The sequence below is a fragment of the Leptinotarsa decemlineata genome, unplaced genomic scaffold (genome assembly GCF_025532065.1).
Source record: "Leptinotarsa decemlineata unplaced genomic scaffold, Ldec_3_MD MMD2_P_RNA_scaffold_9, whole genome shotgun sequence".
NCBI lineage: Eukaryota > Metazoa > Arthropoda > Insecta > Coleoptera > Chrysomelidae > Leptinotarsa > Leptinotarsa decemlineata.
The window spans coordinates 7,100,053-7,163,421 of record NW_027412536.1 but is presented as its reverse complement, the minus strand read 5'-3'; the positions used below and the strand labels follow the sequence as shown (position 1 = coordinate 7,163,421).

Below are 63,369 nucleotides of genomic sequence, written 5' to 3'. Positions count from 1 at the left end.
GTTGTTGGTTTGAATTTTGTTAATTTCCTTATGGTGTACGAAATGTTTTGGCCTCTTCGTTGGCGTGCACTGGTAACAATTTTGAATTGGCAAACAAAAACATATTTCCTTTCATTTCTAAAATATCCTATGTACGTGAATTGTTTTAACCAACCTAGTTTATGTTTATGCATTACTATAAACCCTGGTATATAATTTTTCGTTAATGCATATTTTTGACAACTTTTTCTGTATAAGATGAGTTTTCAAATTCTTCGTTATTTCCTTGTTCTCAATTATATTCTATACTATTTGTATTTATATATACTATACCTTTTTTTTAGTCACTATCTTGTATTGTCACTCCAGAAATTTTCGACTAACTGTAGTAGCTCTGTATAATTTTTATATGTTTCCGTACTTCACTACTAGTGAGAATGTGACAAAAAAATGTTAACAGTACCTGACACGATGTAACGAACGACCGCTGCGAACGAGCAAAACAAAAACGGTTTTTTGTTCCCGTTAACGTACACTTTTTTACTTAAACGTCGTATTTTGATACGAGCTGTATAAGTTCCTCACGAACAAACCAAAGGATGAACGAACAAACAGACGGGTTAACTAACCGACGAACGAACAGACGAACGAGCAAACCAACAAACGAACAAGCAAACAAACAAACAAATTAGTCACTCTGTATATATAGAAATGAACAATAACTCGAAAATCACTATTGTTTCAAATTGTCCATATTTTTTCGTACTTCACTACTTGCAAAAATGTGACAAAAAAAAAGAAATGTTACAGTATCTGACACAATGTGGCGAGCAAACAGACAAACACTCCGCGAACGAACGAGCTCCTCACATTTAAGGAAATTTCGATTATGGGGTCCTGTTTCACAAGAGAATGCTATCACAATGAACTTCTCACTCTATGTTATAAAGACTTTTTCTCTAAATTAAACTTCAAATATCTAATGAAATTTCATTTTTCTCTAAGTCTAAGGAAATTTCGATTCTAGTTTCTATCATAAACGGTTTACTGCCTTTCTGTCATGCGTTATTTGTTTTTAGGACCTTGTGAAACTGTCATGTTTTTCCCAAATAATGTAATTTATCACACTTTGCACACATTGACGCCATGTTTTTTTTTCTTGATGCATTTTGACGCACCCTATCCACACTGAAAAATCGCATGTTAAAACGCTAGCATACCGACACGAAAACGAAAAACGATCGATACGCCTCTAAAACAACATATTTTCGAATGTTAACTCCACAACACTTTTGAATATGAATACTTTTCTCATTGGGATCACACGCTGAAACGTTAGGCCCCGTGGCTTATTGCCTTTCTGACCGCAATCTTTGTTTTTTCTCTGTCGATGAATTCTGCATTTCTTTTTCTCCCATTTGACGTGCTGTACGTGACGATGCTACTGTTATTAACAAAGATATGACTTAGTGCCCTTCTGGCCGCAATCTTTGTTTTTTCTTTGTCTATGAATTCTGCATTTCTTTTCATTCCATTTGACGTGCTGTACGTGTCATCAATTCCGTGTAAACAATCAATGAGGACACCCTGATTGTCAACTGGGAATTTAGAAGTGAAAGTTTTGATTGTCTTTCAACAATCAATGTGGTTGTTGCTGCAAACGTCACAGCATTGGCACGCCTGAAACTATACAACTATTTAGAGAGGCTTGATGACAGAGTCCTGTATTACGATACAGATTCTGTGATCTACGTGTCTAAATCGAAGGAATATGACATCCCCACGGGACAATTTATTGGTGATATGACCGATGAATTAGCAGGTTACAGCCCTCCCTCACATATTACCGAATTTGTATCTGCAGGCCCCAAAAATTACAGTTTCAGACTCTGGAGCACACATTGACGCCATGTTTTTTTTCTTGATGTATTTTGACGCACCCTATACACACTGAAGAATCGCATGTTGAAACGCTAGCATCCCGACACGAAAACGAAACACGATCGAAACGCCTGTAAAACAACATATTTTCGAACGTTAACTCCACAACACTTTTGAATATAAAAATGTTTCTCATTGAAATCACACTTTGAAACGCGATACTCCCGTTAAATGGTCATGTTTTCCTTGAAACGACGTATTTTGAAACATCCTGTACACATTGAGGGATCGCATGTTGAAACGTTGGGGCCCCGACACGAGAACGAAAAACGATCTAAACGCCTGTAAAACAACATATTTTCGAACGTTAACTCCACAACACTTTTGAATATGAGTACTTTTCTCATTGGGATCATACGGGATCCATTTGACGTGCTGTACATGCACGTGCTACTATTATTAACGAAGATGTGACTTAGTGCCCTTCTGGCCGCAATCTTTGTTTTTTCTCTGTCGATGAATTCTGCATTTCTTCTCTTTCCATTTGACGTGCTGTACGTGAAGATGTGACTATTGTTAACGAAAATGTGGCATAATGCCCTTCTGGCCTCAATCTTTATTTTTTTCTCAGTCGATGAACCCTGCATTTCTTCTCCTTCGATTTGGTGTGCTGTACGTGATGATGCTACTATTATTAACGAAGATGTGGCTTAGTGCCCTTCTGACCGCAATCTTTGTTTTTTCTCTGTCGATGAATTCTGCATTTCTTCTCCTTCCATTTGACGTGCTGTGAAAAACGTGAAATTCCTCGCTAGGTTGAAAAAGTTGTTATTGTTTGTTTCTCAGTTTACTTCACCTATCATTTTTCAGCCGTTGTCTGCCTTATTCTCTATACCTTTCCAAGAATATTTTTGCATAGATTGTTATTCATCACTTCCAGAAGGATTACTACGTATTAGAGCCATATCGCCTGAAAAACAATATTAGTTAGCTCTGGGTTTCTGAATACTATTTGATATTTTCGGTAAATATTCTGCATAATATGAATGTTCAAATATTCGTACTGAATGGGAAAGATGTGGCGACTTACCTTATATGTTTCTATTCCATGGCATGAATAAGGATCGGTAAATAGTTGAAAATAGGTTGGAGTCAATATTTTTGTAAACATTCAATAACAAGGTTAAGAGACAGTTGTTGGTTGACATCTGCCGAACTTTCGTAGTGTCGTTCCGACGACCTACACCGAACTAGTTCTACAGTTGTTCACGGATGAGGGATTGATCGGTTACTTAAATTGTCAAGGGTTGTTTTAGGGTTGCATTGCTTTGAGAAGGAGTTTTGATGGGTCATGGAGTTGTTGATGATGTCTCGAGTGGCTGTGGAGGAATTGATAGATTTATGATGTTGTGCACAGCGCCCTCTTGGTGCTTGTAGTGTAGATTGGACACACTATGGCAATAACTGGTTAGCTGTCAGATGTGGCAGTCTCGGGGATTTCGGGGTTGACCTTCGATAAGCTTGGTTGAGAGTTCAAGTGTACCATCAGAATGATTTGTAGGATATATATGGTTGTATTTGTGCCATCCTTCACGGGGATTATTTCTACAAGTCAGGATTGTATAGTGGAAGACTGATTGGTCATTTTGGTGTGGATATTTGCAGTCTGAAACTTAAACTCTTTTAAGAATTTGTGGTGGTTACCGAACTCATTGTGCCAGGTGGAAGGATTTCCGAAATCAGATTCATAAGAAACAGAAGGCCCTTAGTCACTCATCAAGTCTCAGTATGACACCCCAGAAAAAATAATAAAACCCCTTGGCCAGGGGTTTTATTATTTTTTTCTGGGGTGTAGAATACCTTGTTGACAAACTCTCCGGACTTGGAGGTGTTCAGCTACCTTTGGGGTCCTATTCGGTGATCCATTACTGGTCCATCTTGTTGTGCCCTACAGGGTGATCTATCTTGGTGGTGCTACAGGGTGATCCATCTCCGCCGTACTACAGGGTGATCCACCTCCGTCGAACTACGGGGTAGCCTAACACCATATACCGGGTGACCCAAAAGGAGCACGCAAGTTATAATTGGTTTATTTGAATATTTGTGATTTGAATATTTGTGTATTTAAATAATCGTTTGCTCTTTTGTTTATTGTTATCTGTTTGATATAGTGAATTCTGGCTGAATTCACCGCTATTTGGCAACGTATTTGGTTTCATTTGTCAAACGCAAATTGAGGTGTTTTCTTCCTTTTACGATTGTTTGTTGACACCGATGCGCCTACGCCTGAGCTCACGCGACGCAAACGAGTTTGTCTTACCTTCCAATACTAGTATTTACGATTTCACTTACTCAATTTTCGTGGTAGTTTCACTTGACGTATTGTAGTTTTTTTAAGCGTCGTTACTACCATAATTTATGGCTGATTGAATTTGTGGTTATATACTCCGCGCTCTTGTATTGACATTTGAACATCGCGTAGTAGTGTGAATATCGCATTGTTGTCTTGGAAGCGTTGTCGGTTGATCCATGTAAGTTAGGATTACTGAATAAATCATACTGGGGATCTTATCTTTTATTTCCAATATTAATTGGTAAGTTATTGATATTGTAAGTTACATAGGGTATCTGGAGGATTAAATTTACCTGGCGCCCATTAAGATCTATTTGAAATTTGCTAATTTGGTTAACCCAATCCCGTCTCCACTGTTAAGCTTAGCCGCGGATACCTATCTGTCTTATTTGTTACCGACAGATGATTCAGTCTCCTCTTGTGGTTTGTGAGGTGACAAGTGTCCTGATATGTGGCGCCATCTTTGTTTTTTGTATGTCAATGAATTTTGCATTTCTTCTCCTTCCATTTGACGTGCTGTACGTGACGATGCTGCTATTATTAACGAAGATGTGGATTAGTGCCCTTCTGGCCGCAATCCTCTTTTTTTTCTTTATTAATGAATTCTGCATTTCTTCTCCTTTCATTTGGCGTGCTGTGCGTGATGATCCGACTATTATTAACGAAGATGTGGCCACGTGCCCTTCTGGCAGCAATCTTTGTTTTCTCTCTGTCAATGGATTTTATATTTCTTCTCCTTTCATTTGATGTGCTGTACGTGACGATGCGACTATTATTAACGAAGATGTCGCTTAGTGCCCTTTCCGTATGTCACCATGGGATTTTTCTCTACTCCACGCTGACGTCATCACCTTCTTCCTCATATACACATACATATTTCACAGTATAACTCTTACACACGTCACATCTACCTCGAGTTGGGTATTCCACAAGGTTTCGCTACTAAGTCTGAAAATGACTAAACTTCAGCTCCATAAGAAAGAGCATGATATTTTGAGCCAGAAACGACGTTTTTAATTAAATGGCGTATTTTGAGATACCCTGTACACATTGAAGAATCGCACGTCAAAACAATAGAGCCTCCTTAAATCGTTCGTATTTTTTCTTAAATGAGACACACTGTACACATTGAAGAATCGCACGTTAAAACGATAGAGCCCTGTTAAACTGCTATGTTTTTTTAATGGCGTATTTTGAGACATTCTGTACATATTGATGTCATGTTTTTCTCTAAAATGATGAGACACCCTATATATTTCGATGGCAATCATGTTTTTTTCTTCAACGCTGGTAGCCATGTTTTTTCTCTAATCCGATTTTTCATTCATTATTATTACAATTGTACTGTTATTTTTGTAATTCAACCACGCCGACGTATTTTGAGACACCCTGTACACATTGACGTCATGTTTTTCCCTTAAATGATGTACTTCTGAGACAACCTGTAAACCCCGATGGCATAATTTTTTTTTCTTTTACGCTACACCAAATTTCGACATTTTTTTTCTTTAATCCCATTTTTCATTCATTATTATTATTAAATCAATGTTTTTATAATTCACCCGCTGTACGCGCGGTAGCTTTTGATTAGTCGACTGGGTAATGACGAAAAGTGGAGGAGTGGGGGGCGCAGTAGAGGCGCGACTCCTACTAGTAAATTGTCAGATCATGAGATGTAATTGTTTCGACACCATACCCGGAGAAAGCGTACTGGACAGTGATTTTCAAACAACGTGCGATTATATCAGGTTACAGCAGAACTGATTTCCAACAGACTGCAACGGACTGACACACCGCTCTACTATTTAGATAGATCAGTGGATAGGCCTATCATCATATCCCACAATCAAGAATGCCCCAAGATGAATAGCTGTGGATCCGGAATCGCCCTTGAAATTTGCCCCAATACAACCCTTAAGCATTCAAAGATTGTATACTCAAGAGAACATTTTCAAAGTACAACTGACTTTTGGAAATGAGCGCAAGACAGTGGAGAAATCCTTACTCGAAAGATGTTTGGACTGTAAACCGAAGTTCAAGTCCTCACAACGCTCAATATGTTCAACGCCAACGAAATGAAGCAGCTGGTGGAGTTGAAACAACTGTGGGGTTGGTTTTCCGACGTCTAAATGTTCGTGAGTGGACTATTTGGCTTTCATTATATATAACAAGTTGTGAAGTACACTATAGGTGTTACCCTGAATGGTGTTCACCTGTATCAAACCATAGGCTGTGAAATATCATTGCTAGAAAGTTTATGGAAAACCTTCATCTAGTGGGTAATTCAATAGGGGCATCCCAGACAAGCCCAACCAGACGAACCGACACCATTACCAATCATCGCAGAACCCCAACAGACTGCCACTCACCCAACTGGCAGTTACCCTGTCTTGCCCCAGACACATTGGACTGAGAACAAAGACATTAACCAAGCGCTTGAACCAAAATACTTTAACACCGATCAATCAGTGCGGCACAAAATTGTAAGAAGGACTTAGGCTCTGCGTGGACTGAATTCAAGTGAAAGGACTTTCGATTCGAACCAAATCTAGAATAGTGTTCCGTTGACCAATAAAAAGTAGCATATCATATGGAGATGGGTGAAAAGGGAATTCACCAAGGCGTTGATAAATCAAATACCGTCGTAAAGAACTACAGTGAACCGTGAGTCCTTTGAATTCCACTAGTTTGGACTTCCATTGTCTAATATATACAATGTGTTAGGAATCACACCTTAAAAGGTAAGACCTCGTTAGTCCTTAGCTCGCACAAGTTTCTCTAACTTCTGAGAGATGTCGTTCGTATGGGGGCGACAGCTGATTAATGGAAAAACGGATTTTAAACAGATTTTTAAATAGATTTGAAATCCTTGAAACAACTAGAAAAGGAGAATTAAAAATGAATAGCTGAAAATAACAATTATATTAAACAAAAATAACTTGAAATGAAAGAATAGTGAAATAAAATACAAGTGAAAATAGAACGATTGAACAAAAAATATAAATAAAAAGTTAAGAGATTCCAAGCCACTTCAGTTCACGACGTTTCGATTGTTAGTATCTACAATCGTCTTCGAGTGATGACTGGATTGATTTCTCTGAAAGATGACTATTTATGGGTCGTTCGAGTACTTTCACTCATCCCCGCTTTCCATTTTTTTCGCTTCACTGGTTCAGTTGAAGATTACTGTTTGGCGGGAGTTGGCCATTTTTCTCTTGATGATGGGTTTCCATATGTTGCGTATCTCTACGCTAGCTTGGCTGAATACGTTATTGGACAACATGTATGCGGCTTCTTCGAATTTTCTCCTAAACCAATGTTCCTCTCTGTGTATGATCTTAGCTTGGGACCACGCGATGTTGTGTTGATGGGTCCAAACATGGTCTGCTATTCCTGATTTGCTGGTTTCCCCTCGCTATGTGTGTTTCTTGTGCTCGACGATGCGAACATTCAATGGCCTCTTAGTTTCACCATTATAGGGGTTTCGGCTCACAGGGTATCCGGTAACTGCACTTCTTGGAACCGCAGTCCGCGTTTGGTGGCCTGGTTTTCGTGAGGCTGCTACGGATAGTGTTACCGGATCTGAAGCAGGTTCTGATGTTGTACTTGGAACCAATTCTTCTTATCCTCTCCGATAATCCTCTGATGTAGGGAAGTGAAAGCACTGGTTGTGACGGATTATCTTCCTTGTGAGGCTCCTCCTGTCTTTTAGCCAAATGTCTTTTCTACCATTGCTTTGAAGTAGCCATTCCGTTGGAGATAATTTTTGATGATGTCTAGTTACTTCTCGAGACCTTCCTTCGTATTAGAGAGCCCGGAAGCACGGTCTAATAGACTCTCACTATGTACCGTAGAATTTTTCGAGAGTTTTTTTTTTCATTTTTAGGTACCTATTCAAATTTTTTCCATTGCTCTGAGCGTTTTCTACAATAAACTTCGAATAAGAAAACCTTTTATCATTATCTGAAACATATCTACAACAAAAATATATTATATGTGTTTTGATGAGCAGAAAAAAAATGGTAGCAATAATAACATCCGAAACGAACACTATAAGTAAAATTGAAATGAAGTAAGTAATTTTATATACACAAAAAAAGTAATTGTGCAATAAATGTTCGAATTGGAGTCCTTCCATTTCGAGACAAATAATGGGATAATAAGATGGTCTGCAAGATCACCAGATCTTACTATGTTGGACTATTTTCTATGGGTGAAATTGAAAAATAGGATTTACGGTGGCAGAGAGATAGAAAATGTGGAAGACTCGAGATTGAGGATTTTGAATAATTTCGCAACAATGCAGCAAATAAGTGTATTGAGGGCAATAAATAATATGAAAGGACTCCAATTCGAACATTTATTGTGCCAATAATTTTTTTGGGCACCTATATAAATTTCTTCATTTCAATTTTCATTACAATTATAGTGTTTCGGATATTATTTTTGCTATCATTTCTTTTTCTGCTCATTAAAACACATATAATATATGTTTGATGTAGATATGTTTCAAATAATCAAAATAGGTTTTCTTATTCGAAGTTCATTGTAGAAAACGCTCAGAGCAATGGAAAAATATGAATAGGTACCTAAAAATGAAAAAAAACTCTCGAAAACTCTACGATACATAGGGAGACGTGAAAGTTGCTATTATGTTTTTATTCAACTCAGTCAACCAATTTCCAGGGCCGTAATTTAAAAGGGTATAATTCACACAATTATAATCGAATGTTACCGAAACATCCCGAAATATAAAATTGAATTTAATTTCGCAGTATGGAGTGAACGTCTACGATCCAAAAACTGCAACAAAAAATACAGGTCCGTATTTAAAAATTCATAGATGGGGGTGGCCCAAGTCAGATGACACCCTGTATAAAAGATTCATGGATATATTCTGAGAGACCACATCAAGTGCCAATAGCAAAATGTGGACAGATTTTCAATATGTCTGCGAATAAAGAAGATATAGACAAAAAAATAATTTGGGATTTTTTGGTTTTTCCTGTATATCTCCAGAACCAAAAGAGCTATATTCGATTTCTTTACATCATTGAATAGGTCTCTAAAATACACAACTTTGCCACAATTTAACCGACACTCTATCTCTTATCGTTTACGAGATCCCCATGTACAGAAATGAATTTGAATAGCTCTGTATATGTTATACTAGTTGGTGCCCGCGGCTTCGTCCGTGTAGAATTTGGTAGTTGTAGTACTAGTTAGTACTATGTTGCTGTATCGCTGCTGTTCCATTGTTTTGACAGAATCAGAACGCAACGTTATAGAACAGTGCTTTCAAAAAATTGTTCAACAGCGCTATCTAGTGGCGAGTTACAGAAAAATTGATAGTCTAAAAACCTTCTCTGAAAAATTACTTATACATGTCAAGTTTCATCACGATCGGTTGAGCGATGTAGAAGTTTATCACTTACCAACCAACCAACAACATCTATTTTTATATATTAGATATGACTGGTGAAAGTGGCGATCCCATTGACAGTCCCTCATGTTGTGTAAAGAATTCGTCCTTCAGTTGGAAATAACAGTTTTGTACACAGCATCCTAGTAACTGTATTTTATTTCACTATTCTTTCATTCCAGGTTATTTTTGTTTAATATAATTGTTATTTCCAGCTATTCATTTTCAATTCTACTTTTTTAGTTGTTTCAGGGATTTCAAATCATTTTATATATTATATTATATATTTATATTTTTATTCTTTTCATCGGTTGTATTGAATAAAGTTGAATTTTGTAGAATTAGGCTGGATAATATACCTATTATTTCAGAAACAGTATTCAAATCTTGCTTTATTCAGGTTCTATAGTCTATTTCAAAAGAGTGTAGAGTAATAAAATCTCATTAAGTATTCAAAAGCGCTACAGGGTGATCCGTCAATAAATTCTGTCACTTCCCTAGTCCGCATTGTAAAATTATGTCGTTTCATAAAGAGCAGGTAGGTATCACCCTGTTTTAAGGGATTTGTCCATTGTTATCGACGGATAAATACTGAGCCAGAGGCGCGCTAGTGGGATAATTGCCAAAAGAATATGCATTCATAAAAATTATATTAAAGGAAATAAAAATTTAATACAGCAGAACAGTGTTATTAAAAAAATATAAAATGTAACAATAAAATATATACGAACCGAAATCGGGAAATACTCACAAACACACACGAACGAACTTCACGTATTGAAACACTTGTGGGGACTTTAAATCAATTTATTCACAAAAACGACAAGAACTTTACTGGATACGTTATTACAATTTGACACTTGAACAATACTAAAACTGTGAACTTCCCTTAACGTTTAACAACACTCTATTTATACCCTAATTGAATGTTCTAGAGATTACTAGGTACAATTTTCGAGAACCTTCCGAGAAAATAATTATTCAGACTACCCTTAATTCTAAACCCTAACCTAAGCAAAAGTGTCACTGTCACTGATACACTGGTCTCTGTCCAGATTGCTTATCCCGCTACAGTATATTTACAATTCAATTAAATTATTCTACATCAGTATAGTCTTCATCCGAAGAACTGTCATCATCCCCTGGTGTTATAATTATAGGGTCAACCACCTGATCGACCAAGTTGTCCAGTTCCCACATTTTATCTTCCTCTTTTAAAACATGCTGGATTGCTTTTTGCCAGTTTTCTGATGTGATTTCCATAATGGCTTGATCAAACAATACCTTGACATCTTTCATTTTAAATGTGGTATTGTGCCTTGCAACATATCCTTTAACTTGTGCCCATATAAGTTCTATAGGATTTAATTCGCAATGATATGGCGGTAGGCGCAGCACAGTTACTTTATACTTTTCTGCTACATCTTCTACGGCATATTTCATGAAGCGAGATTTATGTTGTTTTACTATGGCTAGTAGTTCCTTCTTTACTGAATTCGTCTCAAACTGAATACCTTTATTTGACAGCCAGTTAATAATTTCTTGCTTTCTCCAAGCTGAAGTTGGTACCTTCTCTAAGCGCCTTGAATGGTAGCTTGCATTATCCATAACCACGACCGAATCAGCTGAAAGAAATTTTAACATTTCCCCGAAGTAGTCTTCGAAGACATCCGAATTCATGTCCTCATGATAATCTCCCGTCCGGCACGACTCAAAGCTTAACAAACCTTCTTTTAAAAATCCGTCTTCGCTTCCAATGTGAGCAATTATAAGCCTCTTCCCTTTTCCCGAAGGCACTTTAATACCCGTCGAAAGGCCTTCTATGAAAGCTTGGCGAGAACTTGTTATATTTTTATCTTGCCACATTTTTTTGACTATATAACCTTCGTTTATCCACGTCTCATCAAGATAAAAAAATTTCTTTTGCTCTCTGCGGTACTGCTTTATAGTTGTCAAATATTTTCGTCTCCAGCAAACAATTTCATCACTTTCCAGTAATAGTGCCTTTCGATTGTGCTTTTCCCAGGCAAAATTCATACTTTTTAAAGTTTTCCATAAAAGTTTTCTGGATATCAAAGGAATATCGTTATCTTGGCTTATCTCGATAAATATTTTTTCAAGAGTGGGTATTTCCTTTTTAAAATAAAACGAATGAACTTTTCTTCGAATGTCACATTTGGTGTCTTCATCTAAGATTTTTATTGGTCTTCCTGATTTTCTCTTGCATGGACTTACCTGGCCTGATATCTTTCTTTCTCGCAATAATTTAAAAATCGTGGACTGTCCAATTCCAGTCATTCGGGCACATCGCTCAACACTTTCTTGCACAGACAAACTAGGGTGATCGTGTTTTATGCAATCATATACATTTAAAATTATAACTTTTTCGCAAACAGATAGCGGAGAATTTTTTACACTTCTTTTCTTTGGAGTAAATGTCCCCATTTTATAACTTTTTCACTATTTCTATATCACAATATCACTGTACGTTTAATTGATGTAGTAACAATTACTATTATAACTCGAATGTTTAAGACACCATTACAATATATTTAAACCCTTTTTCTTAATTACCTGGGTTTAATAGGTATTGCATGATTGGTGGGCAGGGTCAAAAAGGGATTATTATAATGACATGGCACCTCGGAACTAAGTGTTAACCCTTTTTTGAGAAATCATGCTCAAGTATATGAACCCAAATTGCATATTAAATAAGTTTACAAGAACCACTAAAATTAATCTTAATCTTTTTTTAAGAAATTTTACTTACCTAAATACATGTAGGTACTTAGTTTTAGACCAAATTACTTCCCAAAAATGGCCTTTTATTATTATCTATGTCTGTAATTTTTAATTTACTTTAATTATTAAGTTTAATAATCCTAAGATTTGCCTACGCCCATGGACGACAACGAAATTCAGGCAAATTTTATGACACTTCATGATTTATTACTCTACACTCTTTTGAAATAGACTATAATAATCTTGCCATTTTTTAAATATGTTTTCTCTTATAAAGTTTTCCACGGTTATATTAACATTTAATTATACAGAAATGAGGAAAAGGTATCGATATTGATCTGTTCAGGTCTAGACTTCAGTCGTTTTTTTGTTATTTTTTATTTATCAACTGCTTGTCTGACTATTTCGCCTATTTTATTCATCAATAAAGTGAGTTTGTGAAAACTCTGGTCAAATTATTTAATTCCCTCAAACCGTTAAAAGACAATGAATTTAGGTCGTAGCGGAATCCACCCTCTAATGACATACCTAATTGGTAATATACGTCGATAAAAATTGTGAAAAGTGACACAGTGACTGAATACATAAATACCTCTCCATCCAGAAAAATTCCAATATTTCAAACATGGTCATAACACGTGAAATGAGAGATGAAATAGAATTGGTAGTGAGTAAAGTGGTAAGCGAATCCATAAAAAGAGAGCTAAACATGAAAGAAATATCCAAAGTCACACAGGCCATCACAAAAACAATAAACGATAGTTTTTTGAATTTGGAGAAAACAGTGGCGGAGCTGAAACATAAAACCGAAGCTGAAAATGAGCAATTAAAAGACAAAGTTGAAAAATTTGACCAAGAAATTAAAGAAGTGGTTAAGAAAACAAATATTCATGAAGAGAAATTAGATTTCATGGATCAAAATACCAGGCTATCAAATTTGAGAGTTTTCAACTTGAATGAAAGGCAAGAAGACACCAGAAATGAAATTAAAATTTTGTTTCAATCTAAAATGGCCATCACCCTCAGAGATGAAGACATCAATTTATGCTATCGAATTGGAAAAAAAATCGATGAAAAACCAAGAGGCATATTCATAAAACTACGTACTCTTGATTTGAAACCAAATATTTACTCGAAGAAAAGACTCCTGAAAGGAACCGGTGTCGTAATAAGAGAGGACCTGAAAGAAGCTAGAGTCCAATTGCTAAACGATTCCATTGAAAAAATTGGCTTGAAGAACGTATGGACTGAAAATGGGAAAATCTACATAAATCTTAATAACAAAGTGTCCAGAATTAGAAACAAAATAGAACTTACCAAAATTTCTATACAAGATAAATGTTAACAAAATCTTTTTCTTGTTACATATCGTAATACCTGCCCTTTCAAATAGTAACGGCTAAAATACATTTCTTTTTTTCGATTATATCAATATTCAATTATTTTTTTTAGGATGCACAAAAATCAGTCTCTGATACATTTCAGATTATGATTGAATACCTAGAAGACTTAGATAACTGTGCTGAAGTTGACACCAAAATTCTGATTGATTTTCACGACTATAACCAGGTAAGTGCAGGGAAATGCAAAAATGGCATGGGGGTGGCACATTTCAATATTAGAGGTCTTCGTAAACATTATGATGAATTATTAGCCTATATAGAAACGACTAAAACATTTGTAGACGTGATTGTTCTATCTGAAACGAGAAAAATTGAAAACCTAGATGAATTCACAATTCCCAACTAGAACATTTATTATAACGAGTCTTTCTACAATATATGCGATGGAACAATTATATATGTGAAAAATAATATCACAGTAAACCACAAAGTGATACAAATAAAGGATAATAATTTTCTTAGAATAGAGTTTTTTTCGAAATTTCTACCTAAAAATAAGAAAGTGGGTTTAACAGTAATATACCGCTCACCAGCAACAAATGAAAATGAATACATAGAAAATTTAGAAGTCTACCTAAATAATATTAAATAAATAAATAATATAATATTTCAAAGAAATATACATAGGAGATAGGTATAAACATTGACATAGAAAAAAAAGATTTTTACGACACAAATAGTTACTTAAATCAATTGAATGCAAACGGCTTCATATCCTATATAAATGAACCCACAAGGGTCACAAAAGACTCCTCGTCCATAATAGATCATATATTTATAAGAAAGACCCCTGAAATACACAAAATTATTGAAATTGAGTCAATTATTTTCCAAATAGACATGACTGAACATTATACCCCTTTTATTTACATTTCAGCACCCCTTTGCACTGACACTATAAACACAGAGGAACATCAACGAATCCATCACCTGAATCTATAAAAAATTAGATAACTCATTGAGCAATGAAAATTGGGAGAATATTCTAAACAAAAACAATACACAACAAGCTTATAACTGTTTCATCGTCAAACTAAAAACTAACATAGATAATGCAACTGAAATTAAAAAAATACATAAACTAAAGAAAATCAAACCTTGGATTACCTGTGAAATATTTACATCAATCAAACAACGAGATCATCTTAAACATCAACTAATTAAAAAATACTCGCAGGATTTAGAGATCAAATATAAAAACCACAGAAATAGACTTAATCAATTGATTAGAAAAACGAAAAATGAATACTATCAGACAAAAATTGAAGAGGCAAATGGGGACTACAAAAAACTCTGGAATATAATAAATGATGCATCTGGAAAAAACAAAAAAAAATAAACACATTGAAAATACAATAATTGTTGATGACCAAAATATGCACATAAAAGAAAATAAGACCAAAGCAAACAAATTTAATACATTTTTCACAGAACACGGATACAAAATGTCAAATAAAATAGCTAACACAATTTTATCACCAAATTTTTCTAAATCCGAAAAAAATTACTCATCAATATACTTACAACCAATAACAATAAATGAAATAATTTTCATAATATCAAAATTGAAAAATAACAGCTCTCCTGGAAATGATAAAATCACAGCCAAAATTATTAAACATATACACAACCATATTACAACACCCCTACAGTATATAATCAACCTCTGTTTTGAAACATCTATAATACCACTACAATGGAAAGAATCTGTCGTAACCCCTATTTTCAAAACAGGAGACACCACTCTCACTGTCATCAACAATTTCGCCAAAATATTTGAACACGCTTTGAAAAACAGGCTGCTTCATTTTTTTCAATATGCACAAAATTATAACTGACAGGCGGTGCGGTTTCATTAAACAATCTAGTACTGAAAATGCCATAGCTGATTTCCTCGAAAAAACAGTGCGAGCGTTAGACGAATCATCAAAATGTCAGGCTATTTTCCTTGACCTTGCTAAGGCCTTTGATACGGTCTCACATAATATCCTTTTGAAAAAATTAGAATACTATTAAATTCGAGGTATCGCATTAGACCTGAGGCTAAACTATTCGGAATACATAACACAAAAAGTAAAGATTGGAAGAGAATTGAGCTCAGAATTGACTGTCAAACTGGGTGTACCACAAGGGACGATTCTGGGGCCACTTCTTTTTTTTTGTTTATATGAATAATATAGTTTAAATACGAGACTTGTCGTCCAACATAATATGATATGCCGATGACACAGTTCTGATATTCACAGGCACAAGCTGGGAATAAATAAAATCAACCGCGGAAGCAGATCTAAGAAAATTGCAAATTTGGCTGGACCATAACCTACTCACCCTCAACGTCTCTAAATCTAAATTCATACATTTTACACCTACGGTTAATACACAACCCACTACAGATTATTCTATAAACCTTCATAAAACAACTTGCTCGGACACAAATACATGTACCTGCCCAGAAATAGATCGAGTGTCATCAATAAAATACCTAGAAGTGACTCTGGATCAGCACATTCGCTGGACCGAGCACATCTCGAATTTAAATAAACGACTGAGAGCATTACTGAACAGATTTTACACTTTAAGAGATATCCTTTCATGCAAAAACCTACTAATGCTTTATACTTCCCTAGTAGAATCCATTCTAAGATACAGTATTATAATATGGGGAGGAGTTTTCGTTAACAACTTACGTCCTCTACATACCATACAAAATTCCATCATAAAAATCATTTTCAGAAAAAAGAAACAGTATTCCACAAAATTACTATATGAAGAAACAAAAATCCTACCAATCAGTCTTTTGTATGTTCATCAATGTATAATTCGAGTTCACACAACTAAATACTCACTTCGAAGCAGATCTGTCCAACCAACCAGACAAACTAGTAATGAAGAATTAGCAATACATACATTTAGAAAAGCTATAACCCAGAGAACGTTTCTATTTTTCGGTCCAAAATTTCACAATGAAATACCATTACATTTAAAAAAAATTGACAAACTAAGAAACTTTAAAACTGAAATAAAGAACTATATCCTGAAAATCAAGGAAACTTTCTATAAAACGCGATAGGGAATACACCCACCATTTGCTGCTATCCCTGTCCTCTACAAATCGTCGAATATCTTTCAGATTTTTGGTAAAAATACGTGCACACATAAAATATACAGGTGTTTTGAAGTTATGCTTTACATAAGAGTTAATTACCTTCCTTATTTATATTTTTTTATCTTGTGAATCTTTGCCCGCCAAAATTTTTAAAATTTTCAAGATAATTTTGTGTACAATACTAATAGTTTTTTTTTTAGAAGTCCTGGATAAAACACACACACAGGCAATTATGCCTAGGTATGTTTTACTCAGAGAGCAAATCTAACCCCATTGTGTAAAAAAAAATGTAATATTTTTTTTTACATGCAATATTGAATATATACTTGACTCGTGAAAAAATAATCAAGCCGACTGCTCTGTGAAGGTGAAAGAATAGCAATTTCATCTGTTGATCAAGCCAACTACTAATTTTAAATCCGTGTGATCAGAACGGATTTCAACGTTTTTCTGATCTGGTGACAACGATTATCGCGCTCCACATCCTCTCACACATGAGAGGTTTACAAAAGAAAAAGTGACAAAACAGGAAATAGTAGTCAGTAGCGATTTATCGGGGGGTATTGTATGTAGATGATATTATAAGGAAGAAAATGTTTAGTTTAAGAATGAACGAATTCTCGACTTTTAGAAACGACTAAAACCAAGATAAATATATCTCAGTTCCATACTACCAATACACGAAAAACTTTGGAAAGATTTTCAAGGAACTAGGTGTGGAGGTGGTATTTAAAACAAGTCATACACTACAGAACTTTTTAGAGAATCTAAAGGACAAAGTCGGGAATTCGGAAAAGTCTGAAATTTACGAAATTAAATGTAAGGACTGCGATGCAAAGTATTATGGACAGACTAAGACATCTATTAAAATAAGATATAAGGAACACTTAGCATGCCAAACTATGGAAGAGCAGAAAAATCAACAGTCGCCCATCATGTTTTTCAACAAAACCATTCCATAAACTTCACTCCAGTAAGATTAGTTAGACAAGTTAACAACAGACATCTAGATGCCTATGAGAGCTTAGAAATAAGTCAACATAATAATATTATGAATAACGATGGTGACCCAATACCTTGTTGAAATAATATTTTTAGTTATCAGATTTATCTGACTAGAAGGCAGCATTGTGAAATTGATTTTAAGACAATTAAAACGCAGGTACCTAACAGAGTTATCTATGGTATAAATGAGGGGAACATTGTATGTAGACAGTTTAATCTTCTTCTTGAAGATTATCACTTGGTGATTGAAATGCGTGTCGAGGTGCTGAAAATAACGGTTTGGTGTTGGGATAGAACTCGAGTAATAATAAATGATAATGTCTTGTCTGCTGAATATTGTTTAGGGGAAGAGACAGTTGGTTTATTCTAATGTTCCGAATAAGAATTCATTTGTCTTATGACTGAGGAATATGTTGAACATGAAGACAAAAAAATTATGTCACTTTTAAAATGGCAGTGTTTAATAAATACATCCAGTAAAAATGTTAACCTAAAAACTATTTACTAAAAGAGGTCCTAAAGTGTTATCAATATAGTGATATAGATCTAAACATTTTTGTTTTGAATTAACATCGTTGCTGCTGCCCCAGATTACCAAACCATCAATATCTGATTTCGATAACACGCCAAATGCATTTGATAGATCCGTCTAAAAAAATTTGAATCAGTTGAATATCAATTTTTTTATTTATTTATATATATATATATATATATATATATATATATATATATATATATATATATATATATATATATATATATATATATATATATATATAAAATGTAACAAATAGTGGACATAACACTCCAAAAAGGGGGGGAAACCGCGGACACGTGTTTCTGGCTATTGGCCTCATCAGCGCGGTGCAGCCAAGTGTAAAGATGGGCAACACTTGTTTGCCGAAAGCAGGAAACAACAAGGTTTGTCCCCCTTTTTGGAGTGTTATGTCCACTATTTGTTACATTTTTTATTTGTATCATACACACTCGATAAAATCACTCTCTGTATATATATATATATATATATATATATATATATATATATACAGAGAGTATATATATATATATATATATATATATATATATATATATATATATATATATATATATATACATATATATATATATATGATGTGTTGTTTTTCCGGGTGTTCATCCGTTGTGTACTATTCGATAGTCGACGTTTCGCCATCAGCTGAGATGGCATTATCAAAACGAGTTACTGCTTCGCTTCGAGAGGTGTAACTCCTCTCGAATATATTATATATATATATATATATATATATATATATATATATATATATATATACTTTATTACTTACTTTATACTTATACTTACTTTATACTTACTTTAGTGACAAATTTATTCGTGTCTTGATATTTATACCAGAAGTATGGAATGATTTTCGATGTTCTATTGAATTGCTTCTTTATTCTACGAGATTCTTCTATTCGTCCTTGTATCATTTGAACTTTTTCATTTTCAGTTAATCTCAGATTTGGCAAATAAATAGATGGATAGAAATTATCATCATTTAGAAACAACCATTGAATTCTGAAAAAAAAGAAACAGTTGATAAATTCAAAGATATGTAAATAAAGTCGAACTTTTTTCAATATTGTAATCAATAAGACCTTGGAAGGGTTTTGTGAATGCTAATGTAATTGTGATATATAGATAACGTGTAAAGCTCTGTTCCTTCTATTGTGAAGAAGAGTTACAAATGTTAAACGATATTATGAGTTGCCCAAAGTTGGAGTTGAAGGGAGGCGGGTAAAGTAGGAAGTAGGCCTATATGTCCAATGCGAGGTATAAAATGTATTATCCCAATAATTTTTATCAGATAAGACGAATTAGAAACTAACTTGCTGACCATGAATGTATCGCCCAAATAGGACATTCATATGCCACCGCAGTTGTCGGTTGATTGGTCAAACCACCAACACTGACATAAAAACTTGGCAAGTTGACTTGAGTGTCACACCAATAGGTGGTTCCACTTATGTTTCGCTTGCGTTTACACAGCTATTTTTATCAAGTACTTTCTTAGTTTTTCTCATTTTGTCTTCAATCGAGGACCGCCTGCCCGGTACTGACGATGCCCAATAGGCTGAAACAGCTATCTATCGGTGGCTCTTAAATTGAAATCAATATGGGAGTGATCAGAAAGTACTTATCTATTTATCAGCAGCACCCAGCATTCCCGGTTATTGTTGTACATCTTTGCAATTGGCTGCACCGCGCTGATGAGGCCAATAGCCAGAAACACGTGTCCGCGGTTTGCCTCCATATTTCTTGAGTGTTCTGTCCACGAATTTCCCCCTTTTGATGTATGTATATATATATATATATATATATATATATATATATATATATATATATATATATATATATATATATATTTAATTATATGCGAGCGCTTTCGGCAGCTGGTCGTGCTGTCATCATCTAGGTTCCACCCAAACTGAACGTGTCTACCTTTTGTTTGTCCTTTTATGGGGTCCGAACGCCTCAGTGCAGATACCACAGGCACTTTAGGTAAATTTGCCTGTATTTGGGTTACACCAGGTAATATTCTTTGTGTTGGATCTTCTCTAGATTTACTGTTTGTAGGAGTGTGTATTGTTTTGTTTAATATATTGAATGTTAAGTCTTGTATTTTCATTTGTATTTGTTCCTCGATAAATGATTTATGACTGTTGAATTTATGAATGTTTAAGTTTTCTCAGATGTCCATACGGTTTCCCTTATTGACTTGTTTTATGAGTTTTATGTTCTCTGGTGGGGGGAAATTATTTTTGTTTTCTATGGTGTGTGTTGCGAGGTTTGATTTATATACTATTGGGTTTATGTATACCTTTTTGTGCTCGTCGTACCTTTGGATCAGTTTTTCTTGGTTTGGCCAATATAGAATTTGTTGCAGTCCGAACATTGTATGCTTTACATCCCATTTATTATTCTTCTCGTCTATTAACAATAATAAAAATACATGATGAAAAAGGAAAATGGTTCAGATACGTTGACGATAGACTGTACATATCACAAAACAATGGGATAAGAATAGATCAAATAACAAAGGAAATTAACGAAATAAATCAAAAACTGATTGTCAGCATTGAGGAAGAAAACAACTCAAAACTTAACTACCTGGACATAACCATCGGATATAACCACAATAAAACACAATTTCAAATAGCAATATACAGAAAGCCCACACAAACAAGCTCCACCATACCCGCAAGTTCAAACCATCCACCATCACACAAAATGGCTACCTATAACGCATCCATATATAGAATGTTAAGGATACCACTTAGCAATGAAGCCCGGAACAAAGAAAGGAAAATTATATGCCAAATAGCAAACGAGAACGGATACACCCAAAAGACAATAGATAAATTAGAAAACAGAATCAAACAAAAAATACAGAACAAGGATCAAACCACTCCAACAAACAAAACAACACAACGATGGACAGCATTTACAGCTATGAAAAAGAAGAAGACAAAAACCTAAACGGGGTGTAGAGCATACAATGCTCGGACTGCAACAAATTCTATATCGGCCAAACCAAGAAAAAACTGATCCAAAGGTACAACGAGCACAAAAAGGCATACATAAACCCAATAATATATAAATCAAACCTCGCAACACACGCCATACAAAACAAACATAATTTCCCCCCACCAGAAAACATAAAACTCATAAAAAAGTCAATTAGGGAAACCGTATGGGCATTTGGGAAAACTTAAACATCCATAAATTTCACAGTCATAAATCACTTATCGAGGAACAAATACAAATCAAAACACAACAAGACCTAACATTCAATATATCAAACAAAACAATACACACTCCTAGAAACAGTAAAGCTAGAAAAGATCCAACACAAAGAATTACCTGGTGTAACCCAAATACAGGCAAATTCACCTATAAAAGGACAAACAACAGGTTGACACGTTCAGTTTGAGTAGAGCCTAGATGATGACAGCACGACCAGCTGTCGAAAGCGCTCGCATATAATTAAATAGGAGTTATAAAGCTCCAAATCCTTTTTGTGGCATATATATATATATATATATATATATATATATATATATATATTTGTTCATTATTAATGTTTCATATTGATTTTGGTTAACTTTTTTGTTGGGTTTAAATTCATAAATCTCAATATAAAGCAATTTATCTCAATACCTCAGGTAGATTCTTGCTCAAATAAAATATAACTACTATTAAAATAATTATAATTGTCACAATTCAAATTTCGAAGTTTCATATTTCTAATACTAGTTAACTCATTATTCCATTACAAAGTTCCAAATTTAGCTACATTTCTCTTTTATACAACATTGTATAACATAAGATAATAAGTATAATAAAAAACTTATTTACTATAGCGAAAAGATGAAAAATACTAGATCTATCGAAAATTCAAATGTAACAAATTCCATTTAAAAAACATACTAAACGAAAAATTTTCTATTTCGGACCTAAATTGCAACCTAAGTTACTAGATTGCAGTTTGAAAGAAAACCTCTCATTTAACAAAAATGAAACTGGTACAAAACAATTCATTAACCTCAACTATATAACACTAGTGAAGTTACTAGGAGAAATATATATGAATTTCATTAATTTGGACTTCTATTGTCTGATATCATATAAAAGATTTGAAATCCCTGAAAGAACTAATAAAAAGAAAATAAAAATGAATAGCTGAAAATAATAAATATATTAAGCGAAAAAACCTGAAATGAAATAATTGCCAAATAAAATACAAGTGAAAATAGAACAATTGAACAATAAAATAAAAATAAAAAAATTAGAGATACTAAACCAAGTTACTTCACGACATTTCGATTGTTAGTATCTACAATCGTCTTTGGATGATTCTTCATGTTCGAAACGTGTGTCCATGTTTTTAAAAATAAGAACACTTTTATTCGCAATTCGGATATTCATAGTTATGGAACAAGAAAAATGTAACATTTTTATTCAAATTTTGCAAAAAGAAAAATAAATTCATGTGCTCCTGATCATTTTGGCCTCAAAATATTCTCCCAGAAGAAGAGAAGGATATAAATAAATTGTCTTCATTTAAACATGAGTTGAAGAACTTTTCAATGAAAATATGTTTTTATAGTTTATGTGATTTTATAAAAATTCATAATATGTGACTAACTATGTGTGATGTATATTTCAGTGTAAGTGTATTTTAACCTTTTTATTTTTCTTTTTTTATGTAAATTTTTATTTTATTTTATTGTACCAATTTTACCTGCCAATTGATCATTCCAATACATGTAAGCCATGTTACCGTATTAAGAATCACACTTTGAAAGGTAAGACCTCCTTAATCCTTAGCTCGCACAAGTTTTGACTTCTGAGGGTTGTAGTTCGTAGGGGTGCGACAGCTGGTTAAGGGAAATACAGATTTTAAACAGATTTTAAAACAGACGTCGTAAAATGGAAATAAATATTGATTGATTAATTGACTGGACTAATTTCTCTGAGAGATGACTATTCAGGGATCATTCGGGTACTTTCACTTATCACTTATTATGGAAACCCATAATTAAGCGAAAAATGGCCAACTCCCGCCAAACGGTCACCTCCCACTAAACCGGTGACACGGCAAAGCAAAGCGAAAATAAGTGAAAGTACTCGAATGACATATAACATAGGAATTAGTCCAGTCATCACCCGACACGATTGTGGATACTAACAATCGAAACGTCATGAAGTAACTTGGCTTGAAATCTTTCAACTTTTTATTTTCATATCATCATACAATTGCTCTATTTTCACTTGTATTTTATTTTACTGTTATTTCACTTCAGGTTTTTTGCTTGATACTAAGAAATAATAACTAAGAAATTCATCATGAAACATTGTCAATCACCGTCAAACAGAAATATATGGTTGATTAAAAGTCAGTTGTGTATCTGGATGAAGGAAGACATATATGTTTGTACGTGTGTATGTTTATAAGTTCATATGAATGAACCTCATCATTGTAATATAAATATGAATAACGACATGGATCTTTGCCACATCAATCGCTCCGAAGACTGAAATGTAATATGAGAAAATGAAACAAATAATAAATCAAAAATTAAGTGAGGTGACACAACGAAAAAATAAATTAGAAATGTCAATGTCAAATGTCAACGAAAAAATAATAGTTGATTTATTGAATTTTATAAATTTACACAAGAATTCCACTCATAGAGAGAATGCATATTTTCTTTGAGACCAGTACATTAATACTCGTATGTACAGCTGCCGGAGTCACGGCCAGTGAGAAGCCCCTCCCACAAGATGTTCAGTAGATGTGTAAAAATATGTCTGTTACATTATTCTGTTAGATCATTCGAACCGTAAACATAAAATTGCAAAAAAAGTTTCTATTACTTTTTTTCTAATACTTTCTTTGTCATACACCGACCCAAACTTCACGCAGATACGATTTCTCCCACCTGCCATAATCCGGTAGCTGTATACTATGATTACCATTCATTTTAATTGCCCAATGAAAATCCTGATTTATTTCAATGGGATGCAAAAAACAAGCGCCTCGACTGCTTATGAGAACCTTTGAGATATTGAAGGATAACTGTTTTAATAATGTATGTATATCTAAGTATCTTGTTGTATCGAAAGGAAAATAAAATTGAATTGAATATATTAACAAATTTTTCATAACCTCACTTATGTCTGAATATCTCAATTTCATCTAAGCATCATTTAATGTTAGTAACTAAGGAAGCTTTTTACTGTCTTCTTTTCGAACATTTCATCATTTCTAAATAATTCTAATGATTTTACTATGTCTCTTCTAATTTTCCACAACAGATACAATATTATTTATGTTCGATAGTGTTGTACAAATTCGGTCTGCTGTATGTATTCCGAAATAATTAATTTCATACAAAATTTTTTGAATTCTTTACATTTCCCTCACTTTGTCACGTGACTTACGGTTATAGAAATGCACTTTTGCTCATGCACAGGGTGATCGAAATTTACCCCTTTCAAGCGTTTTCCTGAGATGTTGAAAATTTCCTTTTGGGTTCTCACATAGTCTACTTCATAACAAATTATGAAATGTTTTTCTATTATTTCATTATTATTGGTTATATAAATAAATGTCATTAATTTTGAATATTTTCCTTGTCTATATATTTTGATCTATAACTATTTATATTGTTTTCGTTCTCTTTTTCATATGTTCCCTCAAATATCTGAAGTAACTTCCCATATTTATTATTTTTTAGATATGTAACACGATTTGCCCTTATTAGTACTAATTGTCCCTTTTCAAATATGTTTATGTCTTTGCTTTTTATTCAGTCTTTTTGATTATCTTCTACCACTTTTTATTTGTTAATTTTTGACTTCTCCACAAAGTTTGTGAAGATCAAATCGAGAGGTGTAGTTTTTGAAATTGTATTTCTATTATTGTAATCATTTTCACAATTTTTATTATTTTCTTTTTTCCTATATTCATTTCTGTTGTGATTGTTTGGCCTTTTTTTGTAAATTGTTATAATTTAGGTATTCTCCATCTTAACACCAAATCGTTATTTTTACACTAAGTGATACTAAGTTTTTACTAAGTGATAAATATGAAAACATAATACTAGGCGGGGATTATAACATAAATTTTGGAGTTGAAAGCAGAGAACTCAATCTCTTCAGTGATCAGCTGGCATGTTTCAACATGATATATACTATCAAACCAACCAGAGTAACGGCTAAATCAAGTACTTGTCTAGATAATTTCATCATCAGATATGATTCTGATTACCAAGTAAAAGTTGAAGACTTCAGGCTATCTGATCATTATGCTCAAATCATTGAAATTCAAGTAGAAGATATAAAAAAGCGAATAATAATGTTCAAAACGTCCGGCGATTTTTTTCAGAAGAAAACATTCGAAACTTCAAGGGTGTCCTACAGAAGGAGTCGTGGGATGACGTCTATAAAGAAATATGCCCAAACAAAGCTTATGAAAGTTTCAACAATATTCTTCAATATTAAATTGAATTGATTTTCCTGGTGAAACGCTTCCGAAAGAAGGCAAAAAAGCATAATTTTGACATTTCTACTCCGGAACTTCACGAACTGAAACACCAAGTAAACCTCTATTCAGAATGTGCTAAAGTTTATAATAATTATACGGAGATATATAAGAGAGTGACCCAAACGTATAGGGAAAAACTAAAAGCCAGTTATAAGCAGTGCGTAAATGACAAAATGTCTATTTCCAGCAACAAAGTCAAATCAATGTGGCATATGTTACATACTATTAAAAAAAAAGAATACGTGTGAATGAAATAAAAATTCAACAAGATGGTATTGAAGTATCAAACATAGACATGGCCAACAACTTCAATAATGAGTTCTCAAATTTCATACAGCCGCGAAATGTAGACTTCGATTACATGAATAGCAATATCTCAATATGCGAAAAATCAATGTTTTTGCGTCCCCTAACGGAACCCGAAATTATAGAATTGATAAAGAGCTTAAAGCATTCAAACGCAAGTGGTTACGATGAGATATCAAACAATTTATTGAAAAAATGTTCTTATGAACTTTGCAGCCCAATGACGTATATCATAAACTTGTCTACTGAAAATGGAACTTTTCCGGATAGTCTAAAACTAGCAAAAGTAACACCAATTTAAAAAAAAGGGGATAGAAACCTCTATGAAAACTACAGGGGAATTAGCTTACTCTCAAGTATTTCCAAGATTTTTGAACTAAATTTAAAAAATCAATTAATGTCTTTCTTCACAACAAATAACCTTTTTTCAGAAAACCAACACAGTTTCACGAACAAAAGTACAGAAACAGCACTTTATGAGTTCAATGAGCATGTGGTTAATGCTCTTGATGGTAAATTTCATTATTGTGGATTGTTCATAGACTTCTTCAGAGCATTCGATTACGTTAATCATGACATGCTATTAGGGAAATTGGAAAGATACGGTGTAAGAGGAGTTACCCTAGATTTAATGAAATCCTACTTGGAAAATAGAGGGCAACGTGTCAGTGTTGGAAACACTCTCAGTCAGTTGGCAACCATTAGGCAGGGTGTCCCACAGGGATCAATCCTTGGACCTATACAATTTTTGATATATGCAAATGACCTGATGAAATATTTTCAAGGATTGTCAACTATTCACACAGTAGCGTATGCAGATGACACAAATTTCATAGTGAAGAAAATTGTTGTAACAACCCTACAGGAAAGAACCCAGGATGTGCATAAACAAGTAAACATATGGACAGAAAAAAATCACTTAACACTCAATACATCTAAAACTGTGATGATGAAGTTCACAATTAGTAACTGGCCCGAACATTTTGTTATCCATGAAAATGGGGAACTGCCAATTGAATCTTGTACTTCTACAAAAATGTTAGGCGTCACCTTGGACTACAAACTCACATGGACTCCTCATATTGAGACCCTCTGTATTAAATTGAGAAAAAACTGCTATGCTCTGAGTTTCATGGCTAATGTTTGTAGTAAAGAGAATTTTACTGAGCTTATACTATGCGACCATAAACTGCCACTTGAGATATGGAATTTTGAATTGGGGTACCGGATCTGCTGCTGAAAGAATATTCATTTTGCAAAAAAATGCAATAAGTATCATTGCCGGTATTGGTTGGAGAGAATCATGTAGAAATGCTTTTAAAAATCTCAAGATAATAACTGTTGCTGGTCTCTATATTTATGAATTGTGTATATACGTTTATAGAAACAAGCATAATACACCTTTCCAGCAACATAATTATCCAACTCGTTCTAGAGACAAACTGATGCCCAATATTCATAGAACAACTCTTTATCAGAAAAGTTTTCTTTATCTTGGACCAAAAATGTTTGATAAATTAGAAGAATCAATTAAAATATCACCAAATCTTAACATTTTCAAATCAAGACTGAAAAAGGCACTTATTGAAAAAAATTGCTACACACTTGACTAATTTTAAACTGTGTTTTATATTTCAATGACAAAATATCACAACTATGTGATAAAATTGACTTTCATTTATTTATAGTTATTTTTTAACATAATCGAAGCCAAAAAAATAATTATATGTGTATACCTATATGTATCATATTTTTAGATTATTGATTACTACAAACATTATACTCTGTAACGTGTCCTACCCTCAGACGTTTTCCTTGTCACTGTGCGTATAACAATGTACTTTTTAACACGGAAATAATAAAAAATCATTATTATTATTATTGTCTTTTTATATCTCCATTGAATATTAATTAATTTTCATTGCCTAAAGTTATTATTGGTCCAATATTATCTTTCCTATGATTTATTTTCCTTTCATTTTGTTTTATCCTTTTATTCATGTCTATTACTTTTTCATTTAATTCATTTTCATGTTTGCCTAGTTATTTTATTTTTCCTATCTATCTTTTTGTAAACATTTTCATCTTCTTCTTTTCGAGTAGTTATTTCTTGGACCATACCTTCTTCTGAAATATTTATTCTTGCATGAACTTGGTCTATTTGTCCCTCTTTTTTTCCAATTACTCTCCACCTCCTGTGAAATGTGTTCTACTTGAATTCATTCAATTCTTGTTTGAGGTTATTATGGTTTGTTTTCATTTATTTCTTTAAATTTTCTCATTTTTGGTCTGATCATCTATTTTATAATTTTTCCACCTTTTATTTTCTGCTTTCTGCCTCTTCTTTCCAATCTTTCAAACAATTCATTCACGTTCACAGGTACTTGCCTTGATGGTCCTCTGCTCTTGTGTATCCTATTTGAGTTGTTTCTTCTACATTTTCTTCGGTGGAATATTCTGGCTGTTGGGTCTTCTTGTTCCTTCTCATATCCATATTTTTATTATTTAAAAATTTATATAATTTTTTCAGGATGTAAATTTATTTATTATTATTATTCATTTTTGAAACTGAGTTAAGCAATTGAGCTGAGTGATTCAGCTCCGCGTTGGGCGCCAAAGTGTTGATGAATGTAAAATTTGTTATGAGTTATATAAATGAGAAGTAAATTGTGATTTCATTTATGTTATTATTGAATTTGTTTATTATTAATGTTTTATATAGATTTTGGTTGACTCTTTTGTTGAGTTCCAATTTGTATATCTTGATATATAGTAATTTTTCTCAACATCTCAGGTGGATTCTTGCTCAAAATGAAATATTACTTACCAGGAACCAACACGATCTGCAGATGTGCCTGTGGATAAATTTTGGAAAAGACATAATCGAAATATGAATACCGAACAATTTAATGAACGTGTAAAAGATTTAAAAAATCATAAAAACTCGCAAAACATCATTCTAGACTTAAAATTACGTTACATGCTAACCAACCGTAAATGAAATACGGAACGCACTTTAATATGAAAATGTCAAATATCAGTTCCTACACGAATCACCTTTTTCCAGCTGCAAAGATAGGATAATCTTCATGAATATATTCGGGCAGATCTTTTATATGCATGTATTTTATTCCGGGAAAGTTAGAACTTTTAAAATTATTGGTATAAATACCTGGTTTCTTTCCTTCAAGTGTAAAGTGATGTACCAATGAAGTTGTTTGATGGAAACCTCTGGGAACTGGACTTGGAAAACGGAAATCCTACAAGAAAATATTCTTGATCACCTCACTTTTTGGATTTCCTTTTGAAGGTAGGTAGTATGGGTCTCAGTTCAGTTATACCTTGAAACTTGTATTAATACTTGTTTCACATACTTCAAAATTCAGCTACATTTCTCCTTCATATATTTAAAAAAAATTTATAACCTCACTTATGTCTAAATATATTTACATATATTTACAAATTTTTTATAACCTCACTTATGTCTAAATATCTTAATTTTATCTAAGCATCATTAAATGTTCTCAACTAAGCTTTTTACACCCCTTTTTTGAAACATTCCATCATTTTTAATTAATTCTACTTTCATTATGTCTCTTTTAATTTTCCACAACAGAACCTTGTGGAATATCCAACTCAAGGTAGGTGTGACTTAGTCGTCTCCACTCGTCCACTTTTCGTCATTACCCAGTCGACCAATCAGAAGCTACCTCGCATACAGCGGTAAATTCAAGCGTGGACTCCCCTTACCCCTCGCCCCCCTTAGTACTCCACATCAACAATCGGCCCCCCTTGGGACTTTGCCTCACCCCTTGGCCCCCTTGTCACGTGATCCTAATTGAAAAAAGTTGATAGGTATGAGAATCGAACCCGAGTCGTCCGCGTGGTAGACATTGTTTTTAGCCCTCACACCAATGTAAGATCTGTTCAAAATCTGTTTAAAATCTGTTTTTTCGTTAATCAGCTGTTGCCCCCATACGAACGACAACTCTCAGAAGTTGAGAAACTTGTGCGAGCTAAGGACTAACGAGTCATTACCTTTAAACGTGTGATTCCTAACACGGTTGCAGAATCATTCCATCTTCAACCAGATAAATTATCTCGAGAAAAATATCGGGAACCAAAACCACGTTCTTCCGATCGTGAGTCGGGCGCACTATCACCGCGGCCAATTCCACAACGAATATATTGAAAGTAACTGCGATTGATGGGTATTTATAGCGTTAGTTTTGTCGGGACCGAAATTGATTCTTTTATTTACTTGTACGCATTTTTTTATTTCCGTAGAATGTTAGGGAAGTTGTTATCGTAATTTCCTTGTAGAAGATAGGAAAATATACTTAGATTTGGGAAAGAATTAATATTTCATATAAAGATGTATATATGTGTAAGAGTGAGAGACACGTGTGACGTAATCGAGGCAAAGAGAGATGGAGATGGTATCGAGGTTTTACGTTTCTAGCGCAAGCAGGTATTGCCGGTCGTAAAATAAATCGTTGTTTATTGGGCAATGTAGTGTTGCCGGTTTCAAAATTGAGTGTGAACGACGTGTGTACGGGGTGTCTCAAAATACATCATTAAAGAAAAAAACATGGTGTCTTAGTGTACAGGGTGCGTCAAAATGCATACATTATTCAAGAAAAAAAACATACCAGTTCCACAAGGCTGTAAGTTTTCATCGTGCGATCCCTCAATGTGTACAAGGTATCTCAAAATACATCATTGAAAATAAACATGGCATTGAAGTGTACATGGTACGTCGACATATATCATTCAAGAAAAAAACATGTTAGTTTAAAATATGATATTAATTTGTATACAGGGTATGTCATCATTCAAGAAAAAACAGCTTGGTTTAACAGAAGTGTAGCTTTCCAACATGTCAGAAGGACACTAAGTCTCGTATCTTTGTTAACCAAGTTAGCATCATCAGGAGAAGGAGGACATGGCATCAAAGTTGTCGAGGAGTTATGTATTGTGAAGTTAACATTCGAAAATTGGGAGAGCGAAGTATTCGACCGTTTTATAAGCCTTTCGACCGTTATGCGTGCCGTTTCGCGTGCGTTTCGACCATTTTTCGTACGTTTATTCGTTATCCTTTCATCGTTATTGTCATAACTGTTTTTCGTGTTTCAATAAGACAGTCATTTATCATTCAACGCGTTCCGCTTACCAAGTAAGCATCATCAGGAAATGACTAAATATGTCATATCAAGAATCATTTTGCGAATTTTCAGACTCCTGAACGGAACCTTGTGAAACACTCAGCCTAACTCCTGACATAGAGTGGTGTCGGTCAGCCAATCAGAATGGAGGAATCAAATATCGGTCGATCTAACACAATCAGATGAAACTGGAGAATGTAGGTCGAATAATAATGATAATAGTGATGAAACAATAACACTTTGAAAGTGACGTAGTCAGCGTGGAAGGTGGTGGCGTGGTAGAAAATGTGTGATGGTTTGTGGAAATGAACGAGTTATTAGAAAAGAATGGCACAACTGTCAGTAGGAAACTAAGTTTTATATTCGCTAATATTGATCAGATCGTGACGTATAGCACATCAACTGAAAGAAAAACTAATGCAGAATGTATCGACAAAAAAAAGATGGCGCAACATGTCAGGAAGGCACTAAGTCATATATTCGTTGATGATAGCTGAATCTCAACGTACAGCATATCAAATAAAAGGGAAACGAATGCAGAATTCATCGACAAAGAAAAAACAAAAAATGGCCGCAACATGTTAGAGGGACACTAAGTTGTATATTCACTAATATAGATCAGATCGTCACGCACAACACGTCAAATGAAAAGTAAATTTATGCAGAATTCGTCGACAGAGAAAAAACAAAGATGGCGTAACATGTCAGAAGGGCGTTAGGCCACATCTTCGTTAATGACGGTTGAATTCAACATGTAGCATATCAAATGAAGAGGGAAGGGGTATAGAATTCATCGACGAAAAGGGTATCGTTGTTGAAATTAATAAAAGAACGACATGGCAACATGTCAAATAGGCATAAATAAAATAATTTCGAAATACGTATGAGAAGCATATGTAAAGTCGTAGAGATGTTGGGAAGAAATGAAAATTTGATCATCCACCTTTGACATATCTTTACGTTTCATGCAAAAATAAACACATTCGGTAATGAAAAAATCATCGTATACTAAAACATCTGATATATTTGAATTCCTAATGATCAAAGAACATAATTAATCATTTTCCGAAGCCAAAGGACATCATTTCCTATTTCCGTTTTATTAGCTGAAACAGGTCGATGTTGGTACTCATTTCAAATGTTTTCATTTGTAGCTTATGGAAAATATAATATCAAGCGCCTAATGTGAAACAGCATGGGAAGAATTGCAAAGAAATTCATTGAACAAATTTGAAATTCAATGTTATTAGGTTACGAACAACTATAAGTGAAATGAAAAGGCAGCAGTTCCAATCATAATCAAATCAAAAGGGGCCTTGAAGTTTTGGAAGCGAGGGATTCTGAAATTCACGAGACACGTTTTCACCATCACACTGTCATTACTAAACTGGATAGGTTGGCGTGAAGTTGTGTGTAGTTGATGGTATGGTGAAGGCCAAAAGTAAATAATAAACTATTTCGAGCCTAAAGTGAATGAACAAAATGTCCGATAAAATACACAACTGCGATCGATCTGTCATTGATTATCTGACACGTTCAAAAATACCCGGAGCATTCCTTATGACATTACAATTGTCATTTATCTGATTCCTAAAATCATTCACATCTAGTGCAGGAGTTTTACATACAAGAGATGACCCCATGAATAAAAATCTAGAATATTCATATCAGGACTGCTAGCTCGCTAATTTTGAACTCCTACACGTCCAGTCAAAATAATAAACAAGAAGGTGTCATATTATATGATGAAGCGGTCCTTTCTATCATGAAAAGTCACATTCGCAAAAATATAACATGGTAAAACGTCTATTTGGTTACTTTAACCGCAGCGAAAAACACGCATTTTTCAAGCATCTTTTCTTCCAAAAACCCATATAATTTGCAATTTAACGTGTCACGAAAATTTGTATAAAAATAAGCACATCTCCATCTCATTACGTGTCAGTTTGAGAAAATAACCGTCCACAGATTTTGGAAATTTTCATTTAGTCAAACAATTGAAATTGAATCAATCAAAAAACCTTCTCTGTAAAGAGAAGGATATTAGTAAAAATATAAAATCAGTTTACTTTGGTTGAATCATAAAGATTCATAACGGCGCCGCCATGTGAAGGAGCAATATTTCACCTTTCGAATAGATAAAAATTGCTCGTAGACTGTAATTAGCATCATGTTAGTTATGAGTGAATGTTACTTGAACCGGGAAGGGGGATGGATTTGGAAGTTTCTAACGTAGGAAAAATTATTCACAAATTCAAAAAATATACTACAAATCATTTATTGATACATCATTATTCCATTAATATATTCACAATTACATTCTACAAGTATCGATACATTTTGCTGCCATTAAAGTTTTTTAAATCTCTATACCTCAAATTTACTGATAATATGAAGTAGTTAGTTGAACATTTATTAATAATATATGAATCTTCTGTCAGCTGAACTGCAGACAAATACATATATACTAGTAATCATGGGCTAATCGTCTATATCCATAGCATTTGATGTTTGAGGGATAGAATAGTGACCCCAAGGAAGCGTAAACCCCCAGGCATGAGATCATTTGATTAATTTCATCCTCATCATAGCAATCATTTACCAACTACTGGCGCTTCTTTTTGATACCATCCTCCGTTACCAATACCCTAGTTGTATACAATTTAGATCTAAGGCCTACGTAATCAGTCATCGGAATTGCGTTATTATCATCTTTTCAGTATCCCGAGAACCTTTTCATTTACCAAAGGAACGTTAAACTGATTATTGGACGGGTAATCCGAAGTATCGAAGAATACAAATTGTGGAAGACTACGGGGACTACATGACTACCTTTGTATTTTATATTACACCCTTCGTGCGCGGGGCCACGATAGTTATCACATGGTATGAGATGGTTATGGTCGCGTACTTTTATATCTTCGGGAGTGAAGGGCTCTTCGAAGATGTAGCAGTGTGTAGCTCTTCGAAACTCAACTTCTTGCATATGGATGTCGTATGAACACCAAAACACTGTAGTCATATCTTCAGCTAGTTGACACATCTCGTCAACGAACCATTGCATACAATCCTCTCCACGGTATGCCCTATAGGAGGAAAGAGTGTCATCGTATGAGCACTTCAAGTAGTATCCCACAGCTGCCGGAGGTTTCTTAGGATCATCAGTAGGCTTCAAATCGGATTTTGAGTCGGCGTATACGACTCTTTATTTTTATGTTTTTTGAACTTGAGAATGTTTTTACTTTCCTCAGGCTGTTTCATTGATTCTCTGGCAATCCTCAGTGTGTTTCCCTAGTTTTTCTTGGGATCGAAAGTAATGTAGCCAGCGATCACAAAAATACTTTTGACCATGTATCTTATTCAACTGTTTAGATAAGAGCCTTGATAGATTCTTCATCCATACGTAGTGATAACGAACTGGAATTTCATATTCATAATAATTGTCTTGAATCAGCAGTAAGTTCACATGTTTAGCTTTTTTTCCTTTGTGAGGTATGTCGGTAGGGTAATGAACATTTCACATTTCTTTCGAAGGATATAAACATTGACAGTCATTGGGAAATGAATTCCTCCAAGTTTCAATGCTTCAGAATAATGGAGATATGATGAAGTACGGTCAGCACTTTTCTGCACAGGATGAAGTGCCCATGCAAAGCAGGCCTCATCATCGTTTTTCACATTTATGCAAACATTTTTCAGCAAATTTAGGAGAAGATCTTGAATGAGGACCCCAGCTGCGGTGCGAACTTATTTATATTCAAACCATAGTTCAAGATCTTCTTCAGCGCTCAGCTGCTGTCCCTTTCTTGAAACTCTTCGAGCTCTCTGAGTATTGGTGTTGCAATTTTTTCATCGAACTAATCGTTGAGGGGGTGTTTCTATATATGAGAGAGTTCGTAGTAGTGTAGTACTTGTACTTCTTCAGTACTCTATCTCCCTTCACTATCTCAAATTCTCTGCAGAATGTGGTATTTACCTTGGTAGATTCATCCTTCTTCAGAGCATTCTGAATTCTCCGCTTGAAAACAGCCTTGCAGTCATCCATTTTTATAGATGACTACAAGGCTGAGGTGTCCTTATGTTTGAGGTTGGAAATAATACTCTAATTCTAGAGTTGAAAGCTGACTCGGAATCATCCCAATGAACCCGCTTCCTAGCACCCTCAGGTCGTGATGCCTGTCTCGCCGCCTTCTTTCGTATCACTTTGAACTGACTCCTTAGACTTTTGATATAACGATAACAGGCTTCGAAATGCTGCTTCTCACCCAGAGCAGTTTTTTCATCAAACTTAGTGGTTATCAACCCCAAAAGAGAGGATATATACTGCACCAAGTCAGCGAAGAGTAGCATTTTTTCTGATAAGATGTTTGAACTTCAAATTTTTGTAAAAGAATGACAAAATTCAGCTGCGCGAGCGCTTTTATCAACTAACGTTAAGTATGTGTCGGTAGTGTGTAACGAAGTTTACTTACGCCCTCTGGGGGATGTAGGAAAAATCATTTGATGATAGTCTTTCCCAAAAAAAACGATAAAAATAAAAACCAAAATAAAAATTAATTGGCGCTCCGGGGCGACTTGATTCCAGTGGCGCATTTGCTTTTTCAGCTCGAGGAAAACCCGGAAAAACCTCCAGCATCACATCGTCTGAGAATCTTGATTTACCATTGTCCTCTCTCTTATAAAACAAAATGTAGGGTGTCTCCAGAGGCTCCAATAGATTCAATGCATAGCCAGAACACTTCGCGACACGACTATCGTCAAACTTAAACCAGTCAGTTTCGTCTTTGACCAAGGCGTAATAATGACCAAATTCAACGTCAGAACCACAGTGAACAATGACTGCATGAATATTATAACAGTGGTGTGCTAGATTGAAATGTTCATCTATTTCGAACTTTCCAAAGAGTTTCTTGCTTCCGTCAGAGGTTGAGTCTTGTTTGAAGATCATCAGTGTTATTATTAGATTGACTGGTGCCTCAGCTATACTTGTTTCCTTATAACAGTCAGTTAGTTTGGCGCATGTTTGGCAATACAGTCGATCATCACCTGTAAAAATTCCATTTTCAGATGATTTAACAATAAGCTTTGCACGGACTGGTTATTAGTCATATTAGGAAAAGCTAGATGAAGTTCCAGAAATCCACATAAGTTTTCGCTACCTCTTGAATATTCACTTTAAAGTAAATAAGTGAGGATTTTTTCAGCAAAATATTTACAAACACAAGACGAGATGGACTGTACGGAATCATTCAATCCAGAGCGGTCAGGAGTATTGATTTTGCTATTATTTTGCTCACGAAGAGTATTCAACAAGAACCCCAAGAATTCGAAACAATCCTCTTATTGTCCTAACGAGTATCTAGTGGACTTCAAAAACTCCAGGAAATCGGTTGGAGGAAAAGATTATACATTCTTACGAAACTGCAGCTGCATGAACAGGTGTTTGAGTTTGATGAATAAGTAGGAAACATTCCCGTTCTCGTTCATCATTAAAACCTCGTTCTTGAAATTCTTCGTAATGAAGAACACTTGTAAAATGCTATTCGTGTAGCAAGTATTTCCTAAATTATCCAATCCAATTTTCTTCTCTAGATTTTCAGGACAGCTCTCTTACTGATTCGTAAGGAAGAACTCGTTTCACAGAATCTCCATAAGAACCAATTCTCAAGCTGCAATCGATCCGTCCAAGTGAAGAAGGGTTTCGTAAAGGGATCGATTATGCTCTTGCTTCATGAAGCTCTTTCACTGAAAGGGAACCAGAACTACGAGGACTGCAACTCATATTTGGGGGGCAAGAATGACCTGAGTCCACTGACCGCACTGAAAAAGAAGAAGGTGGATCAATCACTTGTGAATTAACCTTGATAGGAGACTGAACATCAACATATCTCGGCTTGTTTCGAAGAGATTTCAGTTCCGTTCTGAAAGATAGGAAGCCGCGACCGTGTCAACGCAAGTGAAGTCCCATACCACAGGTTTACCGTATTTCCATGGTATGAGAGACATACCATCTGGTCGTTTACCATTATCTCGACTGGTACCTAAGGGTTCCAGAATTGCAGGAACATCCGCTGACAACATAGCTCGTTTCAATATGTCGTTCACTTGGTGATGTCGAGATGTACGCTCAGCACCTGTCCTGCAACTCGAACCATGTGTACCTTCTATGCTGTTTCACATTAGGCGCTTGATATTATATTTTCCATAATCTACAAATAACATCGTTTGAAATGAGTACCAACATCGACCTATTGCAGCTAATATAACGGAAATAGGAAATGAGGTCTTTTTGGCTTTGGAAAATGATTAATCATTTTTTTTGACATCTAAACGAATCCATTGATGTTAAAATCGAACGACCGGAAGTTAAAACCGAAAGTGATCTTTTCTGACAGATTCCAAACCTTCCCACCATAAGAAATCCAAATATATCCAATATTTCAGTATACGATGACTTTTCCATTACCGGATGTGTTTATTTTTGCATGAAACGTATGTCAAAGGTAGATAATCAAATTTTCATTTTTGCTCAACATCTCTACGACTTTACACATGCTTCTCATACGTATTTCGAAATTGTTTCATTACACCTCATGCCTTTGTTTGAAGGTGGTTGACAAAGTTTCGTGATGTGTTTCGTCAGTTCGGACTTCCATTGTCTCGTATAATATAAATTGATTTGAAATCCCTGAAAAAAATAAAAGATTAACCGAAAATAACAATTTCATTAAAGCAAAAAACTGAAATTACAAGGAAATAACATACAAGCTACAACAAGAAAATAAAATTGAAATATTAATAAAAGCTGAAAATTAAAAAATATTAATAACAAAAATGAAAAATAAAAATAAAAATTTAAAGATTCCAAACCAAGTTACGTCACGACGTTTCGATTGTTAGTATCCACAATCGTCTTCGGGTGATAACTGGACTTATTTCTCTGAGATCTGACTATTTATAGGTCATTCAGGTGCTTCTGGATAGGTGAAAGGTGAAAGCACCCGGGTGCTTCGGGATAGGTGAAAGATGAAAGCACCCGAATGACCTATAAATAGTCAGATCTCAGAGGAATAAGTTCAGTTATCACCCGAAAACGATTGTGGATGCTAATAATCGAAACGTCGTGACGTAACTCGGTTTGGAATCTTTTAATTTTAATTTTCATTCTTCATTTTTGTTAATGATATTTTTTAATTTTCAGCTTTCAATTTTATTTTCTGGTTGGAGCTTGTATGTTATTTCCTTGTAATTTAAGTTTTTCGCTTTTTCGGTTAATCTTTTATTTTTTTTCAGGGATTCCAAATCAATTTATAATATATTAGACAATGGAAGTCCGAACTGATGAAATACACTGTATGCCTATTTGACATGTCGCCATGTCGTTCCTCTATTACTTTCAACATCGATACCCCTTTCATGTGCATGTGCATCATAATCTGTCTGCGAAGACTAGTGCCCTCTTGGCATCGGCTTCGTTTTTTTCTCTGTCGATGAGTTCTATACCCCTTCTCTTTTCATTTGATGTGGTGCATGTTGAGATTCAACCGTCATTAACGAAGATGTGGCTTAGTACCCTTCTGACATGTTACGTCATTTTTGTTTTTTCTCTGTTGACGAATTCTGCATAAATTTACTTTTCATTTGACTTGTGCGTGAAGATCTGATCATTATTAGTGATGCACAACTCAGTGACCCTCTGACATATTGCAGCCATGTTTTGTTTTTTCTTTGTCGATGAATTCTGCATTCGTTTTCCTTTCATTTGATATGCTGTACGTTGAGATTCAGCTATCATCAACGAATATATGACTTAGTGCCTTCCTGACATGTTGCGCCATCTTTTTTTTGTCGATACATTCTGCATTAGTTTCTCTTTCAGTTGATGTGCTATACGTCACGATCTGATTAATATTAGCGAATATAAAACTTAGTTTCCTTCTGACAGTTGTGCCATTTTTTTCTGATAACTCATCCATTTCCACAAACCATCACAAATTTCCTACCACGCTACCACCTCCCACGCTGACTACATCACTTTCAAAGTTTCAATGTTTTATCACTATTATTATTATTATTCGACTCACATTCTCCAGTTGAGTTTCACCTAACACAATCAATCCATCGATATTTGATTCCTCCATTCTGATTGGCTGACCGTCACCACTCTGTATCAGGAGTTAGGCTGAATGTTCCACAAGGTTTCCTTCAGGAGTCTGACAATTCGCAAAATTAATATGACAAAGCATGGACTTTTGTCATTCCCTGATGATGTTTACTTGGTTAGCGGAACGTGTTAAATGATAAATGACTGTCTTATTCCAACACGAAAAACGGTTATGACAATAACGATGAAACGATAATGGATAAACGCACGCAAATGATCGAAAACGCACGGAAAACAGTCGAAAACGCACGAAAAACGGTCGAAACGAACGCGAAACGAATATGCGAGACTTAGTGTCCTTCTGACATGTTCGAACGCTAGACTTCTGTTGAACCGACATGTTTTTTCTCTTAAATGATCTATTTTGAAACGCACTGTATACACATTGATATCATATTTTGAACCGACATGTTCTTTTTCTTGAATGATATATTTTGACGCACCCTGTACACTTCGACGTCATGTTTGTTTTCAATGATGTATTTTGAGATACCTTGTACAACACCTGCCTGCGCTAGGAACTTAAAACCTCGATACCATCTCCATCTCTCTTCGCTTCGATTACGTCTGACGTGTCTCTCACTCTTACACATATACACATCTTTATATGAAATAATAATTCTCAAATCTAAGTATATTTTTCTATCTTCTACAAGGAAATGTCGATTACAACTTCCCTAACATTCTACGGAAATCAAAAAATGCGTACAAGTAAATAAAAGAGTAAATTTCGGTCCCGACAAAACTAACGCTTCAAATACCCTTCAATCGCAGTTACTTTCAAAATCTTACATTGGTGTAGGGGCTAAGGGCAATTTCTACCACGCGGATGACTCGGATTCGATTCTCATAACTATAAACTTTTTTTAATTAGGATCACGTGACAAGGGGGCCAAGGGGTGAGGCGAAGTCCCAAGGGGGGCCGATGGGTGATGTGGAGTACTAAGGGGATCGAGGGGTAAGGGGGGTCCACGCTTGAATCACACGTTTCCCCCACTCCTGTTTGTACCAAAAATTGCAAAAAATTCAGCTCCATAAGAAAATACATGGGATTTTGGGCTCGGACCAAGCTTGCTCATCTACTGGTTTGAATATCCCGCTGTATACGCGGTAGCTTCTGATTAGTCAACTGGGTAATGACGTAAAGTGGACGAGTGGGGACGACTACGTCACACCTACCTTGAGTTGGGTGTTCCACAAGGTTCCGATGGGAGGTCCAAAAAGGTCCAGAAAATCAATTATCAATTCATTGTAGAGTGCCTGATGAAGAGCCAATAAAGACTCGAAAGCTAGAACAGAAAAAAAGAGTTCACTTATTTTATCATCCCTTTATCGACTGCATACCCGAAAATTATAAAGAGTCTTCTTTAACTTAGACAGTCGTCGAACCTTCGCACAACATATATTTATATATAGATATATATATATATATATATATATATATATATATATATATATATATATAGATATATATATATATATATATATATATATATATATATATATATAGATATATATATATATATATATAATAAATAAGAAATATTCTGACCATTCCCATATTGATTTCAATATAAGAGCCACCAGTAGACAGCCGTTTCAACCTATTGGGCATCGTCAGTACCGGGCAGGCGGTCCTCGGTTGAAGACAAAATATGAGTAACCAGGAAAAGTACTTAATGAATGTAACTACGTAAATGCAAGCAAGACATAAGTGGAACCACCTATTGCTGTGATTTATTCAACAGTGTTGAAGAAGCTGATGTCTCAGCGAAACATATCGTGATATATTTCTCAAATAAAGGTTATGGAGATCAAATCGTAAGGTGTAGTTTATGAAATTTCTATGGATCTTCATCAAGTAACGGCCGAATCAATCAGAAAAGTAATTCAATTAATGCATAAGAAAACCAAAACTATATTATTCTACAATAATCTATAAATACAGTGCATTCTATTTAAAACGAGCCACCCTGAATAACTTTTGGTACAATGATTTGCAGGAAAAATAAAAAAACACGTCAACCATAATATACAGGAGGGCACACTTTGACATATTCACATTTCATGTTACTTCCCCTATCGTACCCCCAGAGCATGTCACCAATTATTTTCAAATGGATCACCCTATTCTGTTTCGCATTATCAGATGCTCCATATGAAGCGTATGGTTCGGGAGCTACAAATTATTTGATTTGAAAAACAGCAACCCTGAATAAATTTTGGAAAAATGATTTTCAGGAAAAATAAAAAAACATTTCAGCAATAGTAAACAGGGAGACACATTTTGACATATTCATTTGATCTAACTTTCCCTATCGAATCCCTAGAGCATGTCACCATTTTTTTAAATGGATCAATTGTTTTACATTATCAGATGTTCCATAATGAACAGATTTCAACAAAGTAGAATACATTATGGTCTGAAGCTCATAGTTTGGAAGCTGAAAATTATTCGAGTTGAAAACGAGCCACCCTGAATAAACTTATGTACAATCTGTTACATAGGTGTCTTTTTGAAGTATATTTCAAAAAAGTCTTATTTTGCCTAGTTAAGTTCGAATTCGACATTCTCCTCATTTTGTATTTGTCTCATTCTACAATAACGATTACCTACCAGGTAAAGTTAAAATTGGTGTTTCTGTTTTTGTGAATTCTTGAGAAGCAATGGTTTATACGCTTCGAGAACGGATTGAAATAATGAGTTTGTACTACCAGAGTAGAAATGGTGCTAGAGCTGCTGCCCATATGTTCAATGATGATCATCCAGGAAGAAATGTACGACATAAATACGTTTCGGAATTATTGAACAAGTTAATGGAAACTGGACCTGTTGAAAATAAAAAGCATAACCGTTCAGAAGTTGTCAACGATGAAGCTGTTTTTACTGCAGTTTTAGGGCACGTTGGACTGATGGAAAATGCGCAATATCCTACTAAGTTACCTCGAAAATCAGGAATCAGTCGTACAAATGTTTTCAGAATCCCTCATAAGTACAAATTTCATCCATATTAGATTAGACTAGTTCATGAATTGAACGAAAATGATTTCGGTAGACGTATCAAGTTTCGTGAAAGGTTCACTGAACGGATTAATTCGCATCAGAATTTCTTGTATAAAATTTGATTTTCGGTTGAATGTACGTTTAGTTTGATGAACAGAGTTCCGAAAAATATTAAGCGGTATGTCTTCCTCTTCACTGTTGCTCGCATCTATTAGTGAATTCATTGTTTCTTTCAGAGATACTGGTTTATTTATTTGGGTCTCTTCGGAAAGTACTTTGCCATATAATTTGTCGCAGATAATTGAAGTGTAATACTGGCCGGACTTTAGATCATAGGGTGGACATAAATGCTTCAGAAGTCTCATAAATCTAACAATTTCCACGAAACTGAATGGCAAATCCTCCAACGCAATCATTCCACTCATTGAAATATATACTGTCAATGACTTCAAAGATTCATTATCCCACTCTTTCGTTTTATCGACATATTCTTGATGCGATATCTGTTTCATGCCTGATTTTGTACCAGATGTACCAGAAAGATGATGCCAGTCCAAGTGTATTAGATGTTTTGTGTTTTAGTTTTTCACATTTTTTCAACTCGGAAAACTCGGTTTTATGCATTGACTTCAAATGATTTCTCATAGCAGTTGTAGTTCGTCCTTTTCTAGAATATTCATTATTGCACAGCTTGCACTCAACTCGTTCAGCATTGCAAAGTGTAAGATGAATCCAAATTTCACTAGAAAATGATTCACTCATGTTAATGAAATGTCATTATTCACAAACTAACCTCAAAATTTACTTATGGCACTTCAACCTCACACTTCACCTAAGGAACTTCAATCGGATGCGTTCTTATAAACTCGGTAATTCTCGGAACAAAATACAAACGGAACGCACTTCATTCAAACGAGATTGCCAAAGATAATTGGCGCCAGAACACAAACTTAATATTCGTATTCACAAATGGCGTATTTTCCTGGTGAAAATTCTTTTAAATTGGGGCGATACCTTCCGTCACTTTGTGCAGCAAGAATGACGATTTCTGAGCCAAATTCAACAACACCACCTCACCAAATTTTCTTCTCATGATTCTGGCTGTCAATATCTTCTCCAGCGTCTCTTTAGGTAAATCTGCTATTTTGTTAATTGGTTCCCTCTCTACGAACGTGAATTCAATTTTTGTAAATCCACCTGCGAAAAGCAATATATATTGACAAAAATTTTGAAAATCTGTTTCAAAATCTGTTTTTCCGTTAACCAGCTGTCGCACCCCTACGAACGACAACCCTCAGAAGTCGAAACTTGTGCGAGCTAAGAATTAACGAGGTCTTACCTTTTAACGTGTGATTCCTAACACGGGTTGGACGGTAGCAAGTGAAGATCGATCGCTCAGACTAGGGCTTGAACCACCGACCAACACGGCAGTCAATTCGAGTGAGTGAACAAAGCACCCACGCCGAACCGCTTGGCTACCGACTGACCATCAAATCAAATGATAATTCAACAACCTTCACTAACAGTTGATTAAATTACATTTGAGTTAATTCATGATGAAAGTCAAACTTGAAAACACTTTCAAATAGAATCGGTGCACTTGTCACTGGTATCACGTTCAACTGATTAACTAACTCATTTCACCACGCAGGACGTATTTATAGTAGAATACGTGTTTACTTATTCTAAATGAAACAAAGAAAACGGAAAGTCTTTTTGTTACGTCGTTTTGAGAACTGCGTATCTCCAGATGTCGACTCAGCAAATCAGCATTGACATTGATCCATGTCACCTTAGGTATGGATGGAAAAATAGGTGATGACATATTCTAAAATGAAACAGAGAAATGAAAGAGTAAATTGATAGATGTAGCCGTTACTACGTGGTAGGAGATCATAATGAAAAGAGAAATGAAGATTTCTATGTTTTTTACCACTTTTAATTGTAACTAACGTTACTGCAGTTTCGTCCTATATGGACATTCTCAAACTAATACAATAAAATTTTGTTTAGTTTATTGTATTAGTTTGAAAATGTCCATATAAACTTTTTTCAGTTTATTGTATTAGTTTGAGAATGTCCATATAGAACAAAACTTCAGTAAGAAGTGGTAAATAGAAATTTTCATTTCTCTTTTCAAAATGAAAGAGTTTTCGTTTCGTCGTTTTGAGGCGTATTGTCGGATGTAGATTCAGCAATGACATTCATGACATGACGATCCGACTTTTATCAACGAAGATGTGGCTTAGTGCCCTTCTGACATGTCGCATCATCTTCGCTTTTTTCATTTGACGTGCTGTTCATGGCGATCCGAAAATTATTAACGGAGGTACGGCTTAGTGCTCTCTGACATAGTTCGCCATCTTTGTTTTTTCTTTTTCGATATGTTCTGCCTTCGTTTCCCTTTCATTTGACGTAATGTACGTTACAATCCGATTATTAATGATGAAGATACGGTTCACTGCCTTATTAACCGCCTCTTAATTTTCCTTTGTTAGTAAATTCAATATCGCTCCTTTTATTTGATGTGATGCACGTGACGATGCGACTATTATTAACGGAGATGTAACTTGGTGTCCTTCTGACATATTACATGTCATCTTTGTTTTTTCTTCGTCGATGAATTCTGCATTCGTGTTCATTTCATTTGATGTGCTGCACGTTGAGAACAAACTATTATTGACGAAAATACGGCTTAGCACTCCTTTGGTATGTCACCATCTTTTATTTTCCTTTATCGATATATTCTGCATTCAATCTCCTTTCATTGGATGTGCTAAACGTGACGATGCGACTATTATTAGCGAGAATACAATACAGTGCCCTCTTGGCATAATCTTCGTTATTTTTCTCTGTCGATGAATTCTGCATTCGTTTTCATTTCATTTGATGTGCTGCACATTGAAATCAAACTATCAACGTAGATACGGTTTAGTGCCCTTCTGGTATGCCGCCATCTTTGATTCATTATTTTCTACTCCGCACTGACGTCATCACCTTCTGTCTCATACACACATACATATTGCATCGTCTCACTCTTATACACATCACACTTTCTTCGAGTTGGGTGTTTCATAAGGTTTCGATCGAATGTCTGAAAACGACCAAAATGAAGCGCCATGAGAAAAAGCATAGGATTTTGAGTTTAAATCTGTATTGCTCATATAATGAATAAACGCATGCAAACAGTCGAAATGCACGCAAAAACGTATATATATATATATATATATATATATATATATATATATATATATATATATATATATATATATATATATATATATATATATATATATATATATCAATATTAAATTCTACAAAAAGCTTCAAATCCTTTTTGTAGAATTTAATATTGAAATACTCAAAATGAAGGAAAATTTGTTGCATCAATTAAAAAATAATCAAATAAAAAAAATATAGATATATACATATATATATATATATATATATATATATATATATATATATATATATATATATATATATATAGATATAAAGCTTCAAATCCTTTTTGTAGAATTTAATATTGAAATACTCAAAATAAAAATATATTATATATTATATATATATATATATATATATATATATATATATATATATATATATATATATATATATATATGTATATATATATATATATATATATATATATACAAGGATTTGATGCTTTATATCTTCTATTAATTATCTGCGAGCGCTTTCGACAGTTGGTAGTATTGTCATCTTCTAGGCACCCCTCAAGTTTGAGGAGTGCCTAGAAGTGAGGAGTGCGTTTGCTATTTGGTATATTATTTTCCTTTCCTTGTTCCTGGCTTCATTGCAAAGTGGTATCCTCAGTGAAGAAAAAAGAATTGAAAATTTCTATGTTTTGCACCACTTTTTTTGTAACTAACATTAATGCAGTTTCATCCTATAAGGATATTCTAAAACTCATATATTTAACTGAAAATTATTGATATTAGCCCTTATACAGGGTGTTTCAAATCCGATCCTCGCCATTGGGATCTCGGAAACTATGAGAGATATAAAGATGGTTAAATTGACTAACAATATGCCTTTGAGAAAGTTCTGAAATTCCGAGTATATCCTGAGATATCCGAAAAAAAACAGAAATTTCGGAAAATGGTTTTTATTTTTTTCTGGATTTATTTTTCGAAGGATTCCAAAATGAATTGCATTTATTTTCACATTGCCACTTTTCCCTTGAGACATAATGGTGTTTTTAAATTTGTTCTCCGACATTTCGTTTTCCGGCCACCATCATCAACTTTATTTTTTCTTATGGGCGCTACATTGCATTCTTTCTGTTTTGAATAGAACCAGATTTTACCTTTTCAATGATAGTTTTTTTTTTCCAAAAATTGGAGATATTAAAAAAAATTATTCTTATCATAATAGGCTTTGACTTTGATGTTTCAAAATTTGACTTTCAATTTGTTACACTCAATGGCATTTTGTTATTGTTCAAGTCATTGAATTTTAGCTTTCACGAATGAAGAAAAAAGAGATATGATACGAATTTATTACAAACACAATAGAAACAGTGTTAGGACATCAAAAATGTATTTAAACTTGTATTCCAAAAGACGACAACCACATCAAACTATCTTCAGTTATTGGATCAAAATCTCACCGAGTTTAGTTCGTTTGAAAAGCCAATGAAAAAATGCGGAGACAGAATCAACTATCAAAATTTGATGAATGAGGTTAATTAGACATTGTGTCCTTTTCAATACAAATAGAACTTCGAACAAATAACAATAATCAACTAAAATGTAAAGACAAAAGTTCATGATAACACAACTGTGCCCTTTTTCGAATATTATTCACTGCACGATTAATTTCCCTCCTCAATCTTCCGAACCTTCTAACAATGCTACGTTGAAAATCCTCAATATTTTGATATTCCCTCTGACCATAAACTATATTTTTCAGTGTACCCATAAGAATGTATCCATAACATTCAAGTCTGGATACCTTGCTGGCCACCTCACCGGCCCATTATTCCCTATCCATTTATCACCAAACCTTTCAGTCAGGTAATTATATACTCATTTGGTAGTGTGCGTTGGAGCACCATCATGTTGAAGCAGATATTGCTATAGTTAGCTGAAGGTAGATCATCCAAATAGTCTTCGAAAATCAACTGATCAACTAATGATAGTTTCTCCATTCAGAATTCCTTCAAATAAATGAGGACCCAAAATTCTATCTTTGTAAATTCCTGACCACACGTTAATGCTAAATCGAACTTGAGGTCGGATTTCTCGGAACTGCCTGGGGTTGTTCATGCTCCAAATGTGTTCGTTATTTCGATTGAATATCCCATAATTCGTAAAAGTGTTTTCATCTGTCCAAATTACATTTTCCGCCTTTTGGGATCACCTAGATGCAATTTTTGAGATATGTGTATTTTGTAACATTTTAAACCGCTTTTTTTTGAAGCACTTGTATAACAAATATTCATTTCGGAGGAAATTTGACGTGCAGATTTCCCCGGGTTCATGTTTATCTGCAAATTATTAATTTTTATTGAAAAGAACACAGTGTCTAACTAACCTCATATATACATCATTTATCAAATTTTCTTTAGTTTCCTGGTCCATTCTGTCTCCGTATTTTTTTCCTCGGCTTTTCAAATGAACCAAACTCGGTGAGATTTTGATCCAATAACTTGAACATATATAGTTCAATGTGGTTGTCGTCTTTCGGAATACAAGTTTAAATACATTTCCGATGTCCTAACACTTTCTATCGTATTTGTAATAAAGTCAAAGCGTATTATGACAAGAATTAATTTTTTTCAATAGTTCTGATTTTTCGAAAAAGAATGATAACTTATGATATATCATTGAAAAAGTAAAATCTGGTTCTATTCAAAACAGAAAGAATGCAATGTGGCGCCTATAAGAAAAAATGAAGTTGATGATGGTGACCGGAACACGAAACGTCGGATAGCAAATCTGAAAACACCAATATATAGAAGGTAAAAAGTGGCAATGTGAAAGTGCAATTTATTTTCGAATCCTTCAAAAATAAAACGAGAAAAAATTAAAACCATTTTCCGAAATTTCTGATGTCTCCGGATATAGGTACTCGGAATTTCAGTACGGCATATTGTTAGTCAGGTAAATGCGCAAATTTGTCCCAATTTAACCATCTTCGTATCTTTCATAGTTTCCGAGATCCCATTGGTGAGGATCGAATTTGAAACACCCTTTGTAACACCACTGTAGGTGATAATAGAGGTAAGTACTCAGCTCAATTGAGTACCTGAATTTTGTTTACTTGTGACAATATGGATATTCTAATTCGAAAACCGGTGAGTAAACTAGATCGAAAGTATTGTGAGTTTAGAGAATATCTCACAATAAAGTGTTTTTTGAATACGTCAGTTATGGATTTTCATGAAGTATCAGTCGATTCCATCATATAAACAAGATCGATCTGATCATTTATTAGTCAATGTTTATGCTAATGAATTTCCAAGTATTCCAAATAATTGAGTTTGCAACCCTACCTTGCATAGTGCAAAACTTCCGTATCGTTTAGATTCGGGAACTTGTAGTTGCATGCCAAAAACGTCGAATCATTTTTACCTGGTCTGAAGGACCTTTCATGTTCAGAATACTATTTTTGGCAGTTTCGACCACATTGTTCCACATAAACACTATTACACTTCAGACACTTAAACTTACAAACTCCAGATTTTTCCAACTTGTCCACTTTATCTTTGGCATTGAAAATGAAATCAGATAACCTGGCTTGTGGTCTGAATGCCACTTCCATATTGTTTCTTCTAAAGAAACCCGCAATTATCTCTGTTCTTTTACCATAATATGTTACCCATTTTCAGGATTCAGGTTTACCAATTGGCTCACCCCTCAGTCCAATTTCATCAGACAACTTCATGAACATCTTGGATACCACTATAGTAAATTCCGACCTGGGTAAAAAATATTCATCTTTGGTACAGATATGTAGACGACATTCTCGCCTGTTTTAGAGGCGAGCTGAACCAATTTATGACATTTATGAATAATCTCAATAGCAACATTCAGTTCATACTCGAAACAGAGATAGAGAAAAAGGTAAATTTCTCAGATCTGACCATTACATATAATCAGAATAAATTTGAGTTCAATGTTTTCAGAAAATCTAGCTATACAGACATTACCATCCCAAGTGATTCTTTCCATTCAGACAGTTATAAATTAGCCTACATTTCAATGTTACACAGAGTAATCTTACTGCCTTTGTCTAGTAACAATCTAGCTAGGGAAATTGATATAATTAAACATATAGGCCATAATAATATATCTTATAGTTATTCAGTTGATAGGTGTAATAAGAAATGTAGATTTCAAAACAAAACATATAGTTCGTTGTTATTTCGTATGTATCACTATACACTATGAGATCTTACTGGATTTTTGAAAAGCTTTACGTGAAAGTAGTTTTGGAAAAATCTCATCAACATATAGCTGTTAGGCAACCTAAAGGACAAGATAACCTGAAAATTTTGTTTTGGCATTCTTAGGCAGACGAGATAAAACCGTTTGGTATTTTGGCGAGCCTGGGACAAACTTGAAGTTACAAAACATATGAACAGATAACAGTGACAAGAGTGTTATCTCCTATTGAACCTTGTTCTTTTTCTCATATCCAAATTTAAGTAGAACAACTAGGTAATGTCCAAAATTATCAATCAGAATGGATTGGATAAAATCATCTGATTATGATGCAACACTTGATTAATTAACATCATATAAGTGAATATGCGAATAGTTTAAGAGAATGACCTGTTTCTACTAATATGAATAAGATGGTAGTTCAGCAAACTAGTAACTCCAGAAGATCAATCATAACTTTAAAATCTGTAATGTTACCCATGAAAATTGAGGTAGATTAATTGATAGCGTTTTATAATACATATTTGATAATAAATTTATAATTTTCTCCAGTAAGTACCTATTATTTTCCTCTATAACTTCTTTAGGACATTTCTGTTGCATATTATTGGGGGACATGTTGAAGCAATAAGGATACGCATAATATCCCCATGTAGCGTTGGGTCTGATTATTTTCGCAGCTGACAAAGTTTGTTCCATGAACTTTTTTGCAAAAGTTTCGAATCGATTAGTGGCTTCCTTTTCAATCCAAACAGATGGCCAGAAAGGATGTCTCCGTTTTTCTATCGAAATAGAGAGATTTTTATATTCAGATAATACGCCAAAGTTTTGTCTAAATATGGGCCTCCAGCTTTCAAAGTCGATGATCCCGATACCTAAAAATTATAATTTTTGTTTGAAAACCAGATGCATTCACATCTTACTTAATCAAGGTACAACAATTTTGACAAATTTCATTGTTGTTAAATCTAATGGCAAAGAAGTTTTGACGGTAAGGTGTCACTGAGAAAACACGTTCTTCTAGTCAACCTAGCCTGTCAAAACAGTTTGGACTATTCATAGTTATATTTTTTATAAAGTCCATCTGATCTTAAATTATATTCCACATGGAATTACATGAATCAAAAATGTAAGTGTATTCAGAATCTGATGATTTTGCCCGTTTCGTCGCTTTTAGTTTTGAAAAACCATTTACCATTCATAGATTTTTTGCTAGAATGTATATTAACGTGAGTCCATGTGTAATTTACTGGTACATGATTTGCAGCTATCAAGTGATCACAGTCGGGTCTGCTCATTAACTCCTCAGTATTCTATCGGATCACTTATATCATCAGAAGTCTCAGTCAGATAAAAAAATAATGAGTGAAAAATGTATTTATGTAACCGTTACTACGCGGTAGGAGTTCAACATGAAAAATAAGAAATGAATTACTGTATTGGTTTAAAAATGTCCACATAGGACAAAACTGCAGTAAATCATCAGCAAATCTTTTAGATTTTTCGGATTGCTCATTTTTTCACATTTCAGATTTTCTAGACGTACTCGTCGAAAGGTGGGGCACACGACTGACACATAAAGTATACCAAAAACCGACACATACGGACACCTGCATGCACTTTCGAACCAACGTCCACGTCAAAAGCGACGAAACTTGGCCGTAGAATATGTGAACCGGAACACCTACAAGGAAAATTGGAGCATCTTCAAGTGGCTTTAAGATCGAATGGAAGTACCACATTACTTTATAAACATTTGTTTCTAAGACGTTAATACAATAATAGTTTTCCTAATGGGTGTGCAACTGATGTTTGAACTGGTCTATAATTAATTATAAGGGACGAATTTGTGTTTCTGAACTAGTGGAACTGTTACTACTTCAATTTAAGTAGTGTACTTAGGATGGATGAGGATGCCTCCCTTCCACTCGACCTTCACATTGAATGACGTACACGACATTCACCTATGTGTGAGATTATATCCGTGAGGTTTGACGTTGGACTACATATCATGACTTTGAGCTATGTGCATAACATATGACCTGGAACATGGAGCAGACTCCAAGCAGTCCCCGAGACTGCCCCTGGTCTTCTACATGAGCTTAGTATATCAAACGTTAACGTTAACGTTAACATTCAGTTTGGAATATTCAAAGTGAATAGTTGATGAGTATTTGTGACAACGACGACGGCAGGTAATAACTAATATTCTGGACCACAATGTTGGATTTCAACTCTGGATCAGAAAGATTGTAATGCTGCCTGGTGTCAATTTGTATCAAGCTTTGATTCGGTGAAGGTGCTAATTCAATAACAGCAACTAGAATTTGAAATTTGATTTCGAAAGAATAATTCCACTATGATTCAACTAAATGACGTTTCAGAGCCAAGACCGATAACATCTTTGGTTGATTAAAGTTATAAAATTTAAGAAAATGTCAATACATTCCACATCATATGGTAAGTATTTTCAAGTAGTTTTATTGGATGAGAAAACTTGTCTCACCTTTATCACCATATGTCAATTGATGACTGAAAATATTAGAAATATTGGCAATTGACACCATCTTGCGGCAAGGTCAGAACTATCCCCCGTGTTCTACAACACTTTCTGAAAAAGCATTCACCAGTGTGACATTTTAGTCACAACTACGAACGACTGTTAGTGTTTAATCGATGAGACAATTTCACTGTTTGAAAATCTGTTTTTCCGTTAATCAGCTGTCGCCCCCATACGAACGACAACTCTCAGAAATTGAGGAAATTGTGCGAGCTAAGGACTAACGAGGTCTTACCTTTCAATATACAATAACCAAAAATTTATTACAAGATTTTACTATAAGGGTTTTACCAAAATCGCAGCACTTGTTTCGCTATACAATAGCTTCCTCAAGCAAAATAAGCTATAACAACAAAACACATTCCTATCTCATTTTTTGAAAAACTTTTATAGTGAAAATCTTGCAGTAGCAGTTCTTATTGATATGTATTTTAATCACGTGTCGGCCAGTTCTATAACGTTTTTGAGATGTTCAATATGAAGTCACAAAGTACCTTAAACTCAATTCAATTTCACTTTTGTTACCGCCCTCATCGCATTTCCGACATAGCAACATGCTGACAAGTGTTGGGGCATATCGACAACGGTTCAACAATATTTCAAAAGAAAGGTCAGTGTTTCTGAACTCTTAATTGGAATGATAAAGTTGAAGTTCATAAATGAAAGCCAGTACAAATAATACACATCAAAATGAAATACTAGTTAATTAAACTGATGTTCCTCCCGATCCTTCAAGAAAAGTTCTGGTATTTAAGAAAAGTGCTTGTTTTGGATTTATTTCACTCCAGTGACTTCAGTTTCATGTATCATATAATTTGGTATTTGATCTTTAATAGTTCAATGATTATTAAAAAAATAAGTATCATTATTTCAATTTTAGTCGCTCTGATGAGAGTCACTGATACTCCTTAACTGGTTGAGTTTTCAGGTGATTCAAAAATGATCAAAACGAGTCAACTAGTTACATGAATTTTATCTATACAATTTTTCATTGCAATACGAAATCAGATTTTGTTTAAAACAACGATAAAAATAAAATAAAAACAACAATAAAAATTAATTGGCGCTCCGGGGCGACTTCATTGATTCCAGTGGCGTATTTGCTTTTTCAGCTGCAGGAAAACCCGGAAAAACCTGCAGCACCACATCATCTGAAGATCTTGATCTAACAATGTCCTCTCTCTTATAAAACAAAATGTAGGGTGTCTCCAGAGGCTCCAATAAATTCAATGCATCGCCAGAACACTTCGTGACACGACTATCGTCAAACTTAAACCAGTCCGTTTCGTCTCTGACCAAGACGTAATAATGACCAAATTCAACGCCAGAACCACAGTGAACAATGACTGCATAAATATTATAATAGTGTTTTGATAGTGTGAGATCAAAACGTTCGGTATTTTTTCTGTTCAGCGATAAAATTATAGGTTCCTGATTACCCCGTCTTGTTAAACTTTTCATATCAAAATGTTTCAAGGAAAAGGTTTACTTACCTGAAAAATTATCATCTGGTATCAACTCTTTCAAGAGCGCTCTAAATATCTCCAAATGCTTTGTCAAATTTCCTTTCTGTGGTACACCTCCATTTCTTAAAAAAGTTTTAGAACCGTCTTTCAAAATTGCTGGGAACGAACCAGGATCGTACAAAATTGTAATTTTGTCTCCACGAAACATGTCATTCGCATTGTGAACAATTGCATACTTTTCAGCTAATCGGGTGAAATTTAATTTTTGAGAATCACATTGAAATGTTGGAATATTCCAGTATACCTTTGCTTGCCTGTTTCTGTTTTTGATAGAGTATACATCAAAAATGTCGTTACTGAAACAGAAAAATGTACATATTATTACTCCAAATTTTATGACACTTCAGCACATCAGTTTAAAAAAGAAACGCCGACACATTATTCCTAATGAAACTGTCAAATGGTCAATATATCTGTTACGAAATGGGCAAATAATCATGCGGGTTACTGAAATTATTTCACATAGATTTTATCTGATATCTGTCTGTTTAAAATCAGTTTTACCGTTAATCAGCTGTCGCCCCCATACGAACGACAACTCTCAGAAGTTGGGAAACTTGTGCGAGCTAAGGACTAACGAGGTCTTACCTGTTAACGTGTGATTCCTAACACGGTAACACGATATAAACATGAACATTGATCCATACTTTTATGAATATGTCAAAACATCTCTTGGATCTTGAATGTTAAAGGCTTTGTAATATATTTTTGTTTCAAAAGTGATATATTACCCCAAGAAGGGTATACCACTAGATGTATTTATTAGACAGTCTTTACATTTGTTGAAAAATATTTCCTGTTTTTATTCACATGTCTTTTGTATTGAGATGCTTTATGGATGTATGATTATTATTTCTGATCCCTACCTTATCCGATATATTTCAATTATAGGTATTTACTTACTTGGCAGTTTTCATGTTATGGAAAACTGTTGTGATCGAATGGAAGTAGATGTGATTTTACGTACATTAACACTTTCTAAATAAAAATGTGACTTTGACAACTTGATAACTCAATATAATTAATAATAAAGAATGTTGTGGAAATTTCAATTATTCAATTTTTTAATCTATCCAAGTAACACTTCATTGATATTTTCACTGAATAGTTCACAAAAACGAAACACGTGCTTCGGTTTTGTAACCGACTCAGTGAAAATCTCTCAATAAAGTGCCACTTAAATGGATTCTCATCACTAAGTGAGAAACATCCGTATACCGAAAATCCACTCACACGGGACAGTATCTGCGTCAGGAATCCAACCACTATCAATCTACCAAAGGAGAAATCTTCAAAACTCTTGCGGATCATGCTTTCGAACTCTGTAATACGGAAGAAGCTCTCAAGAAGGAACTGTGATCATTTTCATCTTGTATCTTGATTATTTTATTCGTTTAATTGTAGTTTCATTCCATTATATAACCGTTTAATACAATTGATATTGAAAAATTAGTTAAGGCTTTCGCGGCCAAAATTGTCAGTGTTATTATTTTCATTCGAATTTAAAGGCCGTCGTAGTTTAGAACTTCGTCCTAACGTTTCGCCAGCACGAGTGGTTGGGTTCTTCCGAGGTTTATTCATCTCGATGACTCACCGATGACGGGTGATTTCTAGTTTGTATTCATTCATGTATTTATTTGCATTTATGTTGACTCAAGTAGTTCACCTCGCCGTACCTGTTAGCAGGTTATTATTGGTTACAGTATCAATACTTGACTTGACCGAACTCGAGTGACCTGTCGTCTCTAAGAGCCGTTACATTGCATTGCGCTGTTGCCAGTTTAGCATCTTTAAGTATGGGATTCCAAATCCAGTTAAGCGTTACCGCCTCCTCTTTTCTGTTGTAGTTCTCTGTGTGTTTATGGATATATATGGCTTTCCGTAAGAGCTGACTGTGGTATCTATGATCGAAGGCACTAAGCGCGTGATCCACTACTGCCGATTTCTCTACTTGACCTAATTCACAGTTTCTCCGATGTTCATTCAGCCTTGTACACACGGATCTTTTGGTGGTATCAATATAAACTTTTCCGCAGTTGCATAGTATACGATATACCCCGCAGCTGATAATGGATCCCTTTTGTTTTTCGCAGATCTAAGGTTTTGTTGTATTTTCCGAGTGGAATTGAACACTGTTTTTATTTTATGCTTTCCTGAGATTTTTCCAATTATGTCGGTAACCCTGGGGATGTACGGTAGAAATGCACGTGCAACTGTTTGAGTTTCCTCCCTGTTTTGACTTTTGGAAGTCTTCAGTTTCATGGCCTTGTTCATATCGGTTACAAGGTTATATTCTCAATTTTTCACACAAAGTCTGTCGAATCCTTGAAGTACGAGATTGTTTTTTCAACATGAGGCTGGAGGAGCGATACGAGGTGTTTTGACAAGTAATACGTAGGCAAACCCGGTGCACTCACTATGAGTCTCAATGGAACTTTTTTTATGTATCTTCGGAAGACCGTAGAGCCTTGTCGGGACGACTTTTGTTCTTAGAATGCTTTCTTTTTAGCTTGCGGTAGCTGCTGAATCGAGAAGTTCTCCAATTTTTGTATGTATGTATTCTTTTGTTTTCAAGAGCACCGTTGCATTTCCCTTGTCAGCTGGTAGAATGATGATCTCTTCATCTGAGTGTAGGTTTTTTAGAGCCACAATTTCTCTTTTTGGTATATTGCATTTTGGTGTTCAGGTCTTGCGTGAAATATTCGCTGTCTCAATACTAATTTCCTCCGCTTTCTCATCCGGTATCCGTCGTTGAATGACATGACCGAAAAGTTACCACCTCTCGCTAACATTTTATCTTGATATTCAACCCATCTATTTCAATTTTATTCGTTGTTTCATAGATTTCGAATCATAATAGAATCATATTAAATGATGGAGGTCCTAAGTAATAAAATGCACCATGAAACATTGTCAACCACTTTCAAATATAATAGGATGCTATTTCCTATGTATTATTAATGCAACCCAACCATCCCCAACCTACCGAGATAAAATTCGTTATAATTCGAATCGATTGTGCATTCAGGCTCTACAACAGAAAGGATTGATTGTCTCGACAAGAGATCTTCAGAATAATGGTTACTCAAAAAACCTGGTGAACCAGACTTTGACTGGAAGACAACCCCGGCAAGGAAGATGAGTTACCACAACAAGTGTACTTCCTCCCCTACATGAGTGGACTGTCGTAGAGTTAGGAAGAATTGGATGTAAGTACAACAGAATCTGCTGCAGATCCTGGAACATCTTTCGTAACATTCTCAGAAAAAACAAGTCACCAAACACGGAGAGTGACTCCAAAATTTGCCTTTGGGTTGATCTTCTTTGTAACTTACAATTTGATGAAACAACTTAATTTTGAAAAAAAGTTTCCTCGTCAGTAGGTATAGCAAAATTTCTATTCTACCGGAAAAAGTTGGCCGAGAAGCTTACAGATTTTTGTACGATTTCCGAAACCTGAAAGATGGATTTGACAAAAAAATTCACAGCCTCGTCACGAAATATTTGATTTTATTCTATCAAATACTCTTCGTCGAATAACTTGTACTTTTGTAATACGTCAATCAACTGAAGGAACTGTTAGAAAACATATTAAAGTGATACATTTGTATTCATAGAATATGTTTCATTAATGATCTCATACCACTCTGTCACATTTTTCATTGATATAAAGTATATTTTCGCTATGAATACATTTTTACTATAATTTTCAAATAAATACGAATATCACAGACGGCAATATTATCAACTATCATAAATATAGATTTTTCAAGGTTGCACTAGTCATAACAAAATATATAAACGACCAGAACAAATTTCCTACAAGGAGACATCGTGACAGAGTAGAATATTGTTATAAATCTTTGTAAGCGATCAACAATGTCGCATAAAATAAGATGGAACTTAGATAACTAATGAACTCGCATTTGAGAACCTTCAGAATAAGATATTCGTATTTTAATAAATTAAATGACTACTCACTCGTTTCAAGTAAGTGAGAAATCTAGTCTTACTTGACAACAAATTAAAAATCCTGAAACATAAAATAAAATAATCATCATTAACATTAGCACAATCTAGCAAGACAATATTTCAATTTCGAAGCCATTGATAAAACGTCTTATTTTCGAATATTGACAGTGGCTCTTCTAACTGAAAATATTGTCTCTTTCCTTTTTCAATGAAATTCGGAGCCGGAAACAGCCAAAACGGTATTATCCACCAACTTGAACAGTCTTTTACTATCTTCGACTGTTCTTAGGAACATTACCAAGACATCGCCTTCTTCATCGATGGTACTTTTTGCTACTCCAGCGTAAGTGTATTGAGTTTTCCTCTCGCTTCGTACTTTGACCAATACATGCACTCTGTCTTTTATATTCATTGGATGAATGTCTTCAAGTTGAAGTGTTTGATAAGTAGTGCCGCAGACGGCAGTTTGATTGGTTGGATCTTCCGTTTTAAGTGTGGCCGAAGGCTGATCTTCATCGGATGATTCATCTGGGCTATACACGGTATCGTAAAAGCTTTTTAATGACATGCCAATTGTGTTTGTAATATCAGCGAGCGTAAAATCCGTCACATCATGAATTATATTGTATTATTTTTTGTAAGATAAGAACTCGTCCACAGTTTTTCGTTCTTATTGGGTTTCAGTCGTAGGCCTATAAGTTTTGAGAACGTGGCAAGGACATAATTGTACAAAAACAACTTATTAACCTATGGTTGAGGATTCCACGAGTTTCCGTGAACATTTGTTGGACTTACATTGTTTCTTTCTGGGGCACAATGTTCCTTGGAGTCTTTGCTGCTACCTTTTCTACGTCTTCGTCTGTCACCATGAACAGTTTAATTTTAATGGCATCTTGAAGTTCGGAAAATAATTGGAACACATCTGCAATATCGTTTATTCGAGCTACTACAGCATCAGCTTGGCGTTTCATTGTCCCTCCAATACTAGCAGTAGCTCCTCTTCCATGCCCTGATTCAAAGAAGTTCTAGGATATTTTGCGAAACCCGTATTCTTCGAAGAATCTGTTTACCATTAGGTGAAAGTTCATTTTTTTCTTATACTGGGTTGCAGATCCATCAGAGGAGAAGTGAACAATTGTTACAGAAGGATGTTTCTCTTTTTATTCTAACAGAATTGGATGAAGGGGAGCCCAAATCGTAGAAGCTCCATGTTCTGATTGGATTAGTGTACAGTACGAAGTTATCTGTTTTGTCTGTACTTTTGCTGGAAAATAGTACATGACTGCTGTATGCAGGGTGATTTGATTACGAGAACCACCGAAATCGTGAGACTGGACTTCAGAGTGATTCTGTTAGGCATAATTCTCACTAAAATATTTGTAACACTTTCCGTAAGAATAATTACCCTGATTACTAGTGTATCTATTTGAGTATTACTCGAATTCAGCATAAATATTACATGCATATCGTTTATTTCAACCCTCCGTCACGTAATTTACACTTCGTCACAATAAACACGTGACGAAGTTGTCATGTGGCGGAGGGATAAAAATTATTTTTTGCAAAGTCAATAACATTCAAAACTTTACGTAAAATATATAATTCACTATCAAAAAATATTTCTTATTACGTAAGAGTAGACAAAGAAAAGAAACACCAATAATTACATTTTGAACAAATCACTCACGTGACAAAGCGGTACCCGAATAAACACACGCAACTCCTATCATAGACTTCGGGCAACCGATACGCTGTCTGTTGATCTCAGAGGGAAAATCATACCAAGGGCGGAAGGGGGGTCTAAACCTTCAATCTCATCATATAATTTTTTCGTAATATTAGGGAGATAGCGGGAGACCACTGCGATTTGTATAGAATACACTTCTGTCACGCGGATTCAAAACTCTGTAACGTACTTTTTACAAATGAAATTATTCATTATATATGTTATTCAATCGTGCATAGCCATGATGTGTTCTGTACAGTGCATGTTGAAATGCAATTAAGAAATAATAATGGTATTTTCCCTGTTTCTTTTACACTTACTGGTGGACATACCTTTTTGTAGGTTTAAAAGAAGAACGACCCATTTACCCAATACCACATGTGCTAAATATTCTATTGGTAATAACCAGAGGCCGTTGGGAGTCCGAATTCATCTCCTCTTTATCTATCTTCATTAGATTCATAATTTTTTTTTGTTGGGAAATAAAGTAATTAGTATGTAAAGTAAAGTAAATAATTATGTAAAGAAGTAACTCCCAGGCACAATCTGGAAGGAAGAGCCCTATTCCCAAACAACTACCTTCATATAATCATTGAATTACACAAAAGAAAAAAATACATTCGAAACAACTACTTTTTTAATACCATTAAACTATATAAGAAACACTTTTCTCAGGTCGATATATTTCCATCATTACCTATATATTCCGAAATATAAAAATTTATAGTTCGAAAAATCTTTAGTGGCAGTTTCTTCTCTCTCTTCGGATCTCTTGAGCATATCTGACAATTCCATCCCAAATGTGTTTCAATGATAAACCGCCAACTGCCCTATTCAGTTTTTGGTCGCTTCGTCCTCAAATTGTTGAAGTTTTTGTTTTGAGTCCCATAAATGAAACTCTAGAAGCCAATCTGATAAAATAGAACTTTCGCAGAATTTATATCAGCAAGTTTTGCTGTCTTTTCAATATCGACCCCGAATTACTATAGAGTTCAGTAAGCTCCCATAATCTTTATTTTTACTTAGGTCTGGTAGAAGGTCTTATTTGGTAACGGTTTCATAACCAATTTTCGGAGCTGAAACAACTGTTTTATAATATCTAGCTGTTGCTAGAAAGCCCGTGGGAAATACAAGCCACAGAAATTTGCCAGCCGAAAAACCACTTTATATTTTGTTTCCCCAAGTTGGAATATATTCAGAAGTGTACAAGAGTATTCACATGTGGAAATACGCCACATGTAACTTCACATGTGACGTTCATACGTTGTTTTGCGCGTGCGATCGAATGTCTGTCGTTTCTATAACTCTGAAACTGTCGAATTCATAAAAAATTGTTCACGTGATAAACAAGTATGAAGATTTATTTTTTACCTATGAAAATATATGCGTATGGTCTATTTCATCTTGGTACTTGACATTGTAGCTTCTTAGGGATTTGTGTTAGATATGAGGGATACGCTATTGACATTTAGACGAAAATATAGAAATTCCTACTCGTTGTGCCTATCCAAGCGATAACAATAATCTGTCGAACACCGATTCTAGCAGAGAAAGGAGAAAACTGCTCGTTCTACCAATAATGGATTGTATAGTTGAAGAATATGCCCGTTTAGTTTGTACAATGCACTGATGGATTCCCATTAAAAACATATCCTGGATTATCTCATGACAATATGAATGCACAATGAAAACCAATCTCTAAAAGTTTTCCGACCTCCAAAATTGAATAACAACTGTGATACATACAAGTATGTATGTCTTTTCGTTATTGAAGACATTTTGTTGGGTCTTTCGAGTAACTGCCATACCAAATATTCATAACAAACTATATGCAAATTGTACGATAGTTTATGGATGATTAATATTCAAATATCATTGTATTCAATCATCAAATCAATTATTATTAGTAAGATGTGAATATATGCAATAATGTAATTGGAAAATGGTGAATTTTTATTTCTATAAATCATCATACCGAACGAGAAATACAATTGTGTTAGAAATAACGGAGGTATTAGTCAATTTCTGTTAATGGAGATCTGTTTGATATCTGTTTTTCCGTTAACCAGCTGTCGCACCCCTACGAACGACAACCCTCAGAAGCCGAAACTTGTGCGATTATTAGGATTAACGAGGTCTTACCTTTTAACGTGTGATTCCTAACACGGATGACCTCATTTATTGATATGAAATTTTAAAAAAATAATCAATGATACGTTTCATTCAAATTTGAAATATGTGGAAAAGCTAATCTAATTTTTTGAATATTCAAAATGAATTCTCTTCGGACATTCTAAATAAATTGTCATTATAACAAAATAGTGATGGTGATGTTATCTTTTATCATACTGTATTTCATTTTTCTTCATTTACAACTGAATACACCGATTGTTAATTCTCACACACTGAAAAAAATCGTTTATTTAAGATATAGGTACCTAACTAGTTTGTTTAACAGTTTAATGACTTTATGTGTTTGAATTCCCACACACAATTTCGAGGTAGCGCAGGTGAGCAACTCCCTTTGCAACCATATAATAGCCTATTGAATTGTAAAGAAGGATTTTACGAACCTGCGGTCTCCTATGGAAAACTCGATTTCAAAATAAATGAACAAAAGTATTATGCACTTTCTCATTGTAATGAAAAGATTTTGACAATTCACTTGCGCTCACCCTTTCGAGCATCAATAAAAACATAATAAACAATAATTATCGCAAAGAGTTTGCGGTATTTATGCGAAAGTTAACGATATGTAATGACACTTACTTACTTATTCAAATGAGTGTCACAAAATATAGTAGATCTCATATTCGTCGGAAATTCAAATTATAACAATTAAAACTTCAACATTACAAAACAGTTCCCAGCTTTGATGTTTTTTTAAATATCCGGGATGACCTATATTCATTTCTATACGGAGTGATGTTGACTAAACAAATTAAATAAAAAAGTAATGTACTGAATGAGAATGAATATTTTTTTCCCGAGGCTTCGATCGTTTCAGCAATATTAATGAGAACTGGTGATTAGATGTATACGTATCAGACAACTTATTGAGCCTGATACTGATTAAATGGTTGTGTAGGTGCTGTTGGTGGTATGTCATTGGAAGACACTGTTGTGTCTACTCGAGTTATTTCCAAATGCCCAGCAGGTCTTTGTAAATGTTTATCAAATAATCGCATTTAAGTACTTCTCGGGCTGGAGCACTACTAATATTTTCAAATTTTCTCTTATCAAATATTTATTTCGGTTCATCCTTTGCTTATGCAAATCGATTTTTGCCTGTTTCAGTACTGATTGTTATCTATATGTATTCTCATGAACGTTTTCAATTAAATATTAAGGTAAAGTTGAATGTTGCATAAGAAAATTCTGATTCGATATAGGTACCGCTGAAAATCATAGGATGCAATTGAAATATCTAGAACCTTTTCGGAAAGACTTTATTGACTGAAAATTTCCGTAAAATATTCTTGGGCTTCTGGAGGTTTATTTTATATCATTCTGTAATGTAAGGTTTTGAATGATTTCGGTGGTTTTTCATTTG

The 63,369-nt window shown here is 34.5% G+C and overlaps 2 protein-coding genes across 5 annotated transcripts; one reads left to right on the top strand and one right to left on the bottom strand.

The window, feature by feature from the left end:
- Positions 1–13,002: 13,002 nt before the first annotated feature.
- LOC141480612 (uncharacterized) lies at positions 13,003–13,722 on the top strand. The gene has a single exon (XM_074170804.1). It carries the CDS (start codon positions 13,003–13,005, stop codon positions 13,720–13,722), a length of 720 nt encoding a protein of 239 aa, XP_074026905.1.
- Positions 13,723–18,314: 4,592 nt separating this feature from the next.
- Positions 18,315–62,645, bottom strand: LOC111505889 (hyaluronidase). Of its 4 annotated transcripts, none has more exons than XM_074170536.1 (5): positions 62,390–62,599; positions 54,086–54,414; positions 50,592–50,907; positions 19,242–19,446; positions 18,315–18,540 (listed from the first exon to the last, which is right to left on the bottom strand). In XM_074170536.1, exons 1-5 carry the CDS (start codon positions 62,452–62,454, stop codon positions 18,382–18,384), a joined length of 1,074 nt encoding a protein of 357 aa, XP_074026637.1. In that variant the 5' UTR covers positions 62,455–62,599; the 3' UTR covers positions 18,315–18,381. The 4 variants fall into 4 exon arrangements, with proteins under 4 accessions (XP_074026637.1, XP_074026638.1, XP_074026639.1 ...); XM_074170537.1 differs by lacking the exon at positions 62,390–62,599 and adding an exon at positions 55,022–55,242 and having other exon boundaries at positions 18,316–18,540; XM_074170538.1 differs by having other exon boundaries at positions 18,317–18,540; positions 62,492–62,645.
- Between the last annotated feature and the right edge of the window lie 724 nt (positions 62,646–63,369).

Coding starts and splice junctions, on each gene's coding strand:
- LOC141480612 (XM_074170804.1), top strand. CDS start 13,003: ATGGTCATAACACGTGAAATGAGAGATGAAATAGAATTGGTAGTGAGT.
- LOC111505889 (XM_074170536.1), bottom strand. CDS start 62,454: ATGAGAAAGTGCATAATACTTTTGTTCATTTATTTTGAAATCGAGTTT. Junction 50,908..54,085: donor ACCAGATGATAATTTTTCAG/GTAAGTAAACCT, acceptor TATAATTTTTAG/GTATCGGGATCATCGACTTT. Junction 18,541..19,241: donor CGAATAAATTTGTCACTAAA/GTAAGTATAAAG, acceptor AAATTTTTTTAG/ACGGATCTATCAAATGCATT.